The 69,266-nt window shown below is 53.8% G+C and overlaps 2 protein-coding genes across 7 annotated transcripts; one reads left to right on the top strand and one right to left on the bottom strand.

The window, feature by feature from the left end:
• Positions 1-4,588: 4,588 nt before the first annotated feature.
• On the bottom strand, positions 4,589-8,306 carry DUSP9 (dual specificity phosphatase 9). Its single transcript, XM_045871792.2, has 3 exons — positions 7,262-8,306; positions 5,539-5,988; positions 4,589-5,233 (listed from the first exon to the last, which is right to left on the bottom strand). Exons 1-3 carry the CDS (start codon positions 7,626-7,628, stop codon positions 4,908-4,910), a joined length of 1,143 nt encoding a protein of 380 aa, XP_045727748.1. The 5' UTR covers positions 7,629-8,306; the 3' UTR covers positions 4,589-4,907.
• Positions 8,307-55,726: 47,420 nt separating this feature from the next.
• Positions 55,727-67,361, top strand: CCNQ (cyclin Q). 6 transcript variants are annotated; one of them, XR_006792393.3, is made up of 6 exons: positions 55,727-55,941; positions 58,534-58,717; positions 60,259-60,391; positions 62,443-62,670; positions 65,827-65,945; positions 66,879-67,361. XR_006792393.3 is itself a non-coding variant. In XM_045883937.3 (6 exons), exons 2-6 carry the CDS (start codon positions 56,866-56,868, stop codon positions 66,906-66,908), a joined length of 654 nt encoding a protein of 217 aa, XP_045739893.1. In that variant the 5' UTR covers positions 55,835-55,941; positions 56,639-56,865; the 3' UTR covers positions 66,909-67,361. The 6 variants fall into 6 exon arrangements, 4 of the variants coding, with proteins under 4 accessions (XP_045739881.1, XP_045739876.1, XP_045739893.1 ...); XR_006792394.3 differs by having other exon boundaries at positions 66,819-67,361; XM_045883937.3 differs by lacking the exon at positions 65,827-65,945 and adding an exon at positions 56,639-56,884 and having other exon boundaries at positions 55,835-55,941; positions 66,819-67,361.
• Positions 67,362-69,266: the final 1,905 nt, after the last annotated feature.

Here is a 69,266-nt window from a genome sequence, read left to right as displayed (position 1 = left end):
TTATCTTCTTGGTTTATTATATATCTTTGGTTGATTTCCAGATCATCAAGGTTGTTTTTATCAGTTTTGTATAACTTTATAGTTGTTTTTTTTTTTCTTAAGTAAACTCTACTCCCAATGTGGAGCTTGAACTCATGACCCCAAGATTAAGAGTTGCATGCTCTACCAACTGAGCCAGCCAGGCGCTCCCTTATAGTTGTTTTTTTTGGGGGGGGGGCGGAGATTATTTTTTATATCCTCACTTGGTCATAGCTGGTGACCTTTCAATCTCTCTCTTTTTTTTTTTTTGGTCCTATTACTTAGATGTGTCTCTTATAAATGGCTTATAGCTGGATTTAAAAAAATCCTGTCTTTATTTATTTATTTATTTTTACAGATTTTATTTATTTATTTGACAGAGAGAGAGAGACAGCGAGAGCAGGAACACAAGCAGGGGGAGTGGGAGAGGGAGAAGCAGACTCCTCACTGAGCAGGGAGCCCGACGTGGGGCTCAATCCCAGGACCCTGGGATCATGATCTGAGCCGAAGGCAGACGCTTAATGACTGAGCCACCCAGGAACCCAAAAACTCCTGTCTTTATTTATTTATTTATTTATTTATTTTTGATTTTTATTTATTTTTCAACAGAGAGAGAGAGATAGCAAGAGAGGGAACACAAACAGGGGGAGTGGGAGAGGGAGAAGCAGGCTTCCTGCTGAGCAGGGAGTCCGATGTGGGACTCGATCCCAGGACCCTGGGACCATGACCTGAGCCGAAGGCAGATGCTTAACGACTGAGCCACCCAGGCGCCCAAAACTCCTGTCTTTAACTAGAGAATTTAGTCTACTTATTTTGCTTAAGTGGCGTTTGGATTAATTTCTTTTTTTTTTAAGTTTTTTTTTTTTTTTAATTTATTTGACAGACAGAGACAGTGAGAGAGGGAATACAAGCGGGGGGAGTGGGAGAGGGAGAGGGAGAAGCAGGCTTCCCACTGAGCAGGGAGCCCGATGTGGGGCTCGATCCCAGGATGCTGAGATCATGACCTGAGCTGAAGGGAGACGCTTAACGACTGAGCCACCCGGGCGCCCCTGGATTAATTTCTAAAATCTTATTTTATACTTTCTACTTATTCCAATGTCTGTTTCTTTATTTTCCTCCTTGACTTCTTTTGGACTGAGAGTTTTTCCTCAATATTTGAGATTTTTCCTGTACTACTTTGGAAGTAGTACACTCTTTAACCATCACTCTAGAAAATTTAGCATGCATATTTATCTTAACAAACCTTAAAATTATTCAATACTGATATGGCCATGAGGGAGTAACAGGGTCCAGAATTTACCTTCCCACCAAGCATAACTTGAAAACTTGGCAAAATATATGAATCAACTGTTTTCAGATGGGGGACAATAGTCCCTGAAGACCCTGAAACAAATTAAGTGAGCTTCACCATCCAGGCTTTCTGACTCAAGTAGAGGAAACATAAAATGTAACCCATAATGATAAAAAAAAAAATCAGCCAATCACAACAGACCCAGGTGAGTTCCGGCTTCTGGTCAGCATGGAAGGAGCTTGGATGTCACCACTGCATGCCATGAACAAGTACAAAGCTGAACACACTGAAAAATGAACAGCTCTTCTCAGATCCATCAGAGAAGTGAGGTCACAGGGCAAACCACTCCTCCAAACACTGGACAGGCAGAGATAAAGAATCACAGCTTCGCAGAGCAGTGCTGGGGTAGGAAAACTTGAACTTTAATTGAGGAATTGCTTGAGGTTCAGTGTGGACACGTCTGAGAGTTCAAAAAAAATCCAGGGGGGGGCCTGATCTTAAGGAGGCCCCCACACTTTTATGAATTTTATCTCCAGGAGCCCTACCAGGTTTGCACAGTGAAGATTCGAGAAAAGTCTCATGCTTCTGGTAGCGGGAGGGGGAATGTAGACATTTTGAAATACACCAGAGCATTCTGTTCTTCCTGAGGCCCGCCCTTAGGACAAACTATTACATCAGATCCTGACCTATTGGAGCTTTGTCAGAGTCTAGCAGAAGGCAAATAGCCAACTACAGCCCCTTCTAGTCATCCTAGCCCACCTTACAGGCCTGTATTGAAAGGACACCCCTGCACAGAGGATTCTGCTGCATTCTTGGGCAATAGTCCCTCTGGACCACTTCACTTAGAACTTTTAAAACATGTATTTTTAAAACTTTGCTATTTTTATTGGGCTGTTCCAATCTAAGTAAAATCTGTGTGCAAGCTAAGCAAATGAAGCTTCCAGACAAATCCCGGAGCTGTGCTCCCAATCAGATCACTGTCCCTTAGTTCCTCCAAGAAGAAAATTCTGGAGCATCAAGTACTCTATGCCTAGATCCTTTCAATTAAAATTTCACCTCGTGGCTATAAATGCTTGAGGGCCAAATTTCCCCTTTTTTCCCACTTCTACTCAGATCCAAGGTCAAAAGAAGCAAGCATCCTCCCCTCTTTTGGTGGGCTATTTTTTTCCTGGGTCACCAGTTGTATTTGTTTTCTGCTGCTGCTGCATGAAATTGCCACAGACTCAGTGGTTTTAGACAGCACGATTTATTCTCTTACAGTTCCAGAGGCCTGAAATCCAACACAGACTTCACCGAACTAAACCCGAGCTGTTGGCAGGGCTGTGTTCCTTCAGGAGACTCAAGGGAAGAATCTGTTGTTGTTTTGCCTTCTGCAGCTTCTAGAGGCCGCCTGCATTCCTTGGCTTGCAGCCCCTTTGTCCATTTTCAAAGCCAGCAATGTAGCCTCTTCCCATCTCTCTCTCTGGCTCGGACCCTTGTTGCCATTGCCACGTCTCCTCCTCTCACTCTCCTGTGTCCCTCTTTCCCTTGTCAAGATGCATATGATGGTGTTCGGGCCCACCTGGATAATCCAGGACAGTCTCCCCATCTCAAGAGCCTTGACTTAATCACATCCGCAGTGTCCTTTTTGCCACTTAAGGTAACGTATTCACAAGGGCCCGGATTTAGGATGTGGCCACCTGTGGGGGGCCAGCATTCTGCTGACCATGCCTACTGAGAACATTGCCCTTCAGGCATACTGGCCTTATGTGGGGGCCCAGGTGTCATCTCCCAGCCCCCATGGGAGGTGTCTGGATAGCTATAGGAAGATGGTGTCCAAGGAGGAGGGGTGGCCTGGGCTCCTGGTTCTTGCCATGTCTCTGTGGTTGGCAATCATGGTTTTCAAGATTTATTTATTTGAGAGCGAGTGTGTGGAGGGGGAGGGGCAGAGGCCAACTCCCCACTGAGCATGGAGCCCGACCCGGGGCTTGATCTCATGACCCCGAGATCATGACCTGAGCCCAAACCAAGACTCGGACACTTAACCAACTGTGCCACCCAGGCGCCCCAGGACTCACGGCCTTAAGGGGAGCACTGCAGCTTCAGCATGCAGAAGGCACTGGAGTTGTCTAGAGCTGAGGCCAGGAAGCCAGGGAGGAGCAAGCCTCAACTGTCACTTCAGGTGGCCTTTGCAGTCCAAGGACCAAATTCCACAGTGTGTCAGCCAGAGGGACATGAGCTTGCCCATGCAAGTCTGCCCCTAACCCTCCCCAGCTCCCATCCTCGTGTGGCTCCCATCACGTCACCCTGAGGCTCAGCTCTGACTCCGCACCGAGTCCTGGGGCTCAGCTGCCAAGCCCTGTGGTCACTGCTGGGTCCCTGCTCTCTCGCTCTCGCCAGGGGTCTGTCCCTAGCGGTGTGTGGCCCAGGGTAGGGGCTCCGCGGGTCAAGAGCTGCGTGGGGGCCAGATGGGAAATAGTGGTGTGAGGGTGGGTGGTGCTCAAGTCCCCAACCGGCCCAGTGTGGGGCTCCGCGCACCCCGCCCCTCTCATGAAGCCTCCCTCCCAGCCTTCCCCCAAGCCCTGCAGGGTGCTCTGGAAGCAGTTCCTTCTGCTTAGTATCTTACAGAAAGTGTTTATTCAGGAACAATTAAAGAAAGCAACTGTGGTGTGGACTCCCAAGCGTGCATGCACGCCGCCCACCGCCCTGTATATGCAGCTTGGCCCCTTCCCCGCCTCCCTGCCCAACCGTGGCTATGTGGGACCCGCAGCAGCAAAATCCAGGCCTTCTTCCCCCTCCCCGCCCCCAGCTCTTGCTCTGAGACCCCCATCTCCCCGGGCAGCACTTTGGCCACCCTCAGTCACAAAGAGCCCCAGTGATCCCGTTAAGACATCTGGGGGAAGAGGGAAAAAAAGCATCTTTTCAAACGTCAAGTGGATAAACAGGGCGCCAGATGTGTGGCCGGGAACCCGCTCGGCAGCTCCGGGCCAGCACCCTCCCCTGTGGCGCTGCCCAGCCAGAAGCCACCCAGCGACGGGCTGTCCACATGGATGCCGGGCAGCCCGTGCGCCTCCAAGCGCACATCCCCGGGGAGGCCCTCAGCCCCAAGAGGCGACTAACTGGTGGCGAACCCCTCCCCAGGAGCAGCCATTTGGGGACAGGGGTGGGACGGGGAGCGGGTCCCCAGAACAGGCACACACCCTTCTGAAGGGAAAAGCTACAGGGAGGCTCGAGGCCCAGGAAAGGGAAGCCACCTGGAACGGTCCCTTGGAATGAGAATCCCCCCCCCCCCCCCCGCCCACTCCCCAAAGGAAAAAGTAACAGTCGCGGAAGAGGCAGGTTCTGGAGCGTGGTTCCGCCCGCAAGCGGCGCGGGTCAGGCTGGTGGCCCTGGGCCCGGCTTATAGGCACATTTAATAGGATTCCCGTGATGTTTCAAGTGGGTAGGACAGGTCTTTCCCCGCAGCCACTCTGGAGGGGCTCCTGGCTCGGGCCTCTTCCCAACAGCCCTCCCCTGAGGTATTGCGCTCTCCCCCGCCCTGCTTCCGGCTGAGCCCCCTCCCACCTCCCCCCAGCACATGGGTGGTCAGGGGCACCCACTGGGGGCTGGAACGGGGGCCCTATGTGGGATCCAGCTCGAAGACACCATCGCTGGTGGGGGTGGTAAAGAAGGAGGGCGGGTCGGAGGCCGAGGACTCCTGCCCCCCACTGCTGCGCTCCCGGGCGCGCCTCTCCTCCAGCCGAAGGCTACGCTCGAAGTCCAGCAGCTGCCCCATGAAGTTGAAGTTGGGTGAGATGTTAGACTTCTTCCGCTTGACCAGGTCGTAGGCATCGTTGAGTGAGAGGTGGCGCTTCTGCATGAGGTAGGCCACGGTGACGGTGACAGAGCGGCTGACACCGGCCAGGCAGTGAACGAGCACCCCGCAGTTCTGGGACAAGGCCTCATCTAGGCGAGGGCAGAGGGGGAGGCAGGGTGATGTGCGGGCCCGGCCCGGCCCTGCTCTCCGAGCCACGCTGCTCTGGCCACATTTGGCCTGGGAGCCCTGTCCTGCCTGAGTCCTAGGGCTTTCGCTGGTGGCCTCTGGGAGCTGGTCCCAGCCCTGCCCAACCCCAGAAGTGGCGGTCCAGGTTTGGGCTCTGGGGATGGTAGCTAAGCCCAGGAGGAGCCTTCCAGAGGGCGTGGCAGAGGCCAGGAGCCAGGCCTGGTGGGGGGTGGGGGGAGGGAGGAAGAGGAGGGCAGAGCCGACTTACCAATGAATGCAATGGCCTCAGGAAAGAACTGGGACAAATTCTGGCTCCAGTGGTCTGAGATGGGGATCTGCTTGTAGTGAAAGTCACCGTTCTTCTCGAAGAGGTTAGGGAGGTTGGGGGTGACGTTGAGGATGTAGCGGATGCCCAGCTTGGCCAAGCTGTCCACGTTGGCTGAATCCCGGGCACTGCCCAGGTAGAGGTTGGGCAGGATCTGGACAGGGAAGGATGGCAGCAGCCCCGTGGGGGGGGGTGTGGCGCCCTCTGAATCCAGGCCACAGCTCATGGAGTCGCGGTCAGGCTCGGATTCGGCATCAGAGCAGTCAGAGCCCAGGCACAGGCCGCCCAGCCCCACCACTGGGCTGGGCACCGGGGCTGTGCTTGGGCCCCCACGGCTGCTGAGGCTGGTCTCACACAGGTGGGGGCACTCTGCCTGGAATCTGCTGAAGCCGCCTGGGAGGGGAGAAGGGGAGAGTCCCCTGTTGATCTGGCCACCTGGGTGGCCAAGCACCCTTGGCAGGGGGATAGGGAACTGACCCCAGACAACTCCAACACCCAAGGGGGCTTGCAGATGTTCCCAAAGGGAACTCAAGAGTCAGCAGCCTGATCCCTACTGGTGTCCCATGGGGTGCACTAGGGGCAGCCCGACCACCCTCACTCGGTGCTGTTGGCTAGTCCTCCAGACAGCGAGTACCCACTGTGCTGCTGGGGGGTGCAAGATTCTGGGCTTAGGCAGAGCCCCCTCAAAGAGGATCTTACAGCCCCAGGGCCCAGCGAAGGCAGGCATGATGTACTGCCAACCTCGGGGAGGACAACCACCGTCAGTTAAAAAGGGGCAAGGTTCAAAAGTGAGTTCTCTGCCTGGGTGGCCACCTCCCATCCAGCTCAACCAGGAGCACCCCAAGAGCTGGGAGCCTGGGAGAGAGCGTAACATTCTACCAGGATCGGTTCAAAGCCCCCAGAAGCGGGCATCTCCTTCATCTACAGATAACAAGTCTTTTCCTGGGCTAGGGGTGGGTCCCGGAGATCCAACACTTGCTTTGTTTCTGCGTCCCTGTGCATTCAGAATGGAGCAAGGGACAACAGTCCAATGACCCCCGCTTTGATGGGGAGGTGGGGAGCTGGCTCCGTCGGTTCATGGGAACCCTGTCCCTACGCTGGACCTCTGGGTGTCTGTTTGGCTCATCAAGGGGCCAAGAGGCCTGTCTCAGCCTATTGCCCTCCACCCGCCAGCCCTGCCATGACTATGATGGGATGGATCTCTGCCTCCTTCTGCCTTCACTGCTTTCCTCTCTCTCTCTCTCACTTTCCCCTTCCCGGTTCCGGAGCCTTTGCCGAGCGGGATTTGGCCTCCTGTGGCCCCTGCCTCCTTTGCCAGTGAGCAGCTGCAGGAGGTGGTGACATCAACGGGGTGGTGATGGGGAGGTGATGGGGGGGGAGGATTGGGAGCCTGCACTTGGTACTCCATTCTTGAGCATCCCCTAAGCCAGGGCAGGTCAGCCCGATTCTCCCCATTTTCCAGACTCAGAAACTGGGGCTCCCAAGGGTGAAGGGCTTGCCCAAGGTCGTGCTCAGGGGAGGGGATCTCACCTCCACTTAAGCCGAAATGAGGCTGGGCTGGCCCAAGGGCAAATGAATTGGGAATCCCCTTGGAAGGTGTGGCCCTGCCTCCCAGGGCCCAGGGCCCTTCCCAGGCCGGTCCCCCCGCGCCGGCGCCCGCACCTACCCTGTAGGTAGTACGCCAGGTAGCCTTCCTCTCGCAGCTTCTGCAGCAGGGTGCCCAGCACCGAGTCGGCCTCCCACTCCTCGGCCTCCGCCTCCCCGCGCCGGGGCCGGCCCCCGCCCTGGTCGTACAGGAGCACCGGGGCGGGCGGGGGCGGCTGCAGCGGCGGCCCGGGCAGCAGCGCGCGAACCGACAGGCTCCCCCGCCGCAGGCGGCGCAGCAGCAGCCCGGGCAGGGCGACGCTCAGCGCCCCGCCAATGCGCGCCGCCTCGTAGAGCTCGCGGCTTCGGCAGTCCAGCAGCAGCAGCCGAGGCCGCGGGGGCGACAGCTCCCTCCGCAGCCACAGGCACGAGCGGCCCAGACCCTCCATGGGCTCGCGGCTCCTGGCACGTCGGACCGCCGGCGCTGCGGAGAGAGGCCGGGCGCGCAGCGTGAGCCCGCGTCCTCCGCGCCCGGCCGCCAAGGGGCCAAGACGTGAAGCCGAGCCCGTATCCTTCAGGCTGACGTCTAGGGGCCCGCGGAGACACCCTCCACCGCCCACAGCGAGGAGGCGCAGAAGGGCGCCTCGGGCCCCCCAAGGAAAGCGCCCCAGGCAGCCACTCGGGCGCCCCGGGAAGGGAAGGGTGAGAGGTCCTCCAGAAGAGGAAGGCCGGGTGTCCAATGGGCCCTCTGAGAGCCGCGGGTCCTTTCCCGGCCCCTTCTGGGCCGGCCCAAGGGTTCGGCCGCCTCCGTCCACACCCCCTTCCAGCGGTGCTCGCTCGGCCTGCCTGCAATCGCTCCCCAAGTTCAAGCTTCCGACTTTGGGGACGTGCGCGTGGGAGAGGCGGACCCGGGGAGTAGAGGTGGCGCGAGGTGAAGGGCCTCCGCCGGGCTTCTCGGAGCTGCCCCGGCCCTGGTGGCCCCCGGGGGTGGGGGGGTGGAGGAGAAAACCGGAGGAGAGAGACCTGGAGCGTGGTCGGGCGGCGGGCGGCCGCGCGTGGACGTCCGAGCCCAGGCCAGCGCGCGACGCGGGGCGCCGATCCCCGGTAAGGGCGTCCCGGGGCCCGGCCTCCCGGGAAGACCGTGGGGTGGCAGAGCAGGCGCGCACGTGGAAGCCGAGTGCCGCGCCGCTCTCAAGCAGGCCGCTTCCCGGCAGCGGGACGCAGCTTCCACCTTGGAAGCCGCTGCCTTTGGACGTGGAGTGGCCGTTTGGAGGGGCGGGGCAGTGGGGGCGGGCTCAGGGGGGCCAGCGAGCCAACGAGTGCCAGCGAAGCAGTCGGGTGGGCCCCCAAGTGGCGCGCTGAGCTGGGGCTTCCACCCAAGCGGGACAGGGGCCGGGGGCAGAGGCCAAGGGCAGGTCAGGGGCCCAGCAGGGGACCAGCCTCGGTTCTTCTGCCCCGAGCCAGTCGGCTGCTGGAGGCAGGGGGAGGGGGAGGGCTAAGAGCCCAGGGCCCCTGTCCCAGAAGCTGCCTCCAGCCCTACTCCCTCGTTGACCCTGGACCGTCATGTCCTCCCCGACTCGACTTCAGTGACCCCATCTATACAATGGGCTCATCATAGCCACCACCTGAGGCTACTGTGGGATGCCACTGAAATCATGGAGGGGAGGCGGAAGCAAGACCAGAAACCCACTGCTGTCTTCTGGCACCGAACTCTGCCCAAGGGCTAGGCGGGCAGATGACAGCTTCCAGGGCCCCCCAGGGTTTCCCTCACACGGGCGTGACCCAAGGCACCCAGGAGCTCTGAGCCTCCAGTCCTAAACTGGGGTGCTCTGCTCTTATCCTGTTACTGTCCCGGGAGTTATCCCTGGCATCTCCATATGCCTCCTCCCTGGTCAAGAGCCAGGTAGTTTCTACTTCAATTGATCTCTTACACCTGTACTCTCCCTTCTGCTCCCTGCGCTAGCTGAGGGCTTGCACTGGCCAACTCTTGACCAGACTGCTGTCCCAGCTTCCAAAGCCCTCGCTCGCTGCCTCCAGGGAGACCTGTCAGCCGCAACCATCCCCCACCCCGCTCTGCCCTGCACCAGACCGTTGTCCATCAAAGGCCAGTGGCCTCCATACCTTGCATGGACACAGGATGACAAACGGGCAGGACACACAGGGTCCCTGCTTGCACGGCACTCCCAGTTTAGCCGGATAGATCAGTAAAAAACAGGGAGACTGAACAAGATAATGCAGGGTGTGATAAGTGTCCCTTCCCTGCTTAAAACCCATCGAAAGCAAACAGCAGAGTTGAAGGAAAATGTACAGCAGATAAGATAAAGCTCATACAAATTAATCAAAAGGTTAAGACTCTGATAAATGGACAAGGAACCAGAAAAGACTGCACGAGGGAAGAAACGCAGCTGGGTACAGGACCCTTCGGGAAAGGTTCAAGCTCAGGTATGGAAGGCAGGCAAATTTAAGAAACAAGGTAACACTCCCCACCTGTTACACTGGTAAAATGTTCTCAAATTGAGTACTCCCAGCGCTGCCAAGGATGCTGCGAAATCCGCCCGCTGCTCTATCTGTATGGCCCCTCTGGAAATTAACTTGGTCATATGCATCCAGAGCTAGGAAGAAATCTCCACCGTCTGGCCACTTCTGGGAATCTATCCCAAGGAACTAAGTAAAAGAAGGCACACAAGATGGGCACCACAAGATGTGTAACTAAGGCATGAAGGATGCAAAACCACCAGAAAGCCAATGTTTAGGATAATCAAGTTCAGTGCCACTGATGAAGACTCCTCTCCTAAGCCGCAGTGTAAACGGAGAAAACCGGGGAAGTAATACTAGGGAGAGGACAGGTTACAGAGAACCAGGCCCTCGAAGGGGTCCTCAGTGTCCCCCTCCTTCCCTCCCTCCCTGGCCCCGGGAGGCTGTCAGCCTGGGACTCCTCTCTGGCTATAACCCACCATGGCCTGGCCTCTGGGATGAGTCCTACTGGCTTCATCCAGGGGCCTCAGGGAGCTGTGCTGTGTCCTCCTGCCCCCAGCCCAGGCCTGTTCAGATTCTGCTCCTTTTTCAGGGACCCCCCCCCCAGGTGCCCTCCTCTGGGCAGCCTTCCTGTAGTCTCCTTCCTCTGTGCTCCAGGCCTCAGTTCCCTGAAGCTGCAATGCCTAAGAACTGCAGTTTGGGGCTCCTGAGGTGCCCAGCCATGCTTTCTGGAGAGCGGTCCCTGGAGGAGGCCAGGGGAGTCTGTCTGGGAAGATGAGGGGGGCCGGGGGGGGGGCGGGCGGCAACTTCAGCACCGGTGAAGGGAGAGGAAGCTTGGCTCCAAGAAACTCCCCCCGGAGTGGGGTTGTGCCGGAGCCTGCGGCTCCCAACGCCTGAAGAGTGGCTCCCCTGGGGCACCTGGGTGGCTCAGTTGGTTAAGCGACTGCCTTCTGCTCAGGTCGTGATCCTGGAGTCCCGGGATCGAGTCCCGCATCCGGCTCCCTGCTCGGCGGGGAGTCTGCTTCTCCCTCTGACCTTCTCCCCTCTCATGCTGTTTCTCTCTCTCTCTCGCTCTCTAATACATACATAAATAAAATCTTAAAAAAAAAAAAAAAAGAGCGGCTCCCCTGCATCTTGCTCCCGCCGCTGGCAAGCCCACCAACCGGGAGAAAACGGTCGGCGGTGGTGGCGGGGGGCGCGGTATTCAACCTCGCAAGTGAGTACTCGGTGCCCGCGCCAGCAGCGCCCGCTGCGCCAGCAGCAGGACAAACTGGAACCTGTTGCCACCTCCGCACTGCAGGGTTGAGCGCAGCCAAGCCCCCCACCGCCGACCCTAGCCGGGCCCCCGTAGCGCCAGTCTGGGCGCCGGGCCCGCCCCGCGCCCGCTCCCGGGGCGGGCTGGGCCCGGGGAGGCAGCGCTGCGCGCCCAGGCCTCGCGGAGGCCCACTCGGCGGGGGGAGCCAGGCCGCGCGCTCGCCGCCGGGTGGGCGCGGAGCCTGCCGCTCCAGCCCCCGCCGGGCGCCCCCCGGCCTCCGCCCGGCCCGGCCAGCGCCCCCGGGAGGCCGCCGGGACGCCGCAGCCCGCAGACCCCGCGCGCGCCGCGGGCGCCCTCTGGTCCCCCGAGCCTCCGGAGAGCGGCCCCCGCGTCACCCTCCACCCCTCAGCCCGAAATGCACGGTTCCCGCCGGGCCGAGTGGCAGGATTTCGGCTGTGGCGGCTCAGTCACATGGCCAGGAGCACAACTCCCAGCGACAGCGTCCCTGCCAAATCCAGTGTCTTTTCCACCAAATCCACTTTCCGCTGGGGATGGCTTTCTGCTTTTGCTGGTCGGTCTCCTCGCTGGACTGGGAGTTCCTCCAAGGCAGGAGCGGGTGTGCGCCCGGCCCCAAGCTGGCCCCAGCCCCCAGTGCAGGGCCTGGCTTACAACCCGGCCGGGCGCTCGCAGAAGAAATGCTTGTTAACAGAGAAGTCATGAATGAATGAAACCAATTGTTGCATGAGGGAGCCCAGGACGGTGCTGATCCTTTTTCTCCCAGAGGGTCACACACTTTCCCCCACCCCACAGACACGCACAGCACACATGCACACAAGGCTCTCCCCTCAGCGCACATGCAGATGGCACACAGACCGCAGCAGACTCCTGTCCTCGTGGAACCGACCTACTACGTGCGTGCCTGGCAACTGGCGTTCCTTTGGTCCCAGCTGGGCCGCCTCTCCCTTGCTCCCCTCCCCCACCCCACCCGCGCCGACACCTAAGTACGGTACCTTGCACCCCAAGTGCCTTCTTTATGTCTTAGGGAAGAGGCCAAGCCAGTCGCTGGGGAGACTCAAGGTCTGTTTGGCGAGGCACCTAGGGGGCCTCAGGACGGTGGGGGAGCTGCTGCCGCCAAAGGCGAGCCAGAGGCACCTGGCAGGAATGGCACCCAATGCTGCAGCCTCCGGAGCCCGTGTGCCAGGTGTCAGGGGGTGGTGGTGGGAGGCACTCAGGGATGTGTGTGCTGGGGGGTGCTGGGGGCTATTTGCGATGGGGTTGCGGCAGGGTGCTGGAGAGTGTAAATCCAGCAGGTGTGCATACGTGTTGGGGTGTATGGGTGCGCACGCTGGGGATGCAAGAGGTGTGTGCCTGGGGAATGGGCCTGGCTGTGGGGCGTGGGGAGTGTCAGCTGCTGGAGCAGGAGTTAGTTTTGGGGCTTCACTCAGGGGTAGGTGGATTGCAGTGTCTCCGGGCTGGGAACGTGGGTGGAGTGTCTGTAATGAGCATATGGGGAGTCGGAGATGGTGGTGGCACGGCGAGGGGAGCTATGTTAGTGCAGATATAGCAGGGATGTATCGTGTGTGTGTGTGTGTGTGCGTGCGCGCGCGCGCGCGCGCGCGCCTGGGTGTGTACTGAGGCATGGCATGGGCTGGGCTGGGTGCTAGCCTGAGTTGGGGCAGTGGTGGGAGGTGGGTTAGGGGCTGCTGCTCTGTAGACTGCAGGGACCAGGTCTGCGGCGTGCGGTTCGTGCGCGCGCGTGCAAGTGGCAGGGATGTGCGTGGCAGAGGACAGGGAGGTGCACGGGCGGGATGCGGGGGGTGTGAGGTGGCAGGATCGAGTGGGTCTCGCAGGGGCGCGTGCGTCGGCCCCGTGGGGTGCGCGCTGGCAAGACTCTGGGGTGCAGGGTGGAGGAGCTCACGTCGGAGGGGGCGGCCAGGCCGGGTGGGGGTGGGGTGGGTGGGTGCCGGGGAGCCGCGTGCTCCGCTCACCTCCGCTCACCTCCGCTCACCCCCCCGATCCGCTCGGCTTCCTGCGCGGGCTCCGCGCGTCGCGGCCGGGAAGTTTCCGAAGCCCAGGCGGCGGGAAGCGCCACCGCCGCTGCCGCCGAGCGCCACCGGAGCCTCAGGCGGCGGCCTCGCCTGAAGCCGAGGGGCCGCCGCCGCCGCCGCCGCCGCCGCTGCGGAGGGAAACTCCAAATCCCGCCTCCGCCGCCGCCTCCTCCCCTCCCGTCGCCGTCTTCTCCGCCCCCTGCCCAGGAGGGGCAGTGTCGCCGGCGGCGCGCGGGGAGGGAGCGGGGAGGGAGCGCGGCCTGCCCGGCGTCTCCCTCCACCTTCCCCGCCCCCGACCGCCTTCCCCCCACCTGCAAGACTGTCCGCTCCGCCCGCCGGCGACCCTCTGTGGGATGCCTGCTGCGTGGGGGCCTCAAGCTTAGGACGCGGGAGTGGGGTGGGAGACCTGACCGAGGCTGCACCTGGGCTGGGGGAGGGTTGCGCCCAAGAGCCTATGCTGGCTTCCCCTTCCAGCCAGGGAAGCCGAGGGGCCCAGGGAGGACCCGGCACAGCTTGGCCCCCAGGGCCACCTCCTACGGCCACACGGGAGAGGGCATAAGGTCCATGTGACAGTACCACAAATCCCGCCGCCCCCCCCCCCCCAACTCCCAGGGCCCTCTGCACTGTCCTCTCCCATTCTCATGTATCAGATTCTGGCTAATAATAATAGCGTTTGAGCCTCAGTGCCTGGAAGGGGTGGGGCCAGGACGTTGGGGGTGGGCCCGAGAGGGGGCCTTGTCACCAGGCCCACTTGGCTTTCCTCTGCAGCAAAGGCCATGAGCGTCTCCATCAAGGACCTCGTTTTGTCCTTACACCCTACACCAGGCTGGGAGTCAGAGGGGACTGTTCCGGTGGGACAGCTAGGGAGACTGAGGCAGTGGCTTCCTGGTGTCGCACAAGGATGTGGTGGCAGAGTCCGACTGGGTTCAGAAGCCCCAGCTGAGTGTCAACAAGGAGACTCTCTGGGTTCTCAGTCTCACTGCTGCGGAGATAAGGAGGCAGGACGCAGCGCACAGGGGGCTCCTGGGTGAGTAATGGGCGAGGTGCCCCCCCCCCCAAATGTGGCGCAAGGGATGCTGAGAAGCAGCGCGATGCTGTGAGCTCTTGTGGGCCAGCTGCTGGCAGCGCCTCCAGTGTGTGTCGGCTCAGGGAGCTCAGAGTGAGGCGAGGCCAGGCTGGGACGACATCAAGAGGGAGGCGGGCTGAGCTGGGATGCCAGGAGCTCCATGGGTGAGGGGGCAGCCAAGGGAGGCCTGGCTGCCCGGCTCCTGCCTGCGGCCGTCCGAATTCCCCTGAGTCACTTCCTGGAAAAGAGAGGAGAGGGGCGGCTTTGTGTCTGGTGCCTCAGTTTCCTCGTCTGGGCAGCTGGGGAGAGGGGAGGACCCCGTGCTCTCTCAGGGCCCTGCAAGCTTTGCTGCACTTCCGGTGCACGATGTGTGAGCCCACACAGGATCCTGCTGCCACTAGCCCGGCATGCCCGCCTTGTCCCTTGACCCCTTCCAGCCTCAGCAGATGCTCACCCTTATAACCCACTCGCTGCTCTGGTCCCCAGGCCTTCCAGGGGGTAGCTGCTGGCTGGTGCTTTCACCTCCCCTTCAGCATCAGGGCTCCGCCGCTGCTCTGAAGTCAGGGGCCTTTGCTGGGAAATCGCCGTGCCATGTGGCAAGAGGACCATTTTATCGGGCAAAACATGAAAACATACGGAGACCAAAAAACTGGGGCTGGCTTTCTTCCCCCCGCCCCCCAAGCCCCCAACCTCCGTGGTCCTCCCCTTTGGGGAAGATCCGCGGCGGCTGTGCCCATGGCCCAAGGCGGTCAGTCAGCCCCCGGTAAAGTCTTGGTGAGCTGACTCAGACGATTTTTGGGAAAGGGTGGATAACTGATCCCCACCTCCCCACCCCCACTCTGCGCTGGAGTGACTCAGGGCTGAACACTGGAGGAGGAACATTTGGATTGAATGATGCTGCCCCCCACCCCTGCAGAGCTCACACCCCAGCCCTCCCACAGCGCCCCTGCTCTCCAGGCAACGGGACCCAGCCGGTGCTGGAGGACAGAATGCTATGGCCCAAAAGGCCGGGGCGTCCGAGGAGCTCCAAGGGCACAGACCTGCTCGGCCTCAGGGAAATGGGGCCTCTCTCTTCACCCCCAGGGACTTCTCTTGGCTGGCAAGGCCTGGCCTGTACCCTGTTGGGGAATAAAATGCACAACCGTCTTGAGGAGGACTTGAGTGCCCGGCCAGTTGTGTTAGAATCGAGGCTGTTCGGAAGGCACAGCTGGGCCTCCGTCTCCAAAGCAGCCGTGCCCACATGCTCACTCCTGTGGGTTCCTGACAGACGTCTCTGGCGGACTTACCAGGCAGTTCTAAGCCTTACTCTCTCCTCTGCACCCCTGCCCCTATTCCACCAGAACCTCAAGGCACGCTGCAGGATGCGCCAAGAACTGTCAGCCCTACGCAAGGTGGAGGGGCAGAAAGCTGGGCCTTGGCTGGGGATGGAAAGATCCTTCGCCTGGAGGTGCCACCGTCCGCCGGCCCCACTCTGGTGCTCCAGGCACGATGGGCCTTCGGCTGAGGACAACCCTACCTATTAAAGCACACCTTTCTCAGGTCCTGATTCGAGGCCACTTTCCAGGCAAGCAAAACTTTGAGGAGAGGCCTACCTCATCGGGTCCTAGCATGGAGATCCTGTTCCCAGTTGGGGGGCTCTGGCACTTGGGCACAGGAACCCCCCCCGCAGGCTGCCATCCCTCTGCCACCCCACCACTCGGTCACAGGCCCCGCATCTGAGGTGCTTCACCAGTGCCATGCCTTCTGGAGCGCAGCCTAGACCCTGTTCTGGAGCACCCCAGCTGCCAGTGGCAGATCCCAACAGGGCCAGGGCCAGACATTTGGAACCAAATGGCTCTGTGGCAACTCCCAGCCCTGCACTTGCAGGTGAAAAGGTGAGAGCCGGGCCAGGCGGGGGACAGGAGGGAGCGAGACGGGAGGGAGAGGAGAGGGAGAGGAGAGCTGCACGGCAAATTGATTTCTGAGGGGCTGTGACCTCGGGAGCCATTAACACCCCATTCTGGGAGGGCTCAGGTTCAGGTTCAATAACCTGGTTATAAACCCCCTCCGGCCAGCTGTACAGGCTCCCTCTCCTTGTCTTGTCCTCCCGAGAAGCAGTGCGCCTGTCTGGATATACATTACAGATGATATAATCCTTTTACCGGGAGAGAGCCAGACGCCCACGCCCATTGGCTGGACAGGCAAAGGGAGGTGAGTGGGAAGAGGAGGGAGAGCAGAGCTGGGAGCCCCTCCAGCCCCCATGCTGGTGGAAGGGGGGGAGAGGGAAGCAGATGACTTCCTGGCTTGTCCAAGGGAAGTTGAGGGATGAAGGGGGGGGGCAGAGGAGAGGGGAGCCAGAATGGCTGGGGAGATTGGGGGTACCCAGAACCTGCAGGGAGTTGCTCCCCTGCTGTAGACCCCCCTCCACCAGGTGCTCTGATTAAGGCCTCCATGAGTGGCCCATCTGCCTTTCTGGCCACATCTCTCCATACCCCCACCAGGACCGGGCCTCTTGAGTTAGAGCGTCTCATCACAGGAAAGAAGATAATCTATGGCCCTGGCTCAAATGCCTGCGGGGCTGGGGCGGGGGTTCCTGAGGGTGCTGTGTCCCCACCCCCAAACCTCAAGAAGGTTGTGCATTTTATTCCCCAACAGGGTACAGGCCAGGCCTTGCCAACCAGGGGTCTGCCTCCTCCCGTCCGTCTGGCTGCTTCCATCGGCCACTTCCCCGTTCCCCTCTCAACAATGCGTGGCCCAGCCTGGGCCCTATTGGCTCCTTGCACCCAGACCAAGGCCAGACACCAGGCTGGCTGGGGTATGTGCTGCTCTGGGGTCAAGGGGCACCGAGCACTGCTCTGCTCCTCTCCATAGAGAGGCAAGTTCTAGGCCCCCAGCCAGGCTGCAGCCTCCATAGAAGGGACTGCCTCTGCCCTGGGCGCTGGAGTCTGGTCCCAGTCATCGTTGGCTTGGGGTGGCGGTGGGGGTGGGCAGGAGCGTGGCCGGCTAGCCAGCCGGAGCAAGGAAGGAGGCAGCCCTTCGGTGCACAGGGGCCCTGGAGAGCTGTCCACGGCAAAGAACCTGCGGAGAGGGCCTGGGAGGACGGTGAATCCAGGCTGTGGCTCCAGGGTGACGAAGCCGGGCCCCTGGAGCAGGCTCCCCCCAGCCTGGATGAGAACCTTTTCCTCTGTCACCCTGTCTTGGCCCTGCCCCCATCCTCCACGCAGCCCCCCCCCCCCCCCGCTCTTGCCTCCCCCTCCCCACTTTCCCGCTTGAGAGGTGTGTCACAAGGAAGGCTCAGGATATTTCTGCCAGCTGCTATTACCCCGCAGTACCTGCTTCCCACGTTGGTGGCTGGTCTGCATCCTGAGAGCACCCAGTGCAGAGAGAGTGGTGCAGATGTGGTGCCGTGTGACCACCGACCCTCCGGGCCAGCCCCTGGGCAGAGAGAGGGGGAAGAAGAGGGAGGGGGAAGGCCAGGGCCTGCTGGCGAGGAAGCTCAAGGGATCGTTCGCATCCGCTCAGAGGTGAGGGTCAGCGAGGCCTGTCCGAGAGATGCTTCGGGTGGGCAGGGGACAGCCAAGGTCCCTCGCTCAGGGTCGGGCACATTGGTCCTCCCAGAGGGGGGACTGTGATGAGTCGCTGAGTCCCTTGCAGGGCTCCTCCATGTGCCTGCAGATGATAGGGTACCAGTGCTCAGAGCCTTCTCCCTGCGGGGAAGCGCAGAAGGACCTCAGCCACGATACCAAGCATGCGGTGAGTGCTCAGGACCTGCCAGCATCACGCCATCATCCCAGAGAGAAAGGACGGGGCCTGTGGGGACCCTGAGAGTCTGGGTTCGGCCCGGGCCACTCTGGGGTCCCATCTGACTCTGCTGTCACCAAACCTGGAGCAATGGCCTGAGACCGGTCTTCTAGCAGTGGAAGCCTCTCTTCACCGTACCTGCACCCTGGGGACAGCTGTTGGGGCTGTCATGGAGTGGGACCATGAGGGTAACACAGAGCCCAACTTGTCAACCTGCAAGAGTCAGCTCTCGGGACCTGCTGTTGGAGATCTGGCCAGAGCCACAGGGACTGTGACTGTGACCTGAGCCTCCCTGTGGCACCCCTGGCTGGAGCTGCCTGTTCTCTGCAGCCCCAGAGGAGAAAGGGGGTGTCGAGGATGGCGTCCCTTGAGGCTCTAAGCCTAAGACGACTTCCCAATTGTCAGAGCAAACTTCAGTGATGGCCCCATCCACGTTGGCCGGCCTACACAGGTTCTGTAGATTACAAGGGATAGAATTATCCAGAAAATACCTTCAGGAAGGGGGACATGTGGTGCCCAGAATGCTGTCTCCTTCTTAGCCAAGCCTACCCTTCCCCCATGGCTCCCATCCCTGGCCCCCAACCCCCCAGCACCAGCCTTGCCTCTGCCCAAGCCCCTAACCAGCCCTCAAAATCCGCCCATGATGCCCATGCCTTCAGAGTGACCCGGCTTTCTTCTGACCTCTGGCCTCTGCTGCACCCGCCTCCCAGAGCCCAGGGCCGGTTGGCATCACTTTGCTTCACAAAGTGGTGGCTTCCTGACAAGATTTGGCCACCCTCCTGTCAAACTCCAGGGCCTGTGAGATTTTCCTCCTCACCCCTCAGCCCCTGATGGCAGGTCCACTCCTGGGGCCTTGACTCTGGGCTCACGGCCTCTTTCCTGCTGTGCCAGCCCTCATCCTTAAAATGGCCCACCGAGCCCCTGCTTGTCAGTGCTCCTCCAGCGGCCCTGGCGCCATCTACCCTGGGAACCCCACTCTCAGCCTCTACAGTCCCTTCCCACAATCCCCCGTGACCGCTCCACCCCGCACCAGTCTCCTGGAGCCCAGCTCAGGTCCGTCCCTCCCAGCGGGTATCTTTGCCACCCGACCAGTCAGGTGAGAGCTTCCCATACTTCGGCCCTTCCCCGGTCAAAGCCGCTGGCAGTGGGTGTCCCAATCACCCGGTGTCCATGCTCGAGAGAGCTGGAGTCCTCCTCCTGGCCCTCAGTGGCCCGATCTCCTATTCCCCTCAATCTCTGCCCCATATGCTGCCTGCTGCGGTGCCCTCTTCGTCAGACCCTTGGTGCTCTCCTGCTGGAACATTCTCCTCCTCTGTCCCATGCTCCTGGCCATCTGTCCCAAGTCTGTCTCAGGCATCATGGCCCTCAGTCCCCTCTATGTGTTCCTACCGGATGACCATCATCCTGGGTGATGACTATGACATCACAGTGTCTCTTGGGGGCCACACCCACAGCACCGACTGGCAACTGGCCTTTGCCACCTGAGTGCCCCATGGCCCTTCAGGTGCAGCGTGTCCCACAGGGAACTCGCTGTCTCCACTCGAGTCAGCCAAATCCCCATGACAGAGGGAACTGAACTCTGTCTCCACCCCCCTCACAGTTTCTGATAGAGTTTACCACTTAAAGAGCTTCAAGTGCATCACCTCTTGTCCCTGCCAGGCCCTGCCCCCTCCTCACTGTTGGAAGCCTCCAGGCTCAGCGCCCCCCCCCCCCCCCCCGCTGCCCATGTGGAGGACGCAGCAATTATCCTGCAGCAGAGGTCGTCACATGCTCCTCCCCCAGCACCCTTCAGTGGCCCCGAGTGGCCTTGAAGACAAAGTCCACATGCTGCAGGCCACTGGCCTCCGCTGGTGGTGGCCAGAACGTACCAGAATCTTGTGTCCCTTTCCCTTATTCTAAATACGCTCACATTCTGAGGCTCCATGGAGGTGGACCTGTATTTTGTGAGTCCATCCTGCAGCTCACTATGGCATGCCCTCTGTCCCCAGTTCATGTCCGGCCCATGGGCAAAATCCATTGCCACCATCCTGCCATCTGGCAAAGGCTTCGCCTGCCATGCCCACTGCCTGTCACCATCGCGGGTCCCCCTCTGCCTGGCAAGGGCGTACTCTCTTCCCTTTGCTGGGACCATCTGGCTCAGGCCAGCCGTGGCCTCCCAGCTCCGGACCACTGTGGCCCTTGCCTGGGAAGTCACCTCTGTGAGTTGAGAGAATATTTGGAGGAGAGTGGCGACGTCATGTTGCGCCCAGTGTGGCTCTGAGATGGGCTCAAGCATCGCGTGTAGACCCCGGGAGCTAGTGGATCCAAAAGCTTGGCTGGAATTGCTAGATGACTTCAACACGACTCCCGAAGAAAAGCAAAAAGACCAGAGCCCTGTCGTCTGAGTCCCGAGTCCCAGCAGCCGGAGTGAGGGCGGCCCACGGTGACTCCCACATCTCCCTGTCCCTTCCAGGCTTGCCAGCTTTGTGTTTCTGTTTCTTAATCAGGAGGCTCCGGGGCTCCTGCAGAAGTCGTCTAGCGATTCTAGCCAAGCCCTTGGATTGCCTGTGTCAGGCCCGGCCATCACCCTCACCGGGCTGCTTGTTAGCACTGTGCCCTTGTACCCAGAGTATTCTCTGCCTGTGGAGACCTCGCCTCCTCCTCCTCAGGTGTCATCCTGCTTCCCTCTCGCGCATCGCGGGGCTTCCCTGTCTGTCCCCTGCGCCTGGCCACCTGGCCGGCCCAGAGATGCTGCCGATGCCTCTGGGCTCCAGCGCACCTGGCATCCGGCCTGGGCGCCACGGGCACTCCACAAATGTCTCCTGAATGAATGTGGTCAAGTTGGGGTGGCCGTGAAGCCCCACATAGACCTTCACAGCACCCCGCTCTGTGTCTGGCTCTAGGTTGGCCCACTGGGGGCACAGAGAGGATTGAGAACCGGATCTGCCTCTGGGAGACCCCCGCCCACATGTGGGGCTCGCGTGCCACTGTCCCAGCACTTGTCCCTGCCCAGGGCCTGCCCCCCTCCCCCTCCCTCACTCCTGGTGCGCTCCTGTGGCCTTGTCCTGCCTCCAGCTGAGGACTCTGAATTCCTGGGGCGAGGCCCAGCCTGCAAACCTCTCCTCTGTGCTCCGGTGCACCCCATGGTCTACAGGCACCATTGGAGAGCTTTGGTGCCCCCCAGCCTTCGCCCCCTGCCCCTCAGCTGCCCACCCATCCCGCTTCTGCTGCCGGCAGCGGGCCCAGACCCCGTGGCTGCCTCTAGCCTCGTCTTTGTTTCTGCTCAGAAGTCTGAGTGTGTGCCTGCTGGGCACAAGCTGAGGAGGAAAGTCGGGCAGGGAAGGAGGAGGATGAGCTGCCATGTGGTCCCGCTGGGGGTCCCCGGGACGCCTCTGCCTTGGGTTCTGTGACCAGGCAGTCGCAGGCCTTGCTTACTGCAGAAACCAAAGACTCATGGGTGTGCTTGTCGTCTGGGAGGGACAAGAGGAGGGGTGTCCACGTGACTGCCCAGAATCCCGCTGGATGGACCCAAGGTGTGTTCAGAGAGCCTGGCTGACTCCCAGGGCTGCAGGGGGGTGGAAGGGGGCTATGCACAAACCTTCACGGGACACAAATACACCTCCCGAGCCATCCAGGCAGACTGGCAGGGAGCCTGCTAAGGTTGAGACACACGCACACGCTTATATGTATATATTAGTGTACGTATATGCACACGCTCATATATATTAGTGTATATATGTGTGTGTGTATATATATATATACTTCTTATGATTTAATTGGACTGTATAAGCTGTAGCCAACAAAATGGACAATAATCCAAAAGACTAAAATGTTCTAATATAACATTAATATAGGGCTTCTTATGGGTTGAATTGGATCCCTCCATTCCTAAATTCATATGGTCCATTCCTAAACCCCTGTACCTGTGAATGTGACCTTATCTGCAAATAGAGTTGTTGCAGATGTAATAAAGGTGTGCTCATACCACAGTGGGGTGGGCCTGTAATCTAGAACGGCTGGGGACAATGGGACCCAGACCCGTAGGAGAACACTGTGGGAAGCGGGAGGGAAGCAGAACTGTACAAACCAAGGGCACCACCAGCAGCTAGGGGAGACACCTGGACCAGAGCCTTCCCTAGCGCCTTCAGAAGGAGCACAGCCCAGAACTGGGAGGCAGTTAATGTCTGTTGTTCTAAGCCCCCCTGTCAGTGGCACCTTGTTACGGCCGCTCTAGCAAACTGATACAGAGCTTTTCTGTTTTCAAAATGCTCTCTCCACTCTTGTGTCATTTAAAGCTAAAATATCCCTATGAGGTAGATGGTCCTAGCATTTTACAGATGAAGAAACTAAGATTCAGGACACCTGAGTTGAGTGAGTTGCTTAGAGTAATTCAGTCAGTTTGAGGTAGACCCAGGCAGGGCTCAAGGCAACTCTTCTGATTTTAAATCTAGATTCAGTGAAACGTAAGGTGTCTAAAGTCTCCCAGCTTCCTGATGTAGCCATATTCTAATTTTACTTTAAGGTGTGTATTTCAGGGTGGGGTGGGGATAAAGTGTATATTGCTAAGATTTATTTACGTTCAGAATGTATTTGGCGGGGAGGGGCAGAGGGAGAGGGAGAGAGAATCTCCAGCAGACCCACCGCTCAGTGTGGAGCCCAATGCGGGGCTTGATCCCACGACCGTGAGATCACTAGCTGAGCTGAAATCGAGAGTCGGATGCTTAACCGACTGTGCCACTCAGGTGCCCCTAAAGGGTGTATTTCGGAATTTTGGAAGCTTTGGGCCTGACAGATATTTTTGGTTGATTGAGTCAAGGCAGACTGTCCACCCTTACTCTATGCCTTGTCCTACCTCTGATAAATTGATCTCTTTTTTGGGAGAGAAACAGTCAATCTTTTTTTGCTATAAATGTCCCTCCTCAGTATGGCTTTAGCTAAATATCACAAATTTTGCCATGTTGTAGTTTTATTTTCATTCATTTCAGTACCTTTCAAAATTTTTACTCCAGATTTCCTCCTTGTCCCCTGGATCATTTAAAAGTGTGTTGTTTAGCTTCCGAGCTTTTTTTCTGTTAGCTTTCTGTTACTGATTTCTAGTTTGAGTCTGTTGTGCTTGGAGAACACACTCTGCATGATTCCAGTTCTTTGCAATTTAGTGCAGCTTGCCGTGGCTGCTTGGACAAGGTGGTGTTGAGTCGAGTGGTCGGTGACTACTGCCCATTAGATCCTGTTTGTTGCCGGTCTTGTTGAGTCCTTCTAGAGCCTTCCTGATGTTCTCTTTGGCTGTTTTGTTAATTGTTGAAGTCCCTAACTATAATCGTGGATGTGTCTATTTCTCCCTCCAGCCCTACCAGTTTTTGCTACCCAGTTAAGGGTGCCATGTCTTTTTGGTGGAATGACCCTTTACCATGAGAAGTTTTTGTTGTTCTTGAAATGAATTTTTTGATTCGACTTTTTATGCAAGTGAATTTTTTGGGATCACTTGTAGTTTTCATGTTGTAGGGGAGCAGCAGCAGAAGAAGGTCTTGGAGGGAAAGAAAACTCAATTCAGAGGAGGTCGCTTTGCTGCCTTCGGCTCTACTAGAGCCAGAGTAAGGTACAGGAAGGGCAGCCTGCACTCCCCACTGCCCCTCTCCGTGGAAAAGAGGGGAAGACACTGGTGAACATTCCCATCTGCTTGGAATTTCGACATAAAAGCACGGGTGGGGATGGGGGTTTTGATAAGAAAGCTTGAAGTTCCACCAAGAGGTGTTTGCAAACACATCTTATAAGCAACTAGTGGTTCTGAGTTGACATTAAAACAAGGTCCTTAGTCTATTCTTCATTTATGGCATTTCTTTCTTTATTATTTTTTTTAAAGATTTTATTTATTTATTTGACAGAGAGAGAGAGAGATAGTGAGAGCAGGAGCGCAAGCAGGGGGAGTGGGAGAGGGGGGAGAAGCAGGCTTCCCGCGGAGCAGGGAGCCCGATGTGGGGCTCGATGCCAGGACCTTGGGATCATGACCTGAGCCGAAGGCAGATGCTCAACGACTGAGCCACCCAGGCGCCCCTATGGCATTTCTTTAAACCTTGCTCTAAATGATAGCTTTTCCTAAATATGCATCCCAGTGTAGTAATTGATAGTTATGCTAAGAGCTTATCTGTAGGGAGGAGGCACCTAACGTGTGCCTGAACTGACTCGATTCACTTCCAGGAATATTCTAGGTCTGGGGAGAGTTTCTGAGATGGTCGCTGAGGACCCAGAAGGAAGTAGATGGCTTTCAACAAGTGATCCGCAAAATCCGGATCGGGCAGGACCGGGTGGGGGGGAAGTGGTGCAGACAGCAGGCCCCACAGTGGGGTCTTGAAGCAGGAGTTCACCGGGGGGGGGGGAGCAGAGGGACCGGCAAGGCCAAGGGCGTGGAGGCATGGAAATGCTTAACCTGTTCGGGGACCTGAACACTCTTGCCCTGGGGCGCGAATGCACGCGTGTTATTGAGAGTACAATGAGGTTGGAGGTGTAGCAGACAAGGCCCCCGGGGCTGCTGTGTCGGGGGAGGGGGCTGGGGGAAGGGAGCCACCAGAAGCTGCCAGATGCTGCCGCCTTTGTTCAAGACACACCAAGGAGGTGCCCCTTCGCATTGCCTGTCACTCCTGACAAGGGCCCCTCTTAGCTGGCTGACTTTCCCCCTCTTCTGCCAGCCTCTGGCTCTCTGTACCTTCAAAGCGGTGGGTGAGGGGAAGGCGGGCAAGGTAGGGCAGGGCCCAGCAGCCCTGGTCCCCGAGCGGCGGGGTGGGCTAGGCCCGCTGGGGGACCGAGGCCCTAAGTGCCCAGTGTCTGCCAGCTTAGTCCTCCCCTGAGAAGCTCACTTCGGGGACCAGCCACCTTCCTGGGCCAGCAGGCTGGGGATCATTCGCCAGGTCCCTTGGAGTGGTTCTCTTCCAAGATCTGGTGGCGCAGAGCGTCTTGGGGCTGCAGGGCCCAGCCTCCTTGCCTGCCAGCCACGGGGAGCAAATGATTTTCACCCGGATGTGCAGCTGTGTGCAGGTGTTTGTATATGTGTGTCCTCCCACCTTCACTCAGCCCCTCAGGGAAAGGCCCAGAGCTTTCCAGAAACCCCCAAGCCGATTACATTTGTGCTAAAGGGAGCAGGGCTTTGGGGTGCCGGGGCCATTGTCCAGCCTCCAGGCAGGAGGCCTGTGTGTGTGCCTGAGGGAGGGTGTGGAGAGAAATGGAGGAAGCAATTGCAGCTGGAGCTGAATTAGACATGGAGCGGGCGGAGGAGGGCTATAGGCATCGCGGGGTGTCTCAGACGCTTGGTGAGAGTGCTTGGGTGGTGGAGGTGTGTGAGGGACCCCTCCCTTGCAAGCTGGAGGACATCGAGCCTTCCCGGAGCGTTCCTATGAGATGGTAGGTGGGTCGCGGGGCTCACGGGTTTGGGGCTTACTGCAAGCCTGGGCTAGGCACAGGGAATTGCAGGCAGTAGGGGAGAAGGCCCCAGGGTCAGCACACCCAGCTTCCTTCCTGCCCGCCCCTTGAGGCTCCTGGCCCCTGCCCTTTCTGCTCCAGCTCCAGTCATACCTGACCTTTGCACCAAGTTGACGCACATTCCCTCTCTTCTGGTTGCGACCTTGCTTCCCCTTGACTCTGCCTCCCTGTGTGGGCAAATGCCCAGGGCTGTTGCTGTCTGGGCCTGCCCTCACTCCAGGACCCTGCCTTCCACCTGTGGCCCTTGCAGAATCCTCCCACCCACACTGGCTTTCGACCTGGTCCCGCAGGGGACCAGGGGCTGATCTGTGAACTCAGAGCTCCTGGGCATCCCCGTGCAGCAGTGCAAGGCCAGCTTAGGGCACTGCTGTGGGCCCCCCGCTTGAGTGGGCCAGCTCCCTGAGCTAGCCGGCAGAGACGTGGGCCGAGGTGCTGAATCAGGGCACCATCCCTGCCTGCAGTGGGTAAGGCCGCCTCTTTCAGAGAAGGTACCAGGCCCCCTGGCTCCAATAAGTGGGGGGCAGATGGGAGGAGAGATGGAGCAAGATAGCCTTGTGCCGATGGCTCTTGGTGCCGACTGACGTGTCCATGGACTTTCAGGAGAAAGCCCGCTCTCCTTCTGCCCACATGACACCCACTGTGGCTCTGGGCGAGGTGCCCACTACCTGCAGGCACTGCCTGGGCCCCTGCTCCCTGAAAAGTCCTGCACTCCTGGCGTGGACCCCTCCCTCCCCCAGGGGCTCACTCACTTGCCATTGGCCGCTTGGCTTCCACCTGAACTTCTTCTCTGGGCCCCTTCCCTGCTGCAGAGTGCGCGCCTTGCTGCTGACCTGCCCTCCGTCTGCGCCTCAGCCACCTTGCCCACCCATCTGGGGCCAAGCTCAGACGAGGAGAGAAGGGAGGTAGGGATGGCCAGGCCAGCCAGATGGGGAGAGGGCCAGCTGGGGGTGCCAGGGGCTGGGGAGGAAAGCAAACCCTCACCTCTGCCAGCTCCCCACTCTTCCTTCCCAGCTCCTCCTCACGTGTCCCCCGAACACCCTCGTTCCTTTGCCTCCCTTAGGGACAAGATGCCTGCCGGGCTGGGCCCCTTTGCCTGTGGCCTCCGGGCCTGGTAGGCAGTGGCTCAGAGGCTGGTGCCCTGAGAGGGGGTCCCAGAGACCTGACCATGGGGCAGAGAATCAGATCTGCGGGCAGCAAGAAGCCGGAGCAGGACTTCGGTGACGGGTCTCCAGGGGCCCCCCAGGCTCCAGGCGGTGGGGCTTTGAGCAGGACACCCCTTGTCCCTGGGACACTGTCAGCCATGTCCCTGATCCCCAGGCCACCCCCCCTCCCAAAGAGGGGAGGGCACAGCAACCGTGCTTGGATGGCAGTGGCCCTTTGCGGGGGGGCTACCCAGACCATCCTCTGCCCCCTGCTCTTGCAGGGAGCATTGGGCTTCTTCATCCATTCAGCCATTCATGCGCCCAAATAGCTGTGTGATCCAAACCAAGTGACATTCGAGCAGGGGAGCCGGACGCTTGCTCAGATGAAGGGCAAGTTGCCCAAAGCCCAGGGTGCACCTGGGCCCAGGCACCGTCCCAGAGCCCCTTGGGGCCAGGATGGCTGCGGCAGGGCCCTACCTCTCTGATCCCCTGCTCTTTGGAAGCCCTAGGTGGCAACGTCCGTGCAGCCGTGCCATTCTGGGGCCAGAAGCTCTGGGCACTTGGCTTTGCGGTGAGCTTGGCTTCTTCTTCTAGGCCTGCCTGCCCCTGAGGGGAGGGGCTGGGGCTCAGACGAGCCAGCACCCCTTTGTAGGGCCGGGCTCCTGCATGGGAAGCCTTGTGGCCCTCTCCTTCTTGTGCGTCGGAATGAACGAACATTCCTTTTTTTTTTTTTTAAAGACTTTATTTATTTGAGAGAGAGAGTAGGCTTCAGTGGGGGGTGGAGGAGGGCAGAGGTAGAGGGAGAAGCAGACTCCCCGCGGAGCAGGGAGCCCGATGCAGGACTCGATCCCAGGACCCTGAGATCTTGACCTGAGCCGAAGGCAGACGCTTATCGGCTGAGCCACCCAGGCGCCCCATGAACGAACATTCTGTGCGCTCCTCCTGCCCACAGTGCCATCACCCCGTGTCTACATGCAAACCCAAGGACTTCTCAGAGAATAAACTTGTCACACTGTCCTGGGTCCCCTCTGCTATCCCCGCCCCCAGTGCAGGCCAGAGATCAGAGCTGAGGCCTCAGACAGATGGACCGATATGTGGGCTGTCAGGCCTGCAGGGAGGAGGGTCATGGACAAGGTCAGGCGCCTCGAGGACTGAAGCCATGAGGACCACTTGGTTTGGCAACATGGAGGGCACTGGCCGCCTTGGCCAGAGCTGTGTCAGAGGAGGCGTGGGTGGCAGTCGAGTGGGAGGCGGTGTGTGAGCAAGAAGGTGGTGGCTGGAGGGGAGCCCCACGGGCCCCCGCGCCTCCTTCCCCATGGTGAGTGAGGGGGCGCTGGGGGGCTGCACCTGGGCCAGTTACTGAGTGGAGGCTGACGGCCCTTGTCTCCCAGGTCAGGAACAGACCTTTTTCTCACATCCCTCTTTCTGTCACTGTGGGAATGTCTTGGGGCTGCCCTAACAGGTCACCACGCCTGGGGCGGGGGGCTTAAAACAGCAGAAATGTCTTCTCTCACAGTTCTGGGGGCCAGAAGACTGAAATCAGAGTATTGGAGGGCCTCTGGAGGCTCGAAGGGAGGCTCCTTCCCACCTCTTCCAGTTTCTGGGGGTTCCGGGTGTCCTTGGGTTTGTAGACACCACTCCAATCCCTGCCTCTGTCTTCACATGACTTTCTTTCTAGTTCTTCTGTCTCTTCTAAGGCCACTGGTCATTGGATTTAAGGTCTACCCTGGTAATCCTGGAGGAGCTCATTTCCAGATCCTTAATTTCATCACATTTGCAAAGGCCCTTTGTCTTAATAAGGTCACATTCACAGGGTCTTGGCTGTGGACATAGCTCCTGGGGACCCCCACTCACCCCACCACCCCCAGGCACCCCACTTCTGAGGACAACGGTTCATGGGGGTTCTTGGGTGGCCCCAGCTGCACCATGGCTGTGCTCTACTCTGTTCTCTGCTGAAGGTCAGAAAGGGCTGGCCACTGAAGCCACGGGCTCTGTAGCCATTTCCCGCTCTGGCCTCAGGGAGCTGAGTGCCCTCCTCCTCTGTGTCACTGAGCCGTTGTCCAGCACGCAGCCAGATGGGAGTGCTCTCCTCGGGGTGGCTTGGCAAGTGCACAGGCCGGTGTCTGCAAGAAGGGTGGGCATTGGGGTGGGCTCGTGGAAAGGGGCTGGTGCCCCCGAGGAGGGGCTGGCCACAGGTGGGAGCAAGGACAGGCCATCGGGAGAGACAGGATGAAGCGCGGGGCAAGCAGCACAGATGGGGCGGGGAGTTCGGTTTCCTCAGCACGAGAGGAGGCACAAGGGATGGCGGGAGTGGGGGCGGCCGTGTGCAGAGCAAAGGGATGATCCTCGGAGCCCGGGAGCATTTTGGGACAGGGACCAGCCGCATCCTGAGAACCATCTTGTAGGCTTCCCTCCATCCCGCCACCAGACCTTTGCACCTGAGGTTGCCCACCCCGGACGCCCTTACAGTACAGCAGACTCCAGTGCTTCCTCTGGGAGACCTGGGCTCTGCTCTCCCCGCCCCCTCTAGCTCCCCATCCTTGAAAATTATGCAGCTACATAAATGCCATTCACAGTGAAGCCATGCAAGCCATGGTTACTTTTCTTCTCTGCACAGCATTTTGTTTTCCCAGGAGTTAATAATTGTCCTTTGGCTAGCTGTTTGCTTAGCTTCCCGTGCACTTATCACTAATTCAACCCTAGACTCGTCCTGGTGTGTAAATGTTCTCTCAAGACATTCAAACACACCAGACATCCTAGTAATTTCTTCTTAGCGAAAATCTCTTGTGGCAGAGCCCTCAGACTGGCGACAGGCCGTCCAGCTGCCTGTGGCCCCGTCCCCGGCGTCTCCCCTTGCCGTGTCCCGCAGAAAGCTCCCCCATGCTGCAGCCCTCCGACCCTGCCCCCGCCACGTTGGAACTCTGTTTCCCCTCACCCCACGTTGGAGTCCTCACTTTATGGTCAATTTTCCTTTCCTTTCCTTTCCTTTCCTTTTTTTTTTTAAACAATGAGCCTGTGTTTCTGCACTGCTTGTGTAAAGTTTAAAAAAATATATTTCCAAAAGAGCTAGACAGACTGGAGATCAGGAGCCTTGGCTTTGCGGCCTGGCGTGGCCTCTGCTATTTGGTGCGGCCTTGAGCGAGCCTCTCCCTCCCTAAGTCTTGCTTCCATTATCTGTAGAACCCCAGGTTTAGACTGGGGTTATTCATTAATCCTTCATTTATTCATTCAACAGACATTTGTTTAGCAGGGACTCTTAAGAAAACTGTTTATCATGGAAACTGTCAACCTTAAACAAAGGTAGAGAGAATCGTTACTTTAGCCCTGGAGCCCCTGGAGACTGATGAGCCCGTGTCAACAGTTATCACCAATTTGCTGGTATTTCTCATCTATCGCCTCCTTTGTTTCCTGGAGTATTTTTTGGAATTTACTCTTTTGAAATAATTTGATTCACAGGCAGTTGCCCCGAGCATCAGCGTCTTGCACATCCAGCAGACGACAGTGGGGTCGTCCCGGTTGCACGCGTGTGTGCACTCGTGTGCATTTCTGAAATGCGGTCAAAATGTAGCTGTTCCTTCGTCGCACAGATCCTCCTGCTACGTCTTCATAGGCGTTCATTGTTTTCGAAAAGAAACTGCCAAACTGTCTCCCGGAGTGGCTGCCCCACGAGCATTTGCTATTGTTGCTATTTTTTATTGGAGTCCTGCTGGTAGATGCCGAGTGGTATTGCCTTGTGCTTTTGACGTGCTTTTCCCTAAGGGCGGATGAAGTCAAGCACCTTTTCATGCTCCTATTTGCCACTCGTGTGGCCTCTTGGGTGAAATGGTTTTTTGGCTATTTTTCTAAGTAGATTGTTTGCTTTTTTACTGTTGGATTTTGCCCATCTGGTTCATTTGTACTCCCTCCTTTTCCGTGGAATATTTCTTTGAAAAATGAGCTTTTGACCGTGGAATAATTTTACCTTTACGGAGATGTTACAGAGATGCTACTGAGAATTCCTGGGTACTCCTCACCCTCACCTGACTCAAGGCCAGACTTCGTCCACATCTCACCACTTTTTCTACTAATGTTCCTTTTGTGTTCCGGGACCCTGTCCAGGACCCCGCGTTGCTTTTAGTCTGGAGCATTTTAAAATAAAGGCTAAACATCATGTCATTTCACCCATAAACACTTACCTATGGATTGCCAGTAGATAAGGGCTTCTAAAAACAACCCCACAATGTCATGGTCACGCCTAGCCATTGAAATTACGAATAAGTCCTTAACGTCGCCTAATGCACACTTTTCTCGATTGTTGCAAAGATGCACTTTCATGATGGTTTGTTCAGACAGGAATGCCAGCAAAGACCATACTTAGCATGGGGTTGATATGCCTCATATGTCTTTTCTGTGTCATCTATTTGTTGGAAAAACCAAGTCTTTCATCACAGGGTTACAAAAGGGCAATTTTCTGATTTGATCATTCTTTCTGCATTTCCTACTTGGAATTCGGTAATGGAAGAAATTTCCCTCATCAACTATTCTACTCGGTTATCATGAAACACAGGTAATCCAGGACAAGCTTCTTTCTATTTATTCCCCTTCAGAGTAATGACTTGGTCCCCTAGCAACTTCCAGAATGACCAGTCATTTTACATATTGAATATGTGTCGGCTATTGTCATCGTTCTGCCTTTTGAGGCTCAGATGGTTCCATCTGTGGCCTGTGGGAGCTCCTGCAAGGGGGCTCCCAGGTCCCCCTGATGTGGCGTTCGTGGTCTGAGGCCTTCCTCACTTCCTGCCATAGTAGAACGTGCCAGGCTCTCTGTGCATACTTCCTGCACCAATCCTGGCTCCCGGGAGAGGGAGATGACATTCAGGAAGACCACACCTAGACACTGCTGAATACAGTTCAGATTTTCTTCTAGCTCTTTTTTTCCTTAAGATGTATCCCAAATAGGTATGTATAATGAAAATTCCATGTTTTCGAGACACCTGAAGCACTTCTTTTTTGCACAGTTAAGCCAAAACTGTTACGTGGTTATGTTCATTTGTTTCTGTTTGTTTTTGACTCTTAGGGATTGCTTTGGTCTCCTTTTTGATTTTTTTAAGTATAGAAAACTTTTTTTTAAAGATTTTATTTATTTATTTGAGAGAGAGAGAGAGAGAGAGAGCACAAGCAGGGGGGAACGGCAGGCAGAGGGAGAAGAAGCAGGCTGCCCAAGGAGCAGGGAGCCCGACGCGGGGCTTGATCCCAGGATCCCGGATCATGACCTGAGCCAAAGGCAGTCGCCCAACCAACTGAGCCACCCGGGCGCCCTAGAAAACGTTTTTCATGAAACAATACTTGTATATTTATTTCCTCCTATTTCTTATACAAACATTATTATATACTGTGCTGTACCTCGCTTGTGGATGTATCCTTACATCCTGGCGACATTCCCTTTACCCACCTGCACAGTGCTCTGAGAGGCAGGCCGAGCAGAGCTGACTCAGCCAGGCCTGAGTGGTGGGTGGTGGCTGGTTTCCAGTCGTTTGTTATTACTGAGAAGTTCCTACTCTTTTTTTTTTTTAAAAGATTTTATTTATTTATTTGACAGAGAGAGACACAGCGAGAGAGGGAACACAAGCAGGGGGAGCAGGAGAGGGAGAAGCAGGCCTCCCGCTGAGTGGGGTGCCCGATGCGGGGCTCGATCCCAGGACCCTGGGATCATGACCTGAGCCGAAGGCAGACGCTTAACGACTGAGCCACCCAGGCACCCCTCTTAAATTCTTTTTTTTTTTAAGATTTTATTTATTTATTTGACAGAGAGAGACACAGTGAGAGAGGGAACACAAGCAGGGGGAGTGGGAGAGGGAGAAGCAGGCTCTCCGCCGAGCAGGGAGCCTGATATGGGGCTTGATCCCAGCACTCTGGGATCATGACCCGAGCCGAAGGCAGACGCTTAACGACTGAGCCACCCAGGTGCCCTGTTATTACTGAGAAGTTCCTACTCTTGACAGGTAGTGAGACTCCCTCCCTCCCTCTCCCCTTCATTACTTCAACACATGCAGAGTGCTGGCCGTGTGCCAAACACTGGGCCAGGCTCCCTGGATGTCATGATTACGATGGAGACTGCTGGCTGCTTCCCCACCATCTGGTCGCCCATTCTTCTCTGCTGACAGATTCTTAGCTGGGCCCATGACTGCCTGAATTAAGGCTGTACTCCTGAGCCTCCTTCACAGCTGGTTGAAGCCATATGACCAGTGCTGGCCAGTGAGATTGGACTGGAAGTCTTGTATAGCACCTTCCGGGAAACTCCTTTCAGAGATGCTGGTATTCTCCTTGTTCCTCTTATTCACTCTTTCCTCTATTCCTGGCCTCATCTTTGTTCTGATGTGACGGCTAGAGCTCTAGCTGCCATCTTGGATCAAGGCAGTAAAGGCCACACCCTAGAGATTAGTGAGTTAGAATGATCTGGAAGGACCTTTGAACCCTAATGATTTTGTGGAATATCCATACTAGTCCTGAACGTTTTACCTCTGGACTTTGTTAATGCACAAGACAAATAAATGTCTTCTTTGGTTAAGCCACGATTATTATTAGTTTTTTCTCATGTGTATCCTTAAACCTAATTCTGATGGACAGAGGAAAAAACAAAACAGATAAGGTCTCTGATATTACCTAGTCGGGGGACAGCCATTTCATGACACATCTAATAGGTAAGTGTGTAATTATTGCTGCAAAAATATCTATGAAAGAGAACTACCAGACCACCCCTCAACAACAACAACAACAACAACAACAAACCAAGACTGAGAGAAAGATTCATCTTAGATGAACATATCCAGAATGTTACAATCAGAAAACCAAGAAGGAAAGTGTTTTTATGTTAGTGTGCATGTAAGTTTTGTGACATTTCAAAACATACAAGTTGATTTGTTTCCTTCAGTATTATAAACTAGATGCTCTGAGTGACCATTCTGATAAAAATAACCAAAATTCCTGAAGAAAAGATGTTAAAATCATCTTTTAAAATGCACCAATGAGTTGGTGAAAAAGTTAGGAATCCCAGAGTCCAAAAATTAAGTCAAGACAGGAACCCAAAGAGATAAATAGAACACTGAGGCCAACTTTCACCCTGAGGGCATTTGTGGACCCTGGTGACCTTAAGCTTCAGTTTTCATGGCCTCATGGACTGTGGGGACAGGCCACAAAGCCCAAGTCTTGCAAAATAGGAAACCTTCATCCACCTCCCCCCACTGCATGAAGGTGGGACATAAAAGGTTAAGTCATCGTTGGAGAGGTGTACTAGAGACATTGACCACCACCTCTTTGTCCACTAGACTGCAAGGAGAGTGGCTTATTTCCAAACCTGGCGTGAGAGGGAGGGGAGAATATCTGCTCTGCACATTTGTGCTCACAAGCGAGCACCACGTGGATTTGCAGTTAGAATTTGAATACCTGGGTAGTCTGTAAAGTCCTCAAACTGAGAATTTAGTTTAAAATGGTTCTGGGTTGGAGTGCCTCCAGAAAATCACCAGAAGTGCATGCAAATGCTCTCTGAAGGAATCCCCCTTCAATCTAGGTTTCAAGGCGTTCCCACTACGAAGTTCCAAGTCAGAAAATCTAAACACACAAGGGAAAAATGGGGGACACCTGGGTAGCTCAATCGGTGAAGCATCTGCCTTCAGCTCAGGTCATGATCCCGGAGTCCCGGGATTGAGTCCCACGTCGGGCTCCCTGCTCAGTGGTGTGTCTGCTTCTCCCTCTCCCTCACTCATGCTCTCTCTCTCTCTCTCTTGCTTGCTCACTCTCTCTCTAAAATAAATAAACTCTTAAAAAAAACAAGTGTAAAAGGGAAAAGAGCCCCATGAGGGAGTGACAACTGAATAAAACCACAAAAGACTTCAAAGAGTGGGATTATCAGACACAGAGGATAAAATAAGCATGTTTAATATGTTCAGAGAAATAAAAGAAGAGATTGAAAATATAATAAAGGGCAGAATTCTATAAAAACAACCAAATATATATGAAAAAACAAATAATATTTATAAAAGTGAAAAATAAAATAGGGTTTAAAAATTCAATGAAGGACTCCCATTTCTGGTAATGATAAATTAGTTAATTCATGCCTACTTCCTGATGAGGGCAATTAGAAAAGCTGGAAAAATAGAAAAGTCACTTACCTGAAGGCATCCAGAGAAAAAAGAGGATGCAGAATTTCCAGGCCAGGATGCAGAGAAAAACAGGAACTGAGGAGGGTGAAGCCAGTGTTTGGAGCTGATTATCTTCTGAGTGTGTCTGCAGAATCTAGAATGGGTGGGTTGGAGATGGCAGAGGGCTATTGACAGCTACATGGGGCTAGAAGGATAGGCATTAGAACCTAAGACCTGCCAGAGAAACACCGTGGTGAATTCTCCTCGTTTTAGTTGAGACCCTGAAGAGCTGCTCCCTAGGAGTAAGGTGATCCAGAAATAGAGTCTCCTAGGATTTTAGCTAGTTTCTAATTAATTAATTAATTATTTTAAAGATTTTATTTATTTATTTGACACAGAGAGAGACACAGCGAGAGAGGGAACACAAGCAGGGGGAGTGAGAGAGGGAGAAGCAGGCTTCCCGCTGAGCAGGGAGCCCGATGTGGGGCTTGATCCCAAGACTCTGGGACCATGACCTGAGCTGAAGGCAGACGCTTAACGACTGAGCCACCCAGGCTCCCCTTTAGCTAGTTTTTTTATCCTCTCAGTCCCTGAAACTGGGTTAGGATGACCCTGGATTGCTCAGAGAAGCCACATTTTGTTCAGAAACTCACAAAGCCAAGTGGAATTGTCTCTGGTGGAAGATAACATCACCCTCACCCTCAAGTTATTGCTACAAACATATTTTTTCAATTACAATGTTCAGCAAACAATAAAAACAGGTAGACATATGAGGAGAGAAGGCAATAGGAATGAAAACCAACGGAAATAATAGACAATAGAAAAAGACCCACAGTGGCTCCTAACATTGCAATTATCAAATATAAACTTTAAAATAACTAAGTACACATGTTCAAAGATATAAATGGCAATAAAGATAATTATGGCAGAAGACTAAAACTATAAAAAAGAGTCATTTGAAAATTCTAGAACTAAAAATGACTGTAACCAAAATTAAGAAATGAATGGATGAGCATAATAGCAGCATATGTGCAGCTGAAGAGAGTGTTGGACTGGAAGGTAAATCAGACTATCCAGAATGAAGTAGGGAGAGACAAAGGGATGGAAAATTTTTTTAAGAAGAGAAGGAGACAGAGAGGATGTGTAAATCAAGTCCCAGAAGACAAGGAAAGAAAAAAATGGGGCCTAAGCAATATTAAAAGACGTGATGTTGGGGTGCCTGGGTGGCTCAGTCAGTTAAGCATCTGCCTTTGGCTCAGGTCATGACGCAGGGTCCTGGAATTGAGCCCTGTGTCGGGTTCCCCACTTAGCGGAAAATCTGCTTCTCCCCCTCCCTCTGCTGCTCCCCCTTCCCCCCCATACTCTCTCTCTCTCAAATAAATAAATAAAATCTTAAAAAAAAAAATGAAGGCTGAGAATTTTCCAAAAATGAGGAGAACCTCAAATTGCAGATTAAAGTGGGTTCACAAACTGCAGAATAAGTGAAGAGAAATGCATAACTAGGGACATCAGGGTAAAATAACTAAAAACCAAATTACTTAATTGTGAAATATTGGAAGCTTTATATTTGAGATCAGGTACAAGATAAGGTTACTGGTTAACACCAGTTCTCTTTAGCGCTGTACTTGAGTACCTGGCCAGTGCAGTAAGGCAAGGCAAATAAAAAGAAAATATTGAGAAATAATTTGCAGATGATATAGTATTTTATGTAAAAAAAATCCCCCCAAATCTAAAGATAAATTATTCAAATTAATAAGAAAATTTAGCACACCTTTTTGGATATAAAATCAATATATAAAATTACCTTAGACATAATTTATAAATGAAAAAGATAACATTTATAATAGCATAAAATATATGACTATCTAGGAATAAATCTAATAAAGACATGCAAAACCATTATGTAGAAATTTATAATAGTTTGAAAGACAGTGAAAGAAAAATAAAAAAACAATAAAAATATATGCTATGTTCATGGATTGGAACACATAATTTTTAAAAAAGATTTTATTTACTTATTTATCAGAGAGAGCAAGAGAGCGAGCATAAGCAGGGAGAGTGGCAGGCAGAGAGAGAAGCAGGCTCCCTGCTGAGTAAGAAGCCTGATGCGGGACTCGATCCCAGGACCCTGGGAACATGAGCCGACCCAAAGGCAGATGCTCAACTGACTGAGCCACCCAGGCGCCCCTGGAACACATTATTTCTTTCCTTTAACCTTATTTTTAAAATTTAAAAAAATTTTTAAGTAGGCTCCATGCTGGAGCCCAATGTGGGGCTTGAACTCATGATCAAGAGTAGGACGCTTAACTGACTGAACCATCCAGGCCTCCTTCCTTTTAACTTTCTTTCTTTTTTTTTTTTTAAGATTTTATTTATTTGACAGAGAGAGACACAGCGAGAGAGGGAACACAAGCAGGGGGAGTGGGAGAGGGAGGAGCAGGCTTCCCGCTGAGCAGGGAGCCCGATGCGGGGCTCCATCCCAGGACCCTGGGATCATGACCTGAGCCGAAGGCAGACGCTTAATGACTGAGCCACCCAGGCGCCCCCCTTTTAACTTTCTTAAATATAATTTTAAATTTATAAAAAGGCTACAAGAATAGTAGAAATAAATAGAAGGGAACATCTCCAACCTGATAAAGGGCATGAATGAAAAACCCATCGATAACATTATATTTAATAGTGAAAGACTGAAAATTTGCCCCCTAAGAACAGGAACAAGACAAAGATGTCTACTCTTGTCACTTCCAGTTAACAATGTACTGGACATTGTATGTAGCCGGGGAAATTATGCAAGAAAAAGAAATAAAAGCTATCCAGATTGGAAAGGAAGAAGCAAAACTATATTAAACAGATGACATGATCTCATATAGAAAATCCTAAGGAATTCGATAAAAAATGATTAGAACTAATAAATGAGTTCAACAAATTTGCGGAAATAAGGCCAATGTACAGAATGGCAAGACTTGCAACAGTATATTGTTGAAGGACATTAAGGAAGATCTAAATAGGTAGAAAGACATCCCATGTTCATGAATCAGATTATTAATATTAGGATGGCAATACTCTCCAAACTGATCTACAGATTCAGTGCAGTGCCAATCAAAATTCCAGCTGGTATTTTTGCAGGAACCGATAAGCCAATCCTAAAATTCACATGGAAATGCAAGGGATCCAGAATAGCCAAAACAATCTTGAGAAAGGAGAACAAAATTGGAAGACTCACACTTCCCTATTTCAAAACTTAGTACAAAGCTACAGGAATCAAGACTGTGTGGTATTGGCATAAGGATAGACTTATAAATTAGTGTAATAGCATTGAAAGTCCAGAAATAAACCTTGACATTTATGGTTAATTAATTTTTCAACGGGGGTGCCAAAACCATTCAGTGGGAGAAAGAACCGTCTTTTCAACAAATGGTGCTGGGACAACTGGATATCTACATGCAAAGGAATGAAGTTGGACCCCTATCTTACACCACACACAAAAAGTAACTCAAAATAGATCAGAGCCCTGAATGTAAGAACTAAGACTATGCAACTCTTAGAAGAAAAATAGATGTAAATCTTCATGAGCTTGGATCAGGCAATGGTTTCTTAGATATGATGCCAAAAGCACAAGTGACAAAAGATAAACTAGATAAATCACTGCAAATGACACTACCAAAAAAGTGAAAAGACATTCCACAGAATGAGGGAAAACATTTGGAAATCATACATCAGATATGGGACTTGTATCTAGAATATATAAAGAAGACTTACAACTCCACAATAAAAAGATATATGACTCAATTCTAAAAATGGGCAAAGAATTTGAATAGGTATTTCTCCGTAGAAGATCTAATGAGCTAATGAGCACATGAAAAAATGCTCAACATCATTAGTCATTAGGGAAATGCAAACCAAAATCATCATGAGATACTACTCCACACCCACTAGAATGGCTGGAATCAAAAAGATGTACAAAACATATTGGTGAAGATAGAGAGAAATTGAGGTCCTCATACGTTGCTGATGGACATGTAAAGTGGTACAGCTGCTTTGGAAAAGCTTGTCAGTTTCTCAAAACGTTAAACATAGAGTGTCCATATGACGCAGCAATTTCACTCCTAGGGATAGTCCCAATAGATAAATTGTATGACATGTGAATTATATCTCAGTTTAGCTGCTAAAAAAAGCATAGTAGATGGACTTCTTCTATATCCTTCATACAGATTCCCCAAATGTTGACATTTTACGATGTTTGTTCTATTCTCGTCTCTCTATATGTACACCCTCACACAGCCCCATGCGCCCCCCCACACCCACACACTTATTTTCTGAATCTTTCAAATCAATTGAGACATTACACTCCTTGATCTCTAAAAACTTCGGTGTGTATTTCCTAAAAATAAGGAACATTCTCTTCTTGAACCACAGTACAGTTACTGAAATCAGGAAATTAACATTGATACAATACTATAGTCTACAGACCTTATCCAGAGTTTGCCAATTGTACCAATAATGTTCTTCCCAGAAAAGGAGCATCTCTGATCATGCATTACATTCAGTTGTCATACCTCTTTGGTTTCCTGTAACCTGGAGCAGCTCTTTGGTCTTTGTGTTTTATGACGTTGACATTTTCCAAGGGCACAGGGCAGTTATTTTGTGGAGCGTCCATCTGTTTGGTTTTGCCTGATGTTTTCTTACCATTAGATTCAGGTTTTGCACAGGTAGGAATGCCAGAGAAGTGACGTGTGTGTGGTTTGTTCCATTACTGGTGGTAGTATCTTTGGTCACTTGGTTAAAGTGGTGTCTGCCAGGTTTCTCCGCTATCAGGTTGCTACTATTTTCCTTTTGTGGGGAGACATTTTGAGATTATTTAAATATCCTGTTCCTCATCAAACTTTCACCCACTACTTTTTTCATCCATTGATCATTTTTGCTTGAATCAATCATTACTATCATGGTTGCCAAATGGTGATTTTCCAGTTCCATCATTCCTTCTACATTTATCATTTGGCTTTCTACTGTGAGGAAGAGCTTCTTATCTCCCCATTAACTTACTTATTTATATCAACGGAGACTCATAGATTCCTTACCTTCTGGAAGAACAGGATGTTCTAAGCTCCTCCAGACTTTCCCTGTCCCCCATTCTTAGAACCAGCCATTTATCCTAGGATCCCTAGTTCAATTTGAATGAGTAATTGCGCTTAGAAACCTTTTCTAAGTAACTGCACTTAGAAAATCACACACACACACCCCATACATATATGTACACATAACACATTTATTAATAAATGTAGCAGCAAAATACATATAGGTATGCACATTTCCATACATTTCTGTTTATCAATCAATCAATCTATCTATCTATCTATCTATCATCTATCTATCTATCATCCATCTCTGTGGGTACATACTGACACCTCTAACTCCAGGTTCATTCTAGCCTTCTTCCCACTTGCTGATTTGTAACTTCTTTCTTTGTCACTGAGAGAGCTGGCTCCCATCATCTACACTATATTATGTGTTTGTTCAACCCTAGAATACTCAGAAAGCAGTTTCGGAATTGTCATCCTGCACCTTTGCAAAAAAGGAAACTGTTCTCTAGAATTCAATATTCATTTCTTTTTCTTTTTTATCTTGAGGGCATATCATCCAAGGACACCGTTCAAAAGTTACTTGGGTTAGTTCTTTTCTTCCCTTCAGGGTGGTCGTGGTATTGTTTGATGGATGGCTTCCTCCATTTGTTTCCATTTGTATTTTATTTTTGGATAATTCCCCGCAAACTTGTGATTTTATTTATTATAGGTAATTTGAAGTTCAGATGCTCTCTGTCTTCTAGTGATGCTGAGGCCATGGGTTTTGTGTGGTTTTCTTTGTTCTTGGGTTTTTTTTTTATTTATTGATTTTTGTTTGGAAGCTATGTTGAGGGTTTTGCCATTATCTTGGTTACCCAGAATTCTAAGAAAAAAAAAATCAATGTTTTGAACATGCCAATTCTCTTCCATTTGATTTATAGATTGAATGCAATTGTAATTTAAATGCCATTTTTAAATGGAGCTTGACAAGGTGGTTCTCAAATTTATATGGAAGAGCAAATGGCCAAGAAGAGTTAAAACGCTCCTAAAGAAGGAGGCGGAGGGAGCTGCCTTAGCAGATTCTAAGAATTATTCTAAAGCTACTGCATTTAAGATGGTGCAGTATTGGCAAAACGATGGGCAAATAGACCAGTGGGACAGAATAGAGAATGTGGAAGCAGACACACCATGTGTAGAAACTCCATTTACGACAAAGCTGGTGCTGCAGCTCAGTGGAGGAAGGAGATATTTTTTCAGCATATAATGCTGGGACAATTGGTCATCCATATGGCAAATAAAGCCTGACGACATCAGGTGTTGGCAAGCCTGGGGAACCGCAAGAAAAGTTAGATCCTGCAGGTGGGCCTGGGCCCTGGTGCGATCACTTGTCATTCCTCAGCAAAGCGGGGCAGGGGTTTCCCCCTAGATGTGATGACTGGAGAAACTTGTGCTGGGCATCAGGACGCCTGATTGTAACATCACAAAAGGTGGAAACAACCCAACTGTCCATCAGGCTCACAACTGCTAGCTCATCAAGCCCACAACGGGACTAAACTGAGGGAGGGTAGGAGGTTAGTCCTACAAGGGAACAGAATGCTCGGAGGACCAATGGATTCCAGCTCTCATGGAGCAGCATGGACGGGTCTTGGGAATCTCGTGTTCAATGGAAAAGCAGGTTGCAGAACAATCCAAGTAACATGATTCCATTTGTGTCAAGTTCGAATCAGGCAAAATGAAACTATGTGTTGTTTGGGGATGCATACAAAGGTGGTGAAACTATAAGGAAAAACACGGGACTGGTAAAGGCACAATTCAGGAAAGAGGTCACCTCTGAAATGAGAGTGGGGGAAGTAAGTTGGGGGGGGATGAGGAGGGACACTCAAGGTCCTTCGCAGGTCATGTCACCTTTCTTTTTTTCCAAGCTGGGTGGTGAGTACACAGAGGCTCATGGTATTGTTCTTCACACTCACACATATTCTGTAAGTATTCTTCTGTGTTTTCTCAATATGTAACAGAAACAATTTTCAGCCCGGAGAGTTCCGCTGCATTACCTACGGAGAGGCACTGTGACCCTGTTGTGGCTGGGACCTCAGAAAAAGCCCTCGGGCTCCGGTGCCTCACTGGGGAGCGGGGCCTGCTGCTCTGACCCGCGCAGTCTGGGTCACAGCAGCTGACAGCATGGGTATGGTACCGGTGCTTAAAGTACTAAAGTACTTCCGCACCTCAAATGCTCCCCACCTGCTGATCGCCCCAGCCTCCCCTCCGGGGGTGGGGGGAGGGGGGGACCTCCTGCCCCCATCCTGATTCTGTTAACTAGCGCTTGCTCTCTGGATCCTGTTCCAGCCCCAGAGCGGCCTCCCTGCCTGGGCCTCCGGGGTCAAGTGCAAGGAATATTCATGCCGCCCCCCCACCCCCCGCTCGGCAGCAAGGCCCAGCACCCCCACTCTTGGAGGAGAGAAGACTCAAGGTTACCTCCGCACACCGGATCCGTTCACCATCCAGTCCACCCACAGCCAGTTTGCCTAATGACTAGTTGGTCTAATTACCAGGTCACCTCCAAGCCGGGATTTGGAATTCAAATGAAGGAGTTTATTTTCACCTTTTATTCTAACAGTGACTCCAGCTTAATCAGTTCTTTAATGATCAATTTGCCCAATTTAAAAAAATTAAGCATTTGAAACCGATTCACCGAAGGCCCTTCTGTCTCTGTGGTGTGTTTCCAAGGATTGCTCCACAGCTGGGTTAGGGGTTCTTCGCTGTCCTGGGTGCGCTTTCTCTTCTTGCCGAGGTAGCCATGTCCAGCCGCAAATGTGTCTCCACATCGCAGGGTTTCCTAGAGCTGCCCATTAGCCCCTGGGCTTCGCATTGCCTCCCTCTGGCTGTGCCGCCAAGCACCGGCAACATGGGGGGGGGGCGCGCATTCACCTCAGCCCTGCCACCACTCCGCCACACCACGCCACCAGACCACGCCACCACACCACCAGTTATGGCCACTGAAGGGGCAAGTGGGACAGCTAGTTACTGCCCTTAGCTGCACGTTATGTTGCACTATGTCAAATTCACAAAGAAAATGGGATTGTGAAACACAAAATGTACAAAATATGTTAATAAAATCTACTTATGCCTAGAACAAAACAACCTTAGGAAAAGATCTTTATACCAAAAGGCAAAAAAGGCCTTGAGGTGGACAAATGTGCTCGGTGTCCTCCTGGCTTCTCATGGCCTCTGGACCCAATAACTCTGCTGTCACTGGCCCTTGACCCCGACAGGTCATACCAGCCTCCTCCTCCGTAAATGGGGCAAGAACAGTGGGAGGAGGAGTCCGTGAGTTAATCCATTTACTGTTTGCTGTGGAGGCCTGGAGATCCACTTTTAACTACTATAGAAACACAGATTAAAGCTAGCTGACCTGAGAGGAATGCTTTGTTTTTTTTTTTTTTAAATCCTTAAAATGCCAAAAAGTTGGGAAAAAATAAGGCCCGGGATATGGATGCAGAGCCGCTTTGATGCACCTGAAGGTGGGAGAGGCTGGGGGGCGTGTCTCTCCAGCCTCTGGATTTGTTCTTGCCCTTCCCTCAGCATGGAGAACTCCACCCAGGTCTCTAGATCCTTCTCTTCCTTTACTACTCTCTCCTGGAAGCCTTCCTTGAGCCCTCACTCCCCATGAACCTCCACCATTTTTGGAGGGCAAGGCTTCCTGTGCTGTCCTTCACACAGAAGCTCTTAATGGCTTAATGGGGGGAAGGGTGATCCCCAGCCAAATGAGGAGGTGGCTCAAAGAGTGTCACTTGGGGAGAAGGACCCCTTGCTGTGTCTCAGAAGACCCACTTCTGGGCTGCCTTCCAAGCAGGAAGTGAGGTATGGGGAGCAAACATTCAAGGGAGAGCTGGGCTTGTGGCCCTGGGAATGGGGGTGCACACTGGGCTCATGAGTGGCTACCTGCATCTGCCCACTGGGGTTTCTGGAGGCAGGAGGCTTGCTGGAGCAGCTGCCCAGCTGGGCCAGGAGGGACTGAGGGTACACCTGTACCCCAGCTCCACTCGACCCTGCAGGCAGGAAACCTGGGGCCAGAGGGCTGAGATTGGGAGGGCTGCCGGGGCAGCTGTCCTTGTAGGGGGCACTCACATGGGGTGGGGGCTGTGGACATGACTGGGGCCCAAAGAGGACAGGGCTTATTAGCCTTAAAGAATCCTCAGCGAAGAGGGGGCTGAGCCCACCCTGGGAAAGAGGTGACCCCCCTTGGCAGAAGCCACAGACAAAGATGAAGCACCCTCCCCCCTTCGACCTTGGGCTGGAGACAAGGCCTGCCTGCCTCAGCCCAGGAGGGGGGTTGGGAGGGGAGGGGAAGTCAGAGCACCCTGTCTCTATTCCAGTCCATTCCAGTCCTGGGGATGGGGAGGGGGAGTTTCGAATAGGATGTGAATCTGGGCTGAATTTAAAATTTTATTTTATTTATTTGACAGAGAGAGACACAGAGAGAGAGGGAACACAAGCAGGGGGAGTGGGAGAGGGAGAAGCAGGCTCCCCGCCGAGCAGGGAGCCCGATGTGGGGCTCGATCCCAGGACCCTGGGATCATGACCTGAGCCAAAGGCAGACGCTTAACGACTGAGCCACCCAGGCGCCCCTGGGCTGAATTTTAATCACCCAAAATAACCAGAAAAGTTAATGGTCAGGGGTGAGGGAGTAGGGGTCGGGGTGGGGGGGGTGCAGAACACACCTGACTAGCATAAACAAACCCTATCCTGAGCTCCACTGGCAGGAAAGGTCTGGAGTGGTTGGTGGAGCCCCAGGAAGTGCCAGAGGGTGCAACCCCTGTTGCAGGGGGTCTGTGTGCCCTGTCCCCCCAAGATGGGGCCAGCAGTGGGCCGCTGCGGGGGCTGCCCTGGGGCAGAACAGGAGGGAGCATTGCAGCATACAAGGGCAGAGGGCCTCTCCCAGAAGGCTGCCAGGGTGGGGGTCTGGGGGCAGGAGGGCAGCACCCCAAAAGACTCTCTACTTTCCAAAAGCCAAGCCAGGTTGACTTGCAGCCCCAGGAGACATTTCCCATAACGGAGGCTAAGGGGGCAGGGTGGGGAGACACTCAGTGTAGACAGAAAATCACGAGGCTGTGGTTTCAGGACAAACTGGGGCAGAGGTGAGAGGGTCCCTGAGTCAGCATAGGGGCGCCTGTAGGTTTGGGGACCAGAGGGGCTCAGATCTTTGCCCGCTTTCCTGGGAAGGTGGCAGGCTGCCCGGGGTGGGCAGGCCTACGGGGCATCCTTAGGCCCTTGGAAAACAGACCTACTAGCAATTGCCTAAGGCTCCAGATGTCAGGGCATAACAGAGCTGGACCCCAGAGTCTGTTGTGCTGTGCAGGCTGGGGACCCCCAGGATGCTCCTCTGTGGGTAGCATGGCCTAGGGACTCTCCCCTCTTGCTATGTTTCTCTGGCCAGAAGAGCAGATAGGCTCCCCTGTCCCAAGATCCGATGCCCTGCGCCCAAACCAGCTGAACATTCCGCCCAAGCACGTGTTAACGTTAACATTTTTTGATTTTTTTCTGTGTAGTCTCTCTTCAAGGCCTCTTGATCTGTGTGCTCAAGGAGTATGTAGTGCCCTGACATTTACTCTCTGCCTGGGGCATCTCTGGGGCCAGGTTTTTTTTCACCCAGCATCCCATTGCAGGAAATGGCTTCCGCCTAGCGGCTGCCTGGTAGCCGAGTGGAAACCATGGCAACGGGAAGCTGGGAGGATCTTCCCGTCACCCCGCAGAAAGGGCAGCCTATTTCTGGGACCTGAGCCCAGTTATTCACTAGTTCTGCATTTTGCTGTGAATTTCAATTCTGCAGAGCTGGCACTGAGTCTACTGGGCCTGAGTTTGAGGGGGCTGGATAAGTGACATGCTCCCCTTCTTTCTCAATTTCTCCCCGCAATGAGGTCCCTTCTTCAGGCACAACACGGGGAGATTGGTGCTTTGGAGGTCACTGGGGTGGGACGGAACCTGCTGGGCTCCCCCTCACTGACCTCTCTTGATTCTAAGAGCCTGCTTTCCGGTTTTCAGCAGAGGGGACACTTTGAGCCGCCGGGCTGCGGGGAGGAAGCTCTGACATGGTGGGGGAGTGAGCTGGGTCCCTTCAACCCAGCGAGGAGCGCGCCCCCAACGTGCGTGCACAGGTGCGCGCGGACACACACCCGCACACAGCCGCACACGCGAATACGCGCGCACACGCCAGTTGGTGTGGCTTTTGGTGTAGACTACTCTGCCCCCTAGTGGTAGGCTTCAGCCAGCACACCGGGCTCAGAGGGGCAGGCTGCCACCTGGACTCAGCGGGATTCCTTCCAGCCTTGGCTTAGGAGAGAGGTCTTCGGAGATGAAGGAGACAGATGGGAGACTGGTCCTCCGAAGCTGGGTCCAAGGAGTAAATCTCAGGCTAAGCTTGGGGCGGGAGAGGGTGAGGAAAGCATCCCAGGAGGGGATCACAGCTGGACCCTACCCAGCCATTCTCCTCTTGCCCCACCGTCTTCTCGGGCGACTTCCTGTCATGTCTGCCCAGGCCTTTCCCCTTGGGTTGCCCCAAACTGGGAACAACTCCTTGATGCCCCCCTTCCTCTTTCCCAACATCCAACTCCTCACCCATTCTGGGGGGCTTGGCTTCCAAATTGCACTCATTCATTTACTTATTTTTAAAATCTTTATTTATTTATTTTTCATTTCAGTACAGTTGGCACACAATGTGACATTAGTTTCGTGTGTACAATATAGTGATTCAACATCTCTATATGTTATGCTATGCTCAGCACGGATAGCTACCATCTGTCACCATACAACTAAATGGCTTTTAAATAATCCATTTGTGGTAGGCATAATTTTGGCCCTTGTGACTTTTGCCCTCTGATGTTATGCCCATGAATATGTTACGTTGCATGGCCAAGGGGACTTTGTAGTTGTAATTAAGGCTACTAACAAGTTGACCTGAATATAAGAACATTAGCTTAGATTATAGGCTGGGTCCAATGCCGTCACAGGAGCCTTGACACGCTGAACTTTTGCAGCAGAAAGGTTCAAAGATACTGAGAAGAATGCCACCCACCATTGCTGGCTGGAAGACGAAGAAGCCATGTGTCTAGGAAATGGTGACCTCAGTCCTACAGCCTCAAGGAACTGGATTCTGCCAACAACCTGAATGTAGAATCTTCGGGAGCCTCCAGATGAGAGCCCGGCCCATCTGACATCTTTGCTGTGTTTTGTTTTTGTTTCGAAATTATTATAAAGTCACAGGAAGTTCCAAAGGCAGTGCAGGGGACTGTGTGTGCCCTTCTCCCAACTTCCCCCAATGGTGACATCTTACACAACTATGGTGCAGGGTCTCAGAGACACACAGCATGGCCTTCACTCAGGACAGCCTCCCTCCCCGGCTAGCTGGAGTGGCCCCCGGGCAGTAACACTTTAAGTGTTTCCTTCTGGCTTTCATTTTTTAAAATACAGCTTTAGCGAGGTATAATTTACATACCAATTCACCCATTTAAAGTGTACAATTCAGTGGTTTTTAGAATATTCATCACTATCACCATATTGTTGTACAACAATCACCACTGTCTTATTCCAAGACATTTTCATCACCCCAAAAAGAAAGCCCATACCCGCTGATTAGTTACTCCCCTCCCTAGCACCTGGCAATCATGAATCTCCTTTCTGCCTCTATGGATTTGCTTAGTCTGACCTTTCATACGAATGGAATCATACAGTATGTGACCTTTTTGTGTTTGGCTTCTTTGACTTGGTATGTTTTCAAAGTTCATCTGTGTTGTAGCATCTATTAATACTTCACTCCTTTTTATGACCAAATAATACTCCATTGTATGGAGAGGCCACACTTTGTGTAGCCATTCATCTGTTGATGGACATTTGGGTTGTTTTTACTTTTTAGCTATCATGAATAAATCTGCTATAAGCATTCATGGATAAGATTTTGTGTGGCCATATGCTTTCATTTCTCTTGGGTATATACTTAGGAGTGAAATTGCTGTACCATATGATAACTCTATATTTAACTTTTTGAGGAACTGCCAAACTTATCCATAGTGGCTGCACCATTTACATTCCCACCAGCAATGTACGAGGGTTCCAATTTCTCCACATCCTTGACAACATTTGTTATTATGTCTTTTTAGTTAAAGCTACCTTAGTGGGTAGGCAGTAGAATCTCGTGGTTTTGATTTGCATTTCCCTAATGTCTAGTGATGCTGAGCATTTTTTCATAAACTCACAGTACATTGTATACAATTTTCAGAGAAATGCCTATTCAGATCTGTTGCCCCTTTTAGTCTGGTTATTTGTGTTTTTATTATTGAGTCGTAATGGTTCTTTATATATTCTAGGTACAAGTCACTTATCAGCTATATGATTTGTGGATAAGTTCTTCCATTTTATGGATTGTCTCTTCACTTTATCGGTGGTGCCCTTTGCATCACAGAGCTGTCTAATTTTGATGAAGCCCAATTTATCTATTTTTTTACTATGTTGCTTGTATTATTGGTATCATAGCTAAGAAACCATTGCCTCATTCAAGGTCACAAAGATTTATGCCTAGGGTTTTTTTTTTTCAAGAGTTTTACAGTTTCAACTCTTACATTTAGGTTTATGATCCATTTTGAATTAATTTTTGTATATGGTGTGAGGAGTATGTGGGGGTCCAACTTCATTCTTTTGCGTGTAGCTATTTAGTTGTCCCAGCACCATTTGTTGAAGAGACTACTCTTTCTCCATGGGATATCTTGTCACTCTTGTTGAAAATCAGTTGACCATAGCAGCATGGGTTTATTTCTGGGCTCTCAGTTCTATTCCATTGATCTAAATGTCTATCTCTTGATTCCTGTAGTTTTATGGTAAGTTTTAAAATCAGGCAGTGTGAGTCCTCCCACTTTGTTCTTTTTGAAGATTGTTTTAGCTATTCTGGGTCCCTTGCATTCCCATATGAATTTTAGGATTGGCTTGTCAATTTCTGCAAAAAAAAAAAAAAAAAAAAAAAGCAAAGCCAGCTGGAATTTTGATAGGGATGGTGTTGAATTTGTAGATCCATTTGGAAAGTATTGTCATTGTAACAGTAGGTCTTTTGATCCATAAACATGAGATGTGTTTTTATTTATACAGATCTTTAATGTCATTCAGTAGTATATTGTTGTACAAGTCTTACCCTTCTTTTGTTACACTTACTGCTGGGTATTTTATTCTTTTTGATGCCATTATAAATAGAACTGTTAATTTCATTCTGGATTGTTCATTCATAGTGTACAGAAATACAGTTTTTGTATATTGGCCTAGAATTCTGCAATTATGTTGGTTTATTAGTTCTGATAGGTTTATTTATTTATTTTTTGTGGATTCTTTTGCATTTTCTCTATACAAGATTATGTCATCTGTGAATAGACAATTTTATCTCTCCCTTTCCAGTCCAAATGAACTTTGTTTGTTATCATTTCATTTGGTTGCCTTCACTCTAACATTGTAACTCTTCTAATAGTTGCCTCCATATCAGTAGACAACTGATTTCCACAGCTATTTCTTCATGTAGCGATTTAGACTTTCTCTATCGACTGCCTGCCAAGAGAGTTGAGGGTTTGACTTCCTTGCCCAGTAAACAAATAGCAGAGACAAGATCTCTGACTGACTCCACTCGTCCTTTGCTGAGTCCCTTTCTAGGTGTAAGGGAGTGGTGCACAAAGCAATGGACTCAGGTGCTCTTGGAGAGGCCCTGCCAAATGGATGTCCCTGGGCTCCTGGACTGACTCCCTTCACACAGTCTCTTCCATAGGAAACAGTACATACATTGGACTGCCCCCAGTAACCAAAGGTGGTTTCCTGTTTCAGAGCGAGTGTTCATTAACTAGGCTCATCCAATCAGATTCTCCCTCTGGACTTTGAACCTGGAGACAGAGTTGGTCAAATGATGGAGGGCACGTGGTTGAAAGTCTGGGTTGTGCTGGTCTCATGGCCAAAGATATGGGAGTGGGGAAGCCAGGGGGAGAGTGAGGAAGGCAATGGTTCTGGCCCCAAGCCTCAGTGATCCCAGCCACAGGAAAGGCTTTGTGGGCAGAAACCCCGAGAGGGTCTGGTGGAAACACTGAGAGGAATGGGGTATGATGACACAGTACACAGGAGAGGGGGCTGGTGAGGATGACAAAACTGGTGAGGACTTCACTTTCCAACCTCAGTGGGGGACATTTGGGATAACAAGGAAAGCACTGTGCCAGGAGCTAAAAGCCCCACATTTGGACCGGCATCCTTGTGCTGGGTGACCTTGAGAAGCCACTTGACCTTCTTGCATCTGATTTCTTCATCTGCATCTTTTCACCTGTTTTATTTCTCAGTGCCCTGGGATGAATTATGCCTCCTCAGGCCCTCTTCCCTCCAACAGGGTTATGAGTGGCCTATGCATGGGCAGCAACATCCATCCTCTCTATTCTCTACAGTCTTGAGTTTATCAGCAGGTATCAAAGAGAAGTCTCAACCACCCCCTTCCTTATCCCCTTGTATGAGGTTCCTGCAGCTGCTATAACAAATGGCCACAAACTGGGTTGCTTAAACAACAGATAGTTCTTCTCTCATACTTCTGAAGGCCAGACATCTGAAATAAAGGTGTCTGCAGGGCCGTGCTCCCTATGGAGGCTCTAGGAGAAGATCCTTTCTTGTCTCCCAGCCTCTGGTGGCTCCAGGCATCCCTTGGCTTGTGGCCACATCACTCTAGTCCCTGCCTCTGTCTTCAAGTGGCCTATGGGTTAAGGAGGTCACCCATGAGATGGACTTGGGTCCAGATGTTCCCATCAACTTCCAGTGTGGTTGGTGGGCTTCCAGTGTGCAGAATTACTGAGGGGAGTTTTCCACCAGCACCCCTAGACTGGGTGTTCCCCCATCTCCAACAATCCACTCAAGCTTTCCCTGCCAAGGGGCCCCACATCTCAGAGTCTTGTGTTTCAGAACTGACACCGTTAGCCCCATTTCAGGACTTTGAGGGCATGCGCTACACCTCTGGGTCCTCCCTGCACTTCCTCAAACTCCCTGTCTTTTTGCTTCCCAGGGTCCCTGGAAGCATCACCACCCTCACTGCAGCTGTTGTACTGTTGATGTCCCCCTGGCTTCTCAGCTTCTTCTCCATGGGTCTGTGAGTTCACTTGTCCACGCAGAGCCTTAGCTCTTTGAAGAACTCCCTGGCTACATAAATAGCTTGTGGTCCCTTCACCAGCACTGCTTTGCCCTCTGATTCTCTTTGCTGGCCAGTCTTCTGGCTCTTTTTTTATGAAATCCCTCCTCCCCATGGGAGGGTTTTGTCCTCGATGGCACAATTGTCCATGATCATTTTTTTAAATAACAGCTTTATTGAGATATAATTCACCTACCATAAAATCCACCCGTTGAAACTGTACAGTGCAATGGTTTTTAATATAGTCACAGAGTTGTTCAACCATCACCACAATCCAATTCCAGAACATTTTTATCACTTCCCTGAAGAAGCCTTGTCCCTCTTAGCCGCCACTTCCATCACCCCCCCAGCTCCCCAGCCCCTGGCACCCCCTAATCTACATGCTGTCTCTGGATTTGTAGCAGTTCTCTGTGCATATCGAGTGCTGGGGTACGTTTTTGAACCCTTGTGCCGACTTTCAACACTTCTGAGGTCCAACTTGGTCACACACAAGATCCCGTGGGTGTTCAGAGCTTGCTCAATCTTTCTCTTTACTCAGTTGTTTTTACTCAAAACTTTGAAAAAGGAAATAATCTCAGGTAGTAGATTAACCAAAAGCTGTAATTCCCACAGTGTCTCCACTTGTAAGGAAACTTCCACCTTCTTTAATAAAACTGAACCCTGACCCGCCAGGTAAATAGAGCTGTGTCCAGGTAGCTAGTATGGCTCTTGCAGGCTCAGAGAAGGAAGGGCCCCAATCAGACTTTGGTTTTACAAAGGTGGCTTTGTCTGGAGCATGTGGGGTGGGGAGGAGAGCAAGGCTACTGAAGGGAGATCCTGTCTGCTTCATCCCAGCACCAGGCCTGAGCCTGGCTCATGCAGGCACTCGGTCAATGAGGGGAGGAGGCAGGGAGCCAGGAGAGTGGGGGTGAGAAATCCTCAAGAGGAAGGTGTTTGGGGTGGGAAGGAGTGTCTCATAGTCACTCTTCAGAAACAGGATTGATCTCCCACCCCAAATTTGGTTTCGACTTGGAGACTGATGGCACCACACCCACCAAGAGGTTATGAAATGATGCCTTACTCACATACTGAGGCTTTCTGGGGGTTGCAGGGCAGGTCCCCCAGTTGGTCAGAAAATGACTTGAGAGGGCACGGAGAGGAGACTGGCAGGGTTCCTTGTCATGGTTGGAGCTAGGGCAGGGGTGAGGGCTCCTGCGGGTGGTTTGAACTTCCCTCTGGTGCCAAGGAAGGGAGCACTCAGGCTTTCTCATCAGCTTGCCCAGATGTGGGGCACAAGGGGACAGGGAGGATGAGGCCTCAAAGCTGTCAGCAGTCAGACTTTAAAGTAAGGAGCAACTGGTGCTGCTGGGAGGAGGCAGCTCAGAAGTGGCACAGGACCTTGGTGGGTGCTATGGTCTGAATGTGTCCCTCCTCCCGAACTCACATGGTGAAATCCGAATGCCCAAGGTGATAGTATTAGGGGGTGGGGCCACCTGATTAGGTCTTGAGGGCAGAGCCTCAGGAGTGGAATCAGTGCCCTTATAAAAGAGACCCCAGAGAGCTAGTGTGCCGCTTCCACCGTGAGGGCACAGTGAGAACTTGGCTTTGACCGAGCAAACCAGAAGAGGGCTCTTGCCAGAGCCCAGCCATGCTGGCACCCTGATCTTGGATTTCCAGCCTCCTGAAATTTGAGAAAGAGATGTCTGTTGTTTATCAGCCACCTAGTCTCTGGTATTTTGCTCTAGTAGCCTGAGTGGACTGAGATGAGGATGGTGTGGGAGGGGGACTGTCTCACCCAGCAGGGGCTGGATGCGGGGGGTGGGCCAAGGGCAGAGCAGGCAGGAGGCTGTGGAGTCCAGGGACACACATGGCTTCCGAGTTGCGTAGTTGAGAAGGGTGGGAGAGTAGAGGGCAGTGGAGACGGGGAGGTGGACCCGGAGGAAGGCGGTTGGATTTGCTGATGGTAAGAGATTGGAAGTCCAGAAGGTGTTTGTGGAGAGGGGGATATGTGGGGAAGAGGGGGTGACAGTGGAGTGAGGTTCTCAGGTTGCAAGAAGATTCCAAGGACAAGTGACAGGACTGGACTTGGATGAGGCTGCTCTTCAACTGACGACCCCTAGGGCCAAGGCCACTGGGGAGGAGGTGGGCAGGCTGAGCACTTTGGAAATCATCCCCTGTCTTTGAAGACCAGCCAGGCTTTCCAGTGGCCCTGCCTGGGCACAGCCTTCCCTCTGTACCCCGAATGCCCCTCCCCCTTCTCTGCCTCATCCTTTGAGCTTCAGCCTGAGCCCTGGCTCACTCACTCACTCACTCACTCACTCACTCATTAGGTGATAGCGCCATTGTGAGGAGGAGGCTGTGGTTTACTCAGGGTAGAGGCGCACAGTAAAGGTTAGATAAGGAAGTGTTGGCAAATATCATAGAATCTTCTTCTGATACGATTGTCCGCCCCTCCTTTGTTGACCATCTTCTCTGTACAGGGTCTGAAGATAATCCCCGGGCAAGGTCAGGGGATGGTGGGAGTGGTGAGAGGGGGGACGCCACCTTTGGGAGGGGTGACAGATGACTGGGAAGGGAGGGCTCTGCAGTGGGTGTGGCTTGATGGTGGGAGAGGAAGCCCTGCCTCGAGGTTTGCTGGTTCCAACCGGTGGCTAGTGAATTATTCATTTGTCAACCACAGTGTCCAGGCTGCTTGCCAGGAGGGTGCCCTGTGACCCAGGGTCTTAAAAATTAATGTGTTCATTGAGTCATTCCCTTGACTCACATTCACGGGCACCTATTACTTGCTGAGCCCAGACTCTTCACGCCACAAAAGGCCCAGGGGGGAAGGAGGAATTCAAGCCATGCTGTTTAACCGGCAAACATGGATGGGGAGGCGTCAGGCAGGCCACTGGGCCAGGGGCCAGACGGAAAAGTGATACGATCTGGGTGTGTGCATGTGTGTGTGTGTGTGGGGAAACGCCTGATGTATGTGTACATTTGCATGTGAGTGTGGAGAGGGGGCTGTGTGTGGTGTGCCCCTTTAGGCTGGTGCTCTGGGTGATCTGGCTTTCAGCTTCGGGTGGGGGACAGACAGCAGTGACAGAGTGCTCAAGGCATGACAGGTGTTAGCAGCACAGGGGTCTTGGGGCCCTGAGTCCCTCCACACGCACATGGGCACACGTGCACAAGCACACACGTGCGTGCGGACACACGCACACACGCACAGGTACTCAGCCCAGAGAGCTGGGGAGAGGGGTATGTGGCAGGAATCCCTTCACTGGGCGGAGCTTGTATGAAGACCCTTAGTTGGGAGACTGTAACTTCCAGGGAGTTGCTCAAGGGTGTTGCTATGAGTGGCCAAGTGGTGAGACCCGAGGCTGGTCAGTTGACAGCGTGACTCCATGAGAACTGGCATGTCAGGCTAAGGCCTCAGCTTTCTCCTGAGTTGAAGGGGTCCTGGAAGATGGTAGGCAGGGCAGAGCCCGTTCAGGCTTATATTTTAGGAAGCTCACTCTGGCTGGTGGCTGGTGTTGTGGGCCAGATGGTAGGCCCCTATGTCGTAATCCCTGGAAGCTGGGATTGGCAAAAGGGTCTTTGCAGATGTGATGAAGTGAAGGATCTCAAGTTGAGATCATCCTGGATTTCCTCAGTGGGCCCTAAATGCAGAGACAAGTAACAGGAGAGACACAGAGACACACAGAGGAGAAGGCCACGTGACAACGGAGGCAGAGACTGCAGTGACATGGCCATGAGCCGAGGAACACCTGGGGCCACCAGCAGCGGGAAGGGGCAAAGAAGGATTGTATCCTAGAGCCTGCAGGGGGGATAATGGCCCTGTTGACACCTTGATCTCACACTTTTGGTCTCCAGAGCTGTGGGAGGATGAGTTCCTGTTGTTTCAAGTCCCTCACTTTGTGGCCATTTGTTACAGCAGGCACAGGAAACGACCACGGCTGGTGTGGAGAAAAGACTTGGGGGGACCTGGGCTGGGAGAGGGATGGGGGAGCTGAGGAAGGAGACAAGGCTGTCCCGGGTGGGTCAGGAGGTGGAGCCATCAGGATCATCACCGGGGTCCAGACACCCTGGAGGAAGAGCTTGGGAGCAGTGGCCTTTTCCTCTCAAAGTTCCCAAGTCTCTCAAATCATAGCAACTATCCGATGATACCAGAGTGACCCAGATGACAGGGTGGTTAGTTTGGGAGTCCCTCTGGTGCTCTATATCCCTAATGCCTGACACACGATATCCTGCTTATGGAAGGCACAGGCACAAAGCGTGAATTGGCATTGTGAGCTGGATATTCAACAACATTCATTCGTTAAGCTCCTAATGTGTGTCAGCCTGGGAAGGTGAGCAGAAGCCAGATCACCAAGGGATGCAGAGGAAAATCCCAGAGCCCAAACCCCGTAATGCACTCATTCTTCGCACATTTCCTTCGGGGCTCATCTACCTGTCTGGAGACTTTGGCAAAGCTGGATTCAGCTTTTACGAACACGGACACTGAGTCACATGATTTCTCTTGGTGGGAGTCGCCAACGTCCCAGCGAGAGCACAGGTGAGCGCCCCTCGCCCGGGGGTTGGCAGTCACCACCAGCTCTCCCAGCCCTAAACCACGCCGGGCCACCAGCCTGGAGCAACACCTTGGTGGACCGCAGGGACTTGCAGCTAAGATGCCTGGGGGTGCCCGTGACCTCGCGGCGCCCTCGCGAAGTCGCCCAGCTAGTTCCAGCCACGGGGTACTGGGCTGGCGGCTCTCGGGGGCGGGGCATAAGCCTCCCAGGGACCCGGCGTCAGTTCTCAAGGGCGGGGCAAACAGCGTCCAGGGGCAGGGCGGGTGCGGGCCAGCCACCGCCCGGCCGAGTCGGCCTCTGCGCCTGCGCCGGCGCCTGCGCGCAGCCGCGCGGTCATCCTCTCTTCTTCCCCCCTTCTTCCCCCCCTGTCCCGGGGCGGGGAGCTGGGAGGCGGGGCGGCGCGGACAGGGGCGGGGCGGGGGGCCGGCGGGGCGGGGCGGGGCGGGGCGGGGGCCGCGCCCGCCGCGAGGACCCCCGGAGCCGCTCGCCGCGCGCTGGGGCCCCTTCTCCTTCTGGCGGGGGGTCTGGGGCCGCGGGGCGGGGCCTCATGGAGGCTGCTGGCCCCGACATTTGTGGAGGAGGGGACGCGGCGCGGGGTGCCGAGGGGCGGCCAGCCCCCGAGGCGAGGGTGCACTTCCGAGTGACGAGGTTCATCATGGAGGCAGGTAACCGCGGCTGGGGAAGAGGGCCGGCCTTACGGGAACCCACTTCCCGGAGTAGGGGACGTGCAGGACGGGGAGCTGGCGCGGCTGGCCAGGGGGAAGAGGCCCGGCTCAGGGGTACAGGCCTCTGCTTTCCGCCGAGCCCTGTGTGCTAGGCTTTGAGCTGCGAGGAGGACACGGTCACGGCCACCTCGCGGACGGGCGCGCAGGCCCAAAGAGAGGACGTGGAAAGGGACGGGCCCGAGCGAGAAGGCGGTGGAATCCGAGCGCGCGCGGCTCGGTGGCGCCCCGCGCCTTCACGCATCCCTGTCTCCCAGCGCACTTGGTCTCGCGGAGGCTTTTTCGGAGCCCGCCGGTGGTGAGGCTCGTGACGAGCCCTGTTGGCGAGGTCCCGTCACACCGAGGACCCAGGCAGGGTGCAGCTCGCGTTTTGAAAACCCTGCCACGGTGTCCACAGAGGTGCTGGGTGCCCCTGCTCCCAAGGCGAGACAATGAAGCGAATCGGATTCCTGTAGAAACATTGTTTCTCTCTCTTGGCAATAGTACCTCACTCGGGCAGACGGGTACTTTCGATCTTTGTTACTTTGTACGCACTTGGTGGGAGCCGGGTCTGGGTGAGTCCGCTTTCAAGTCAGAGTCAGCGGTCTGGGGAAATGATGCAGGACCATTAAGCCCAGTGATTTGTACATTTAATTTCCAGGAAGAGTTGCACAAGGTATGAAGAAGGATGGCAGTGGCCTCCCATATGCTGCCATGCATCCGCTTGGAGGGTCCATGTAAACCGGGGCAGCGTGCTGCCCTTTGAGGATTTGCTGCATAAAACAGGGCTTGGAGGGTCATGTGCAGCTATACCACCGTATTTGACATCTCTGGGAACGAGGAGTCCCATGTGGGAGCTGCCTATGTAACTGAAGTTTAGACCTTGAAATGCTAAAAGCTCTTCCAGGTACCACTCTCCGGAGGACTTCTTTATAAAATGTATTGCATATGCCCTTGCTCCCCGCTGTGAGGCTAAACACTGGTCCTCCAAAGATGTCCCCATCCTAATCCCCTGAACCTGCGACCCTGTGACTGTTACCTCATGCAGCAAAGGTTTTGCAGATGGGATTAAGCATCTTTTTTTTTTTTTTTTAAAGATTTTATTTATTTATTTGACAGAGAGAGACACAGCGAGAGAGGGAACACAAGCAGGGGGAGTGGGAGAGGGAGAGGGAGAGGGAGAAGCAGGCTCCCCACTGAGCAGGGAGCCCCATGCGGGGCTCAATCCCAGGACCCCGGGATCATGACCTGAGCCAAAGGCAGACGCTTAATGACTGAGCCACCCAGACGCCCCAGGATCAAGCATCTTGATATGGGGAACTACCCTAGATTATTCGCTGGGCCCAGGATAATCACACCTATCACATCCTTAAAGAGAGAGGCAGGAGTGACTGGCAGACTGGAAGGCCATGGAACGAGGGGAGCAGAGTTAGAAGATGCTTCCCCTGACTTCGACGAGGGAGGAAGGGGCCACGAGCCAAAGCCTGAAGGCACCTCTAGAAGCTGGAAAGGGCAAGGAAACATTCTTCCCTGGAGGCTCCAGAAGGAACCCACCCTGCCCACACCTTGAATTTAGCCCCCTCAGACTCATCTGGGACTTCTGACCATAAGGATTGTCAGAGAAACAGTACGTGTTGTTTGAAGCCAGTGAGTTTGTGGTAATTCCTTACAGTAGCCCCAGGGAACTAGAACACCTTAGGGAGAGGATACTGAATGTAATCTTAATGATTGACGGTTGTTCCTCACCTTCTTTCAGTCTGTTGGATGTCATTTAACCTTCTCTTGTTAACCCTGGTCATTGTGAATTTATATTGGTTCTGTTACCCAATGCAGCGATTTCCTTAGGAGCCGTCCAGAGGTGGGGTGGGGCGTGGGCTTTACGCCCTAAATCAAACCACCACGTGCTCTGCTTTTTGAGTTTTGTTCCCTTTTCCGTGTGTCAGTCTTCTTCCCTGGCGCCTGTCGGTGGCCGTAGGTGTTGCTTTTTTTTTTTTTCCTGCTTGCTTTTCTTGCCTTTTTCAACCTTCAGACAAGGAAGCCAGGGCCGAGTATAATCTTTAGTTGTAACATTGGGACTCTGTGGTGTCTTTTTGATGCTCAGAGGCCCTTTTCCCCTGCTGTCGTCTTGGCAGGATTTTTGTTAGGTGACCTGTGGGGGTGGGGGCGACCTTTAGTTAGATGCTTATAAGGTCGAAACAGATACACAGCAGTGTGTGGTCCTTTCCAGGATGTTGTGCAGAGGCTGACATGCCAGGTGCTCACGGAGGACTAGTCTGAAGCCTTGCTTCTCCTGGTGGGGTCTGCAGATCCGTAGCTTGGGTGTGACAACCCCCAGGGGCCTGTTAGCCCCATAGAACCTGAGAAGCCTGGCTCAAAGCCTCTCAGGTAGAGGACCCAGTGAAAGACCCAGCAGCCACAGCCAGCTAGGCTCCAGGCTCTTGGTCTTGTCTGAGCAGGGGTGTATACTCTTAGGGCCCAACCCAGCAGCTCCACCCACGCTTCAGCAGAGGGTGAGCACTGGACTGAGCTACTCTTCTGCCCACTTTCTCTTGGCAGGTGTCAAGCTAGGGATGCAGTCCATTCCCATTGCCACAGCTTGTACCATTTACCATAAGTTCTTCTATGAGATCAACCTGGATGCCTATGACCCCTACTTGGTCGCCATGTCTTCCCTTTATTTGGCTGGCAAAGTGGAGGAACAGCACCTGCGCACTCGTGACATCATCAACGTGTCCAACAGGTAATGGCATCCAGGCCCAGGCCTTTGGGAGGACTCACTGGTGTCCACCCGAACGGGAGGGCAGAGAAGGGTCCCACTGGGCCCTGACCTCCAGGTGACAGTGGTCAAGCTCAGAAGGAAGCACCAGGGTGGTCTTGAACCAGGGCAAGAAGCACTAGCAGCACAGGTAGGAATGAGCCTGGTGTCAGAAACCCATGGGGTGAGTGGAAGAGAAGCTGGGGCCAGATTAAGGGAAGTCTCAAAGGCCCGGAGGAGTGTAGAGGAGCTGGGGTCATGGGGTGGGGAGCACAGGGAGCTTGGAGAGATATGTCAAAGAAGACTCGTCTGGAGTTTTGGGCAGGATGGATCAAACCCGTTGTGTTCTGTGGGACCTGTAGGACCTTCCCATGCAGGGGAGGGTGTGGACCCAGTTGGGCAATTATTTTATTAAGATGGTGTGGGAAACTGAATCAGAATTGCTAACAAGCACCTCTTGCCCTGGTGTGGGCATGGTGCTCTGTGGGCGGCCCCCTTGGGCCCGAGCAGCTGTGTTCCTACTGGGAAGGATATGGGGGTCCAGCCAGCCAGGCTGCACTGAGACCCAGGGTGCCCAGGAGAAAGCAGTTTGTGGAAAGTTACTGACTAGCAGTATGGCATAACCTTTCTAGAAACTAATCATTAAGAAAACTGTTTTGTGCTGCTTCTCTTTTAATAAACAGGCAACGGAAAAAGCACTCCCTACCCCCCAAGCATGACAGGTTCGCAGTGTACCGTGAAAGGCTGAGAGAAAAACTGGAGAGGGAACCAAGGAAGGGCTGCTAGAGTCCACCTGTAATTGCCAGGTCCCCAGCAGGGAGGACCGGTAGAGGGGAAATTGTGTGGACCGCTAATTAGACATGAGCACCCGGGTGGGGTTCTGTGGGGAAGTTGCAAAAGGAGTGAGGAACTAGGAAGGCTGAGTCATTGGCAGAGAATTTTGATCACTTGAGTGTGAATCCTGTTCTCTTACATCTTGGTGATCATGCGTAGGTGGGAGTGTTGTGGATATATATATGGCGTAAATAAGGACAGAAGGATCTGGAACAAAGGAAAGACAATCTGGGAACATAAAGCTGAAATACGTTTATTCTTCTGCATATAGCATCCCCATGACATGTTTCAGTTCCTTCCTTGGACCCAGAGTAAGAGCCCTGGGCATTGCCGTCCCAGGTGGTAAAGCCTGTCCCTGATCCCAGGCTGACTGATCAGTTCAGTGTGCTAGAGCTTCCAGTCCTTCTGGAGCAATTGCAAAGACTCATCTTTACCCTTGACATCTTGCTGAGTGATACGGGACAGTCCATCAAGGGCTGAAACTAGAAGCCGGCTTCTTTTCTCTGTTAGTTACCGTTTAAACATTATCCTATATCGTAGGCATGTAGATGAAGATGACTTATAAACACATCAGTAGAACTGGCCCTATCTAGCAGAAGAACACTGGAGTTTGTGTCTGGACACCAGGGGACTCGAGGGGCTCCCCAGAGACGCTTCCCTGGCTGCCATAAGCATTGCTGTCTCTCGTGCAGGTACTTTCACCCGGGCAGTGAACCCTTGGAGCTGGACTCCCGCTTCTGGGCGCTCCGGGACAGTATCGTGCAGTGTGAACTCCTCATGCTGAGAGTCCTGCGTTTCCAAGTCTCCTTCCAGCACCCACACAAGGTACCTGCTGGGGAATTGGCAACTGTTTCTAGAGGCATGAACCTTTTCGTTTTTCATCCTGGAAGTGCACCCACCAAACCCTCACAAACACGGGGTGTATGTGAGGAAGAGTGAGCCACAGCTGGGCCCTGGGGCTCCCGACTGCACACCCTGACTGGCTTGTGTGGCCCCTCTTGTCCCAACTCCCTGGGTTTTCTCAGGCAGCTCTAATTTCAGCTTCTGCCTTTGGGCCTGCCTGGCCAAGGCCGCAAGCCGGGATCCGTGTGACTGTGAAGCCCTTGCCGATCCCGTGACCCACCTGCATTGTGTGCTCAGTGAGCCGCAGGGAAGTAGGGCTGGTTTCATGATGCCCCAGAGTTCCTGTCCCCAAGAGTCGCGCTCGGCCTCAGAGCTCACATGCAGCTCAGCTGTGCTTTGAAACCCACAAGAAAATCTGAGTCACAAAGTTAAGTCGCACACTTTTAACTGCTAGGAACACGTAAGTCCCAATAGAACTGTTTCTGACGGCAGCAAAAGGGACGTGTGGAGCCCTTAGAGCACTTGGATGTGATACTTTGGGGGCCCCAGTCCCCCATGTGGGCAGCTGGGAAGGGTGGCCTGCAGGGAAAGACGTGGGGCAGTGGGGGGTTGGGACAAGGGGATTGGGACGTGGGTTGTGAATAGGATTTCATTTTTTTTCTAATTGAAATTTGTATGAGGTAATTGTAGATGTACAAGCAGTTGGAGGGAACAACGCAGAGATCCTATCTGAGATGGAGACTTTGCCCAGTCTCCCTGAATGGGAACGTTTTGCAGAACACCCGTCAGTGTGACAGCCCCTCCCCTGCCAGGGATTCTGGGGGTCGCTGGGGTGTTACTGGCACTATTTTATCCCATATGCACCTGCATATGTCCTCCACCACAGTTGAAATACAAAACAACTCCCATCCCCACAGGGGTCCTTATAATCTCACCCCACCCTTCCAAACTGCCTTTCTAATCCCGGAAACCTCTGGTAGAGATTTTAAAATAGTTGTGTTTCCGGTTGGTCGGTTGGTCGGTTGGTCGGTTGGTCGGTTGTTCGGTTGGTCGCACGATGCAGGGGAAGGCAGGAGCCGCCCAGGCTCTGTGTCTGAGGAAGACCAGCACCTGCCAAGGGGGCCGTCGGGTGGGGGAGTGGGGGCCAGCGTTGCCTTGAGCCTTGCGGCCTTCCCCTTACGTCAGGTCGGGATGGGGTCTAGGGCAGCCAATGAGTCCCCTGTTCCGTGGCATGCTGGGGTCGCAAGCACGTGTGTTCAAGCCTGTGGAGCGGGCTTATCAGTGTGTTTGTGGATCGGCCGGTTCGAGCAAAGCCGCTGTCTTCCCAGAGTGGGAGCTGACAGACAGCTGAGCTGAAAAGCCATTAAGAGTGTACAGCCAAGGGCAGCACTCCTGGAAAACACGGTCACCTGTCGTAGTCCCTCTGAAAGCGGGCGTCCTGTCTCCGGGCAGCCCCTGGCCTCAGGCTGGGCACACGGGCGCAGTGTTCTGTTTGGAGTATAAGGACGCTGTTTCTGGAGCTTATGTTGAGTTGGGCAGGGGGATACGCAGAATGATTTCTGATGATGGCTAGAGCAGGCCCGGGTGATGGAGAGGGACTGTGGTAGGGGTGGCCATCGGTAGAGGCTTGGGCGGCGTCCAGCAGCTGGGCCAGGACTTGAGAGCGGGTGGGCACGTGGACACGGGGGGGGGGGGGGCAGGGAGCGGGGGAGGCGATCTCCGGCCGAGGGAGCGGTGAGGGAGCAGTGAGTGCCAAGGCCGGGAGGGAAGCGTGCTCGGCATGTTCAAACACAGTGGGGGGGCGGGGCGGGGCTTGGAGGCCAGTGGAAGGCACTGGGGCTTTTTTCCAAGGGACACAGGGAGCTGTTGGGGGGCTGGAACAGAGAGATGACTCGATCCAGTTTGTGTTTTATTCCCGCCGAGGCCGCTTAGGGGGAGAGTGGCTGGTGGGCGGGGGGGGGCAGTGAGGAGTCAGGTGTCTGGGGGGGGGCGGGGGCCCCGAGGCCACTTGGCTGACTGGTGTGTCTTTGCAGTACCTGCTCCACTACCTGATTTCCCTCAAGAACTGGCTGAACCGTTACTGCTGGCAGCGGACCCCCATTTCCGTCACTGCCTGGGCCCTGCTGCGGGACAGCTACCACGGGGGGCTGTGCCTCCGCTTCCGGGCCCAGCACATAGCCGTGGCGGTGCTCCACCTGGCCCTGCAGGCCTATGGGGTTGAGGTGCCCGCCGAGGCCGAGGCCGAGAAGCCGTGGTGGCAGGTGAGGTGACTGCTCAGTGTGCCGGTTCCCCTTTCCTCTGCCTGAGGACTCATCCGTGTTCCTTGGTGGTAATTATCCTCGAAGGAAGATACGGGCTACTTAGGAATCTCGAAGCTTGAACACACCCTGTCATGACTGTCTAAGGCACTGCGGACATTCGGGGCTCGATCGTTCTCTGCGGCAACGCCATCCTGTGCTACCCTGTAGACGCCCCAGTCGTGACAATCAGAATGTCTCCAGACATTACCAAGTGTCCCAGGGTGGGGATCACCCCCAGTTGAGAGTCACTTTGCTCGACCAAGCACTTTCATTGAATTGAGCGGGAGCTTGCTATAGATCGGAAGTTAATAAACTTGGATCCACATCAGAAGAAGTATAGAGGGAGTCCTCTAAAAAGATGGATTGATAATGGACAGGCACATAGATGATAGATAGACCGATAGATGACAAATGGGTAGAGGGGTGGACAGACAGATGGATGGCACGAGATGGACGGGTGGGTGGATGGCTAGATGGCAGATAATGAGGCTGATGGTCGAAAGATTCGCCGGCCTCCCCCCGACCTGCTGAATCCACAGCACGGTTTGTAGAGCGCGAGTCCAGGGGAAGGGCTGCCCTCGAGGACTTCCACAGTCCTATCGATTTTCCCTGAGTAGTCCCCACTGTTTCTCACAATGGAATTTTGAAATCATTTCTGGTTTTCCCTTTCCCATACTAGACCTGAGTCTAGTTTGCTGTTCCTTTCTTATAACACATGGGCCTTGCCCCAGAGGAGGTTCTCTGCAAGCAGCGCTTGCGGTACCTGAAGGTTTCTCCTTCTGGCGCACCCTCCCTCCCCAGCAAATCAGCCAGTGGCCAGAAGTCTTCTAAAATGTGTCCTCTGTTATGTGAACAGAGGGTGCCCCCCTGGGTGCCCTCCTGGGTCTGCTCCTGGCTCCCCCTCCTTTCCTGCAGCTCTTGGCTCCCGTGGTGCCCTTCCTTTCCTGCTGCCCCTCTGCGGAGACCCGGCTTCTCCTGCTTGCTTTTTGTTCTCTTGTCCTTTATCGTCAAATCCCTCCAGCTAACCAGATAGTAAGTGCTGGGAGGTCAGGGATCTTTTTTTTTTTTTTTAAAGATTTTATTTATTTATTTGACAGAGAGAGACACAGCGAGAGAGGGAACACAAGCAAGGGGAGTGGGAGAGGGAGAAGCAGGCTTCCCGCTGAGCAGGGAGCCCGATGTGGGACTTGATCCCAGGACACTGGGATCATGACCTGAGCCGAAGGCAGTCGCTTAACCGACTGAGCCACCCAGGCGCCCTCTTTTTTTTTTTTTTTAAGACTCTATCCATTTATTTGACAGAGAGAGACACAGCGAGAGAAGGAACAGAAGCAGGGGGAGTGGGAGAGGGAGAAGCAGGCTTCCCGCCGAGCAGGGAGCCCGATGCGGGGCTCGATCCCAGGACCCTGGGATCACGACCCGAGCCGAAGCCAGACGCTTTGACAGCTGAGCCACCCAGGCACCCTGGGAGGTCAGGGATCCTGTCTGCTTTATCCCCTGCCCTAGGTCCAGCGCCTAGATCTGGCCCATAGTAGGTGCTCACGCATCTTCGAGCAGACACATCTGTGGCCCTGGTCTCCGGTGAGACGCACCTCCTCTGGCAGCATGGGCCTGAAAGGGATCTGCGTAGACAGAAAGTACTGCTCCGTGCTGGGTCTTCTCAGGGATTTCCAGGTCATGTGACCATAGCGTCCCTGCTCTGTTGGAACCGGGTGGTAGCAGAAGGGGCTGCCACTTCCCGGCCCTGCTCTCTGAGGGCATGTGGGCATGGCAGCCCCTGTGTCTTGGCTGCTTGGGTCTGCGATGTCATCACTTGTTTCCCATTGTCTGGCTCTCCTCTCTGTGCGTCTTCCTTTCTGCTCTCCTTTCTTTTCACCTGCTCCTGAACTTCCCCGGGCACCACCTTACTGCCTCGGCCTCCCAGTGCCAGCCCTCAGCCAGCCCTGTGCTTACCCAGTGATTGTTTTGTTTTTTTTTTTTAAAGATTTTATTTATTTATCTGAGAGAGAGAGAATGAGAGACAGAGAGCATGAGAGGGAGGAGGGTCGGAGGGAGAAGCAGACTCCCTGCTGAGCAGGGAGCCTGATGCGGGACTCGATCCCGGGACTCCAGGATCATGACCTGAGCTGAGGGCAGTCGCCTAACCAACTGAGCCACCCAGGTGCCCCCTACCCAGTGATTGTTAAGACTGGGAGGAGTGGGGTGGCAAACTCCTCCTGTTCACTCAGCTCTGCACCTTTTCTGGGTGGCTCCCGGCCACATGAACCAGGAGCATTCAGAATCTGGGGGCCTTTTGGGCTTATGATGTGCAAGGACCAGTTGCCTTATGATAAATGGCTCTAGATGATGACACCGCCCCTGCCTCGCCTGCCTGCCTGGCCTGGATGCTGACGTCTGAGTTGGGAAATACTTTTCCTCCTTGCTCTCCACTGCCACTCCTCGCGGCAACCGCCTCTCTGTTGTCCCTCGCCTGCCGGGGGCTGGGGCTTTGCCGTGCTGGTCAGGAGCCTTGGGGGAGCTTGAGGTGCTCCTGCACTTGAGTGTGAGGGCGGTGAGGCAGGCCTTGTGCCAAGCTGTGTTGGGCCTCCGGGTGGATGAAGCAGTAGCGCATTGCAGCAGGCGTCAGGGTGTCTGTCCTTATGAAGGCCGAACACTGTTCCATGGGACGGATGGACCACATTGTGTTTATGCATTCCTCCAGGGGTGGACTCTTGGATTGCTTCCACCTTTTGGCCCGGGACTACTTTTTAAAAGTCTTTCCTTGGCTTGGGGTCCCCAGGAACAAACAAGGAATGGACCTTGGTGAGCAAGCCCAAGCCCATATTTCGGAAGCATTGATTTTCTACCTACAGTCTGGGGCGAGATGGCCAGTCTTCATGAGCCAGGGCTTGGGATTTTCAGGCCACTGTTTCCTACCTGCGGCAGCAGCTTACGGAGGGCCCTGGCTTTCTTTGGGGGCCATGGAGGGGGTGGACTCAGGTCTAGTTTTTGCCCTGGCTTGGCCCAAGGTCTTGACCCTACTGGTATTGGTTTCCCAGGCAGCAACCCCTGGGCCCAGGGGGCCACAGTATCTAACCAAGATCTCCTTGTTTTGCTTTTTATTTCCCATGTCATCAGGGCTCCTCGAGAGCACCCTCAGGCTCGATGCTTCACTAGGAGGGCTCGCAGAACTCAGAAGAGCCGTACAACGGCTCCCGGTTACGGTTGTTATGGTCAATTACAGTGGAAGCACCCAGGTCAGAATCAGCAAGGACGCGAGGAGCGTAGGGCCGGGTCCAGGGGAGACCAGGCGTGAGCTTCCAGGTCCCTGGCCGGCGGAGGGCTGCGGCAGTGCCGTTTCTCCCGCAGCCTTGTGTGACAACCCGCACCGGGCACGGCCACCAGGGAAGCCTCCCTGCGCGGCGCTGTCCGGGGACTTCAGTGCGGGGTCGGTCCCGTGGGCCTGGAGCTCCCGCGGGGCTGAGCTCGGAAACTCAGTCTCTGCACCTGCACCGCCCCAACCCCCCCCCCCCCCCTCCCCGGGACATGAAGCTGAGAGGTGTGGCCCAGCTCGGCCCCAGGGAGATTGAGACCCTCTCATCAGGCAGGACATGCTGGGGGCCAGAGGTCCTTTCCCAGGGGCTGGGCAAGGGCCAGAACTTCCTTGGGAACATGCGGGGTTAGACCTGAGCTACACACCCCTCTTGGTTTGGGCCCCTGGGGATTCAGTTGACAATTTTATAAGCTCTCCAGCATGGTCGGGAGGATGTCTGGCCCAGGTTATAGAACAGGTCCAGGTGTTCTCCAGGGGCTAGGCCAGGGTGGAGTGGGGTTCAGTGGTTTAGCCTGTTTACTTCTGGAAATGAACTCCTGGCCCAACTCTGTCACCAGCTCCCTGTCCTGTCTGGGTCAGATGATCACTGAGGCCTCTTCCATCTGGAATGTTCTCTGCTTTGTGCTTAGCCTTGGCAGGCTGGAAGTGAACTGGCTTTGCAGAGAGCCACCATCATCTCTGATAGCCAAGTCCCTGTGCCATCCCCCCTGTGCAATGTGATTCCGTGCTTAGTGGTGGGTGCCTTGTTTAACACAGAGGGAGTCTAATCAGAACCTGTTTTCCTTCTCCTTTCTAGGTGTTTAGTGACGACCTTACCAAGCCAATCATTGATAACATTGTGTCTGATCTCATTCAGATTTATACCATGGACACAGAGATCCCCTAAGGCCCTGGTCCAGGCCTGCCCAAAGAGAAGCCCGGGATGCTCGGCTGCCTGGGGACGGCATCACCGCATCGCTGTGACGGCTGGTCCCCAGAAGACCAGCTGGGAGGACTGGTTTTGTGCTGCTGGAGACGGGCTGGTGAAGGCGATGACCTGCTGCCACTTTGATTCTCATGCTTTGACTGTCCCTGGCAGCTGTGGTCCAGACGGTGATGGGAGCCGTGCCTCCTGCGGGCAGGCCGGGGTGCACCAGGGGAAGGGCCCCCAAGGCATCCGTGTCTGCTTTTGTCCTTTGAGAGGGCACCGACTGCAGTTGAGGTGTGACATCAGTGGAAGCAAAATCAAAGAACAGATGAGACTGCACCCTTGGGGATTTTTTTAAAGCCAGATTTATAGAAAGTATGAATGTGCAACATAGATGGAATTTTATTTTGTATAATAAAAGATGATACAAATCAACAGAGATGCCCTGTCTTTGCTCTCGGGCCTGGGCTGCTCTGGGTGCCGTCCAACCTCGGTTTCCCTTGAAACGCTCTCTCCGGGTGGAATTGTCCCATTCAGTGAGTGAGCATCAATTTTGGAGAGAGGGATTAGGGAGCATCACTTGGGTTCCCCAGACCCAGATCTGACCAAAATGTAACTAGAAAGTAAATGACGGTTTTTTCTTAAGTGTCAAGACAGTGAGTCTAGATGGAGAGCCTAGAGAATCTCAGGGCCATGACACCCTCCTGACCCACTCGAAGGGCACTTCTTCCAGAAGACTTGCTTTTGGGTGCATTAGAGAAACAGCAGCCTAGGTTGTTCTCCCTGGGAATCCCCACTGGGCTCGACACACACTGGTGGGACTGTCCTTCAGTACATGATGGTGTGGGGAGCAGGGGACTGTCCCAGGTGCGCCCCTGCATTTGGGAAGTTGTTGCCAGGGGAGCATGGGCTCTGGATACTGGCTGCCATGCCCTCCAGCACCCACAGGTGTGGGAGCTGGCTGGAATGCCTGGGGTCCAGCAGGCTGCCTCCGAATGCTTGTCTCTGGGGGATCACACACTGGTGACAAGTCAGGCAGCAGGGCTTGCTTGAGTTTACTTAGCAACTGTGTTATTTGTCTTCAGGATGAGAGATCTGAGTAAATGTCCACTTTTCCACCGTGTCCTTTCCATATCTGTCCACCCAGCTCAGCTGGGAGCTCTTTGAGGCCAAGGTTGGTGCTCAGAGTCCCGGCTCTAAGCACGCGGTGGGTGGTGAGGGGCCAGCCCGCAGGCCTCTCTCTGTGAGCAGCTCTGGCTCTTTCGCTGGTCCCTTCTGTCTTCTGCTATTTAAAATGTACCTCGTCTGCCTCGTGTTCTTCCTCCCCACAGGCTGGGCCCTGGCACCGCCCCCTGGGCCCCAGCCTTGCTTGTCCCGCATCGACCTGGCGCTGGCCTTTGCCAGTGCTTATTGCTGGTTTGAATGGAATTGGGCAATGGATGTTTCACTTTTGGATTCTCTGTCTTCTCTCCCCTGACCAGATCACAGGCTCTTACAGAAGCTTCAGTGTCCTTGGATCTCTTCAGGTTTAGCCTCTGGCGAGGCAGCTGGCCCCCACACACTTGTTGGGAGGTCATTTGCTCAGCTCTCAGAAAACAGAACCCCCTGCTCTGGATGGGAGGGCTAGGTGGAGGGTACGGGAGAACCCTCTGGAGAGCTCTCTCCATCTGCACCTGTTCCAGTCTGTTTGCTCCCCACCCCCTGCTCCAGGACTTACCAGAAAGAAGGGAAGGTGGTTGGCTAAAGCTCTCTAGGGATTTGGTGAACATCCCCACCCCTGGCTGAGAGCCCCTGTGCCGAACTGGGAAAGCATGGCTCCAGAGACTCTGGTCTGCTGGGGCTAGCCGCAGCCTCCGTGGAGATTTTGTAGCTCTAGGTTTCCTTTTATGATGACTGCATAGCAGGCCGGTTCCTTTCTTTCTATGGGACTCAGTTTCCCACTTTGTAAATTGAGCAGGTTGGACCAAATGATCTCAGACTGGGATTGCTGATTGCTAGTTTTATTTTTCTTGTATTTTTTTCTGATTGCTATTTTAAAATCCCTTAGCCCGCCCCGTGCCTGTCGTGCTGCCCTGTGGGACTTGCAGCCCTCGCGCACTGGCCTCTGGGCCTGTCCTGTCAGCACTTAGCACTCAGGGCTCGTCTCTGCTTTCCTGATGCAACTGGGGCCGGAAGCTCCCCCTTCAGTGTGCCGTCATCGGAGCAGAGATGAAGGAAGGGTGCTAGGCAGCAATGAGGGGTGGAGACAAGATTTTCTACGACCCGAAGCTTCCTGCACATCCTAATTACTGTAAAGTGATAGACGGCCGAGCCTTGCCTGGCCTGTCAAATGGGTGG

The sequence above is a fragment of the Mirounga angustirostris genome, unplaced genomic scaffold (genome assembly GCF_029215605.1).
Source record: "Mirounga angustirostris isolate CCGP_5_RB_7025 unplaced genomic scaffold, mMirAng1.0.hap1 SCAF_11, whole genome shotgun sequence".
In the NCBI taxonomy this organism is placed as follows: Eukaryota; Metazoa; Chordata; class Mammalia; order Carnivora; family Phocidae; genus Mirounga; species Mirounga angustirostris.
This window is presented reverse-complemented; position numbering and strand designations above follow the sequence as displayed.

Coding starts and splice junctions, on each gene's coding strand:
- CCNQ (XM_045883920.3), top strand. CDS start 55,824: ATGGAGGCTGCTGGCCCCGACATTTGTGGAGGAGGGGACGCGGCGCGG. Junction 58,718..60,258: donor ATCATCAACGTGTCCAACAG/GTAATGGCATCC, acceptor TCTCTCGTGCAG/GTACTTTCACCCGGGCAGTG. Junction 62,671..66,818: donor CCGAGAAGCCGTGGTGGCAG/GTGAGGTGACTG, acceptor TCTCCTTTCTAG/GTGTTTAGTGACGACCTTAC.
- DUSP9 (XM_045871792.2), bottom strand. CDS start 7,628: ATGGAGGGTCTGGGCCGCTCGTGCCTGTGGCTGCGGAGGGAGCTGTCG. Junction 5,989..7,261: donor CCTGGCGTACTACCTACAGG/GTAGGTGCGGGC, acceptor CTCCCCTCCCAG/GCGGCTTCAGCAGATTCCAG. Junction 5,234..5,538: donor TGAGGCCATTGCATTCATTG/GTAAGTCGGCTC, acceptor GCCCTCGCCTAG/ATGAGGCCTTGTCCCAGAAC.